This window comes from Arachis hypogaea, chromosome 7 (genome assembly GCF_003086295.3).
Source record: "Arachis hypogaea cultivar Tifrunner chromosome 7, arahy.Tifrunner.gnm2.J5K5, whole genome shotgun sequence".
NCBI classification, from domain to species: domain Eukaryota; kingdom Viridiplantae; phylum Streptophyta; class Magnoliopsida; order Fabales; family Fabaceae; genus Arachis; species Arachis hypogaea.
Window position 1 is genome coordinate 8,666,618 of NC_092042.1, and position 70,147 is coordinate 8,736,764.

The 70,147-nt window shown below is 33.8% G+C and overlaps 9 protein-coding genes across 12 annotated transcripts; 5 read left to right on the top strand and 4 right to left on the bottom strand.

Annotated features, from left to right (window-relative positions):
• The first annotated feature begins 11,433 nt into the window (after nt 1-11,433).
• Nucleotides 11,434-13,765, top strand: LOC112702337 (ferritin-4, chloroplastic). The gene is made up of 8 exons (XM_025753331.3): nt 11,434-11,887; nt 11,989-12,072; nt 12,197-12,257; nt 12,364-12,451; nt 12,885-12,946; nt 13,053-13,118; nt 13,268-13,331; nt 13,494-13,765. The coding sequence occupies exons 1-8, from the start codon at nt 11,574-11,576 to the stop codon at nt 13,541-13,543; spliced, it is 789 nt and encodes a 262-aa protein (XP_025609116.1). The 5' UTR covers nt 11,434-11,573; the 3' UTR covers nt 13,544-13,765.
• Nucleotides 13,766-16,891: 3,126 nt separating this feature from the next.
• On the bottom strand, nt 16,892-19,318 carry LOC112702339 (small ribosomal subunit protein eS4z). The gene is made up of 5 exons (XM_025753334.3): nt 19,144-19,318; nt 18,609-18,686; nt 18,320-18,500; nt 17,743-17,840; nt 16,892-17,497 (listed from the first exon to the last, which is right to left on the bottom strand). Exons 1-5 carry the CDS (start codon nt 19,144-19,146, stop codon nt 17,063-17,065), a joined length of 795 nt encoding a protein of 264 aa, XP_025609119.1. The 5' UTR covers nt 19,147-19,318; the 3' UTR covers nt 16,892-17,062.
• Nucleotides 19,319-23,090: 3,772 nt separating this feature from the next.
• On the top strand, nt 23,091-26,828 carry LOC112702341 (probable methyltransferase PMT23). 3 transcript variants are annotated; one of them, XR_011863621.1, is made up of 8 exons: nt 23,091-23,701; nt 24,087-24,236; nt 24,643-24,913; nt 24,984-25,094; nt 25,263-25,434; nt 25,526-25,777; nt 25,871-26,173; nt 26,319-26,828. XR_011863621.1 is itself a non-coding variant. In XM_025753336.2 (8 exons), the coding sequence occupies exons 1-8, from the start codon at nt 23,225-23,227 to the stop codon at nt 26,512-26,514; spliced, it is 1,824 nt and encodes a 607-aa protein (XP_025609121.1). In that variant the 5' UTR covers nt 23,091-23,224; the 3' UTR covers nt 26,515-26,828. The 3 variants fall into 3 exon arrangements, 1 of the variants encoding a protein (XP_025609121.1); XR_011863622.1 differs by having other exon boundaries at nt 25,958-26,173; XM_025753336.2 differs by having other exon boundaries at nt 25,979-26,173.
• LOC112702340 (peptide-N4-(N-acetyl-beta-glucosaminyl)asparagine amidase A) lies at nt 26,781-29,237 on the bottom strand. Its single transcript, XM_025753335.3, has 2 exons — nt 27,552-29,237; nt 26,781-27,436 (listed from the first exon to the last, which is right to left on the bottom strand). Exons 1-2 carry the CDS (start codon nt 28,842-28,844, stop codon nt 26,888-26,890), a joined length of 1,842 nt encoding a protein of 613 aa, XP_025609120.1. The 5' UTR covers nt 28,845-29,237; the 3' UTR covers nt 26,781-26,887.
• A 1,403-nt stretch (nt 29,238-30,640) lies between these two features.
• LOC112702343 (protein VAPYRIN) lies at nt 30,641-32,719 on the bottom strand. Its single transcript, XM_029288124.2, has 2 exons — nt 31,875-32,719; nt 30,641-31,174 (listed from the first exon to the last, which is right to left on the bottom strand). Exons 1-2 carry the CDS (start codon nt 32,538-32,540, stop codon nt 30,743-30,745), a joined length of 1,098 nt encoding a protein of 365 aa, XP_029143957.2. The 5' UTR covers nt 32,541-32,719; the 3' UTR covers nt 30,641-30,742.
• LOC112702342 (sister chromatid cohesion 1 protein 1) lies at nt 32,641-38,538 on the top strand. Of its 2 annotated transcripts, XM_029287872.2 has the most exons (21): nt 32,641-33,156; nt 33,400-33,468; nt 33,580-33,638; nt 33,848-33,892; nt 33,983-34,002; nt 34,099-34,175; nt 34,352-34,469; nt 34,656-34,737; nt 34,807-34,885; nt 35,124-35,236; nt 35,525-35,601; nt 35,690-35,842; nt 35,978-36,143; nt 36,303-36,382; nt 36,480-36,672; nt 36,790-36,847; nt 37,005-37,171; nt 37,284-37,365; nt 37,458-37,570; nt 37,701-37,788; nt 38,403-38,538. In XM_029287872.2, exons 1-20 carry the CDS (start codon nt 33,104-33,106, stop codon nt 37,781-37,783), a joined length of 1,887 nt encoding a protein of 628 aa, XP_029143705.2. In that variant the 5' UTR covers nt 32,641-33,103; the 3' UTR covers nt 37,784-37,788; nt 38,403-38,538. The 2 variants fall into 2 exon arrangements, with proteins under 2 accessions (XP_029143705.2, XP_025609124.2); XM_025753339.2 differs by lacking the exon at nt 38,403-38,538 and having other exon boundaries at nt 37,701-38,253.
• Nucleotides 38,539-42,999: 4,461 nt separating this feature from the next.
• LOC112701084 (uncharacterized) lies at nt 43,000-48,324 on the bottom strand. Its single transcript, XM_025751883.1, has 2 exons — nt 45,844-48,324; nt 43,000-45,672 (listed from the first exon to the last, which is right to left on the bottom strand). Exons 1-2 carry the CDS (start codon nt 48,322-48,324, stop codon nt 43,000-43,002), a joined length of 5,154 nt encoding a protein of 1,717 aa, XP_025607668.1.
• A 3,572-nt stretch (nt 48,325-51,896) lies between these two features.
• Nucleotides 51,897-52,664, top strand: LOC112701085 (uncharacterized protein At3g28850). The gene has a single exon (XM_025751884.1). The coding sequence runs from the start codon at nt 51,897-51,899 to the stop codon at nt 52,662-52,664; it is 768 nt and encodes a 255-aa protein (XP_025607669.1).
• Nucleotides 52,665-63,050: 10,386 nt separating this feature from the next.
• LOC112702344 (probable inactive receptor-like protein kinase At3g56050) lies at nt 63,051-66,560 on the top strand. Its single transcript, XM_025753341.3, has 9 exons — nt 63,051-63,649; nt 63,767-63,905; nt 64,114-64,185; nt 64,260-64,403; nt 64,493-64,633; nt 64,712-65,076; nt 65,185-65,375; nt 65,464-65,596; nt 65,701-66,560. Exons 1-9 carry the CDS (start codon nt 63,532-63,534, stop codon nt 66,303-66,305), a joined length of 1,908 nt encoding a protein of 635 aa, XP_025609126.1. The 5' UTR covers nt 63,051-63,531; the 3' UTR covers nt 66,306-66,560.
• The last annotated feature ends 3,587 nt before the right edge of the window (nt 66,561-70,147 follow it).

Here is a 70,147-nt window from a genome sequence, read left to right on the forward strand (position 1 = left end):
ATTTTGATGAATCAATTGCTCTTTTATTCTTTGCACCCATCGAGTTTGCTCTTTACTCTTTAGCTTCTACTGTGTCTTCACCCTGTTCTTGATAAGCATCGACTACCTGTCAAATCATTTACGCACCTCTTTCTTCCTTTGTTTTTTTTTCCCTTATTATAAACCCACTTCTTTATTATGTCATATTCAAACAAGATAAGATCATCAACCGTAAGCTATTTTGAAATGTTATGCATCAGAATTAATTGCATAGATTTATTTCTTTTATTTTGGGTATTAATCAACAATAAATTTTTAAATAGAACATAAATTTATAATAAATTAATCTTTAATTTATCAAACTAAAATATATCGAAAAAAATAATTTTTGTAATATTTACAAAAATTTATTTTAGATCGTCTACAATAAATTTATCTTTATATAATATAAAATCACATTTTTTAATATCGATTAAAATTAAAATTTGAGAAAATATATTTCTCATCCGTCAAATTCTTCTTAATTTTATCCTTAGAAGTTTTTATCCTTTTAAATTAATTTTTATTTAAATTAAAACATCTCAATTTTAATATAATATCAAAATTTATCTATATAATTTAGTTAAATTTCCGTGGATATTATTTATTTTTACAAATTTTAATCTCTGTATATTTATTATTAAATTGCATCTTTAGATTTTACTTTGTGATGCATGTTATGAGTATTAACTTACGAAGATATTTCTAAAAAATAGAAGAGAAAGTAAAATATAACTTCAAAGTAAATTAAAATATACACTAATTTATTTACATCTCAAATATTTTTTTTTTCTGCCAACCCAAAATTTAGAAAGAAACTCCATAAATAGTGGCGGAGTTTGAACAGAAATTTTGAGGGCCAATATACAATTTAAAAAATAAAAATAATATATTATATTTTTATTTTAGTTACAAAAAAAATATTAAACTAAACATAGTGAAATCATTTTGGATAATTTGTACTAGATAAATAATAATTATATAAATATTTTTTATATTGGTATTATTTATCATAACATCTTTTAATTTTATTTTTTTTAGTGATATTACCAAAATTAAAACTAACTATTTCTAAGATTTCAAGAAATAAGATCAAATAAATGATATCAAATTTATTAATTAGTTTTTATTATTTGAACCTTTAAAGATTATATACTTACATTGAATCACTTTTTTCATGATTTATTAGAATAGTGGAACTATCAATAGATAGTAATATGGTAGATTATATGTTTTTTTTTTTTTGAACATTAGCCTTTCTTTTAAAAAAATATAATTCTTTAATTTTTATCATTATATTTGTAGAAAAATTAGAATATATAAAATATTAAATATGTAAAAAAAATATCATTAATTACAATAATAAATATTAAAAATTATAATACACGCTAATTGATAATTTGAAATTTTTATTGATAAAAAATTTAATTAAGAAAATAAAAAATAATATTAAAATAAATTGATAAAAAAATTATTTAATTTTTCAAAGATAATAGTAAAATTATAATTATTTAGAATTTAGCTTAAAACTTAAAAGATTAAAACTTTGAATATTATAACGCTAATATTTATTGAATATCTTAATTTTGTATCTAAAAAATTAATTTAAAAAATTAATAAAACTTAAAATAACATTAAATTAAATTGTTGCCAAAAAGTTAATTATCAAAGTTTATTATAGTCTAATATATTAGTTTTTTTCTTCCATTTGTAAAACTTTATTTAAGTAAAAAACTAAAGCCCAAAGTTTATTATACTAAATTTGGCATAAAACGTTACCAAGTGAATGAATTATGTGAATTTTAAATACACATAAATAATTTTATTGAAAGAATAGACAATCAAATTAGTTAAATAATATATTTAAAAAAATATTACTCATTTTTATATAAAATATTTGGAGGGACATGATCATTCCCATAAAAAACTCCGCCCCTGTCCATAAATGCATAAATGCATGAACTCTTGAAGTTCACCAAAGATCAAATTCACACAAGAATTCGGTGAGCACTTTGTTGGCACTGTCCCTGGACTACTCTTCTTTTGCCACCTAACATGAACCTTTTTTCCATGCCTTGGTGCCTTTTCAAAACAAAATATCAGGGGAATAATAATTTGGAGACAAAGGCGAATGGTTATTTGATTTGATTTGAGTGATGGTGTATCATTGCTTCATTGATAGATGAAACAACAATATTATAACTTAATTAATTAGTATACTGAACCTCCTTCATAGGAAAGAACTTCAATTGTAAATTGTGAATTCCTTTTGGCCAAAATTCGATAATGACATTGATTTGATACCCTCATTTTATTTAACTTTTATAAAAAAAGTATAATATATTTATACTTTAAAAAAATTAACGATATATAAATAATTCGGCATAACTAGAGAGAAAATTTTTTCCCAACTTTCGGCATATGTAGTGAATTTGTCTAATATATCAAATTGAAAATAAGAGTATTATCCAATTCAAAAATTAGAAACACAAAACAAATTCCCAACCATCCTCCAAGAGAGAGGAAGAGATAGAAGGGGAAGTTAGAGGGTAAAAAAAATGTGTTTATAAAATCATGCATGTATAAATAAATACTTAAATAATAGTTGTGGATTAAGAGTTTTTTTTAGAAAAAAAAACAAGGCTGTAATATTATGTCTTAATACTTATTATTAGTAAATAGCTAACTATCCTAATTTAGATTTTTTTTTATTATGTTAACTAAATAATATTATCATTGTCTTTTTTATTGGTTTGTAATTTTCTACGAAATACAATCACTTTTTTATTTGTTTTGTTCGTAGATCAAACATAACATTCATCGACATTCGTCTAATATACACGGTTTTGTATCTAACCGTGTTGGCATGTTTTAATAAAAAAAATTTTACCGAATCGTATAGACACAATTAAATAGCATCACGTGTGAACGTGTTTAACCTTATTTTTAATATATATTCTTAAAATGAGTCTAGAAATAGTATATATTATTAATTATTAAAATAAAAATATTTTAAGTACTTTATATAATTAAAAAAGACTTTAAAATAATTTTAAAAAATAATTTATATTTTGATCTATTGACTATAATTCGGCTCAGGTAAAATTATAAATCGGAATCTAGTTAAAACTAAATAAACATGTGCTATATTAAGAGTACGTGGAGTACGTATTTTGCTCTCCTAACAGATTTATCCTATAAAATCAAACAACTACGTGCCAACCCAAATCATCACATCTCTCTGCAAATCTCTCTAAATAAGGTCACTAAAACACACAGTTACGAGATAATTAACTAAAACTCTGCAAAGCAGTTTTGGAAATACTTATAACCGTCCTAAACACAACAACTTTGTAAATACAAGTGACTCTCTCTAGGTCACAGGTACATTATTCATTCTGATATTTTACTTTTACTAACTTGAGCATTCGAGTGCCTTTGCAGGTGTCCACTGCTACTGTTCTTGGAAGAGCCGACGTATGTCTCACCCAATCCAAGGAGAAGCGAGTTCAAGCATTGAGCAGGACAAACTATACCTTGGAGTTGGTTACCCACACAAGAAGATTTGGCACCCACCGTGGCACCGAAATTATTTAGACTTAACCCCACATACCTCTTACTTTACCTTTTCTTTGTAGGATTATGGTCGAAGAAGTCATATCTGCAACCCCTCCTCCCACTAACGAAGAGCTAGTGGCTATGAATGATGCTACTCTCTTGGTAGAGGTCAAGAGAATGGCTGACCTACTAGAAGCATCTCATAACAGAAAGTCCAACACAGAGGACCCTAAGAGCGCGACCTCGAACGGAGCGAGACCTCTGAATTCGGGCTCCCAAGAGGTGACTCTGCCTAAAGAGAAACTGATGATAGACAATCTCTTCTCAAAGAAGATTGTCAACTTTCAAATGCCAAAGAATTTCGTTCTCCTCACAGCACTTAAGGCGTATGAAGGGTTTGGAGATCTCCATGTACACATTAAGAAATTTCAATCCATGATGATCTTTAACGGTGCCTTTGACCATATACTCTATCGTTCTTTTTCAACTTATTTAGATGGTGCTGCTTTACTTTAGTTTTCTAAAATTTCTGCAGGTTCAATCTCAGCGAGGTCCTCCATAGACTATTTCACAGCCTCAAGAATATACGTGCATGGATCGTCTGATTACCTCAGCACTATCAAACAAGGTCTGCAGGAGAGCCTGAAGGACTATATGACAAGGTTCACTAAAGCAACCATGAAAATCCTATACCTCAATCCCGAGGTACATCTACACGCATTGAAGAGCGGTCTTCGCCTAGGAAAATTCCAAGAGGCTATTGTTGTTACCAAGCAGAGAATATTAGAAGAATTTCGAAAAAAGGTTGCAGGTCTAATTGATATCGAAGAACTCTGTGAAGCTCGACGGATGGAGAAACCACAGTCCCGCTGAGATGAAGAAAGACAAACAAGGTCTCACATTAACAAAGAGCCTAAGAAACCCTTCAAGCTCACTCCAAAGTTCAACTCCTACACCAAATTCAACACAAAAAGAGAAGACATAATTAAGGAGATCCTTCACAACAAACAAATAAAGCCGCCAAGCAAGGCAGGTACATACCAAGACCAAAGGTATGTGGACAAAACCAAGCACTGCGCGTTTCATCAGAAATTCGGCCATACTCCGAACCAGCGCATGGTGGCCAAGGACTTGCTAGAAAGACTAGCATGGCAAGGACTGCTGGATAAGTATGTCAGCAACCAGATACAAAAAGACCTATCAACCTCAGAAGAGGCAGAATATAAGAAAGTAAACACTGAAAAGTACTAATAGCAGAATAATCAACCACCCAAGAAAATCATCAATTATATCTCAGGAGGATTTGCGTGTGGCGGAGAGACGAGCTCGGTCAGAAAAAGGAGCTAACGAACTATGTTGACGTTACAGGATAACACACTTGTCTGCCTTCCAAATTCCGAAGATCAAATTCACAAAGAGAGATTTCGAATCCAAAACTCCTAACCTAGATGACCCGGTGGTAATCTCTATAACAACAGGAGACCTTTTGATTCGAAAGGTCCTCCTAGACCCCGAACGCAGTGCCAATGTTATGTTCCTATCTACCTTAAAAAAAGATGCAACTGAATGACAAAGTGCTATAACCATCCTATGGTGAGTTGGTCAGATTTTATGGAAAAAGAGTCCCAGTGACAGGTTATGTTTGGGTGAGGACAACCTTAGGGGAGTATCCTCACTCAAAGACTTTAGACATCCAGTACTTAATTGTTGATTGCTTTAATCCTTACAATATTATATTAAGAAGACCATCTTTAAATACCTTTGGAGCCATAGTCTCCACAATTCACCTGTGTGTCAAGTTTATTCGCAGGATTGAACAATAACGACAATACATTTGGACAGAAAAGAAGCAAGGCAATATTACAATGCTGGACTCAAAATGAGACAACAACCAAAGCCTAGAGTGAATTCGGTATATAATACCGATGATATACCAGGGTTACCCGAGCTTGATCCTCGGACTTATCAGGAAACACGTCCCATTCCAATCAACAATCTGCATAAGGTAAGAGTATCCGATAATGAAATTCAAACCACTAACATCAGCTCTATCTTATCTGCAGGATACGAAGAGTAAATCACCAAATTACTTCAAGCGAATGCCGACCTATTTGCATAGACTCCAGCTGACATGCCGGGGTAGACCCAGAAGTCATTAGCCACAAGCTTGACCTAGATCCCAAGGCTTGGCCAGTCAAATAAAAGAAGAGGCACATGGGACAAGAAAAAATAGACACAGCCACCAAGGAGACACAGAAACTATTAAGTGCAGGTTTCATCCGAGAAATCCGCTTCACATCTTGGTTAGCGAATATGGTAATGGTAAAGAAAAGCTCAGGAAAATAGCACATGTGCGTAGATTTCACCAATCTAAACAAGGCCTGCCTGAAGGACTCCTATCCCTTACCATGCATTGATAAGCTCGTCAACAACACGTCCGGTTACCAGATACTAAACTACATGGACGCATACTCAGGTTACAACCAAATACTCATGCACCCATCAGACGAGGACAAGACGACCTTCATAACCGACTATGGAAATTTCTGTTACAAAGTCATGCCCTTCGTCCTCAAGAATGCAGGGGATACCTATCAACGCCTAATGGACAAGGTCTTCCAAAACCAGATCGAAAAAAACATGAAAGTATATGTAGATAATATGGTGGCCAAGTCAGATACAGAAGAAAAACACTTGTCCGACCTTAAAAAAGTCTTTCAGCAATTAAAAAAGTACAACATGCGCCTAAACCCAGAAAAATGCACCTTCGGAGTGCAAGAAGGAAAGTTCTTAAGGTTCATGCTAAGCCACAGGGGCATCGAGACGAACCCCGATAAATGCAAAGCAATCATTGAGATGAAGTCATGGAGAACAATCAAAGAAGTACAACAGCTTACTAGAAGACTGGCAGCCTTGTCAAGGTTCCTGCCAGTAATGGCGGCAAGATCAACCCACTTCTTCAACACGTTACAAAAATTAAACAAATTTGAGTGGTTGGACAAATGCGAAGTGGTCTTCACCAAATTCAAGCAAAGTCTGTCATCACCCCCGATATTAACAAAACCAATACATAGTAATCCACTCTACCTATATCTTTCAGTTTCTACTAACTCTATTTCATCTGCCCTTATTGAAAAACTAGCTTATGCTCTAGTAGTCACAGCACGACGACTCAGACATTACTTTCAAAGCTACAAAATCATAGTTCGGACCAATCAACCACTACGACAAGTTCTATCAAAGCCCGATCTTGCAGGAAGATTAACGAAATGGACTATTGATCTATCCGAACATGATATAGACTACCAATCTCGAGGCTCACTAAAGTCTCAAGTTTTAGCCGACTTTGTTGCGAAATTTACCTCGGAGAATTATCCAGAATGGGAATTATACGTTGATGGAGCCTACAACGAAGACGGCGAGGAAGCTGGGATCATTCTAAAAGATAAAGAAGGAGTCTCAACCGAACAATCAATAAAATATATGTTCCCAGTCAGCAACAACCAATCCGAATATGAAGCGCTCCTAACCGGTCTACGCAGAGTACAACACATCAAAGTTTATTGTGACTTTCTACTCATAGTACAATAGGTAAACGACGTATTTCAGGTATGCAAACCTTTATTAGAACGATAATATATACAAGCAAAACATTTAATTGAGCAATTTCAGAATTTTTAAATTATACATGTCAATGAAAATGAGAATACTAGGGCCGACATGTTATCTAAATTGGCTACATCAAGAAAAATAGGAACACCGGCTAGTTTGTTATAAATAACACTGGAACAACCTGATATCCGCATTAGTTTTGTTTTGAGTTTGTCACAAGTAGAAGATTGGAGAGCCCCTTTATCTGAAAAGTGAAACATTACCAACAACAGATAAAAAAAATACAAGACTAGTAAAGTCATCCATATTATTAATTCCTAGTCACGAATTGACTTAAGCATCATCAAAGTCTTTTGCATTTGCATGTAGGAGTGGCAAAACGGTCGAACTGCTAAACCCGCTAAAAAGGCGGGTTGAGCTAGGATTTAGAGCCCGCCAAATTTAAAAAATCTGCCAAACCCGCACCGCCAAAATTGACAGGTTTTGGCGGGACAGGACGGGCCGGTCCGCCGGGCCGAAGGTTTTATTTTTCTTTTTTTTATTAAATAAAAGAGTGATCACTATTATAAAATTAATAATTATAGAATTTTTAAACACTTTTTTTTATTTTTTGTTTTTATTATTCTTTTAGTTATTAACTTTATTTATTTTATTTTACAATTTTGTATATATGTTCAAATTATGTGACTTATTTTTTAAAATAAAGATGATTCTATTGACAAATATTATTTTAAATAATTTTATTAAAGTTAAAAATTAAAAAAATAATAAAAATTATATTATAATTTGACTATTTTTTATTTATATTTGATTTTTTAATTATTATTTTTAATTAATTTTAATGAATTTTATTCAAAAAAATCAAGCAAGCTAGTCCGCCGACCCGTCATAGCGAGGCGGGCTAGCATTTTGAACCCATTTTAGTTGGCAGGGCGAGCCGGTCCACTCCGTTTATAGGGCGGACCTAGGTGGGGCAGGACGGATTGAAATGGACCAACCCGCTTTGCCACCCTGTTTGTAGGTACTCCAGGTTGCTCGGACGAGAAAAGAACTTGCGGTACAGTATATCGAAAAAAACGTCATCAGCACTTTTCCAGCTGTCACCGACTTGTACCTCAAAGCCAACTCACGGACAAAAATATATTTTAATATTAATAAAATATTAAAATATCATTGTAATTTTATCTAAAAAATATTTTATATTATATATATATATAATTTATCTCTATATCTTATAAAAATTTTAAATTATTGCATCGTGTTCTATATTCGTGTCAATATACATCTCCTTGAGTATTCTTTATGCATAAAAAAAATATGCTAAATCATAGTAGACCAATTCTATATTATTTATTATGTAGTATTTAATTTTTATTTAATTTAATTTTTATAATAAATATTAAATATTTTAAAATTATTTATTTTCAGATTTTTAATAAATTAAACATTATTTTTTAAACAGAGTAATAATCACCTGAACACTAAGATAGTATAATTTATTTTTAGATTAATCATACATCAAAATCAAATAATCAAATTGACAATAATTTAATAGTATAATTGTGGTATATCAAAAGACGGCAGAGATTCTGTCTCTTTCTTTTTTTCTTTTTTTTTTTCTTTGTCGTATGAATCACCTCCATCTGTAAATAACATGAGCTATTATAAAGTCAGAAAACAGTATTCTCCACTTAAATATGCCAAATAAAATAAAGTAAATAACGCTGAGTGGACCAAATCAAAAAAAATAAAAAACGAAAAGATTCCGAGCATTTTGGCAGTTTTACTAGACAAAACAGTCAGATCACGAGCTGGCCACACGCCCTTTCCATCTCACCAATCTCTGACTCTGTTTCTCTGCTGTATCATAAATGTAACGGTTTAAACTTCCTCATCCTTCCTATCTATAATAATATATCCGCGCCATTTTTATCTACCAATCTCTAATTCTCTGCTGTATTATAAATGTAACGATTTAAACTTTTTTATTTTCCCTATCTATAATAATATACAAAGAAAATAAAAAAGTTAGTGTTTAATTTATGCTTTTTTTATGTTAATTCTATTAATAAATAATAATTAATATAATTATTATCTTAAAAATTATCAAAAATATAATTATTAATTAATTTTTCTTCATACTTTTTATAGTTATATTTTTATTTTATATATAACTTTTATCTTTTTTATTCTATGGAGTACGTGTAGTACTCTCTCTCTCTTTTAATAAAAAAATAATAAATATATATATCATGAAAAAAAATAAAAATAAAAATTTTGAAAGAATAATATCTATAATAATATATAAAAAGAAGAGGAGAGTTTGGTGTTTAATTTCTGTTTTTTATTTTAACTCTATTAATAATTAGTGACTGTCATTTTAAAAATTAGTCAACTAAATATTATCAGTTGATTCTTTTTCATTCTTTGTGCAATTTCTTTTTTTTTATTTTACACATAATTTTTATTTATGTTGTCTTTTTTTTATTCTACGGAATATATGTAGTATTCTCTTTCTATTTTTTTTTTCACTCAATAAAAAAAATGATAAATACGTGTACGGAAAAAATGATAAAAAATAAATAATAAAAATTAAAATTAAAATTTTAAAAGAATAATAAAACTAAAAATGAAATAAAATATTGAATATAAAATTAAAAGAAAAAATTTTAGCAACTAAAATTATGTGAGAAAAAAAATTTTTTAAATTTAAATTTTTATATCTGATTCAAATTAAATAAGATTAAAAAATAAATGAATTTATAAATTTTTATAAATTTTTATCTTGATTGTTACATATAATAACAACGTAATAATTTTAGTATTATACATAAATTAATTCAAATTTTATTATTCTATACATTAAAAAATTAAATAATTTATAAATTTTTTTATTTTTATTTATTAATAATTTATTATTTATTAAAATTTTTACTTTCTATCTCAAATTTATAATTTAAAAAATATAAAAATTAATTTTCTAAAAATATTAGAAAAAAACAATATAGATATTCCTATCTTGTTTTGAAATTAAATATAACTTTAAGAAAATCTTAAAAATTTTATTATTTAGAAATATAGAAGTTGATATATTAGATTTAGAGAAAGATTAAGAATTATTACAAATAGTATTAAGAGTATGGGAGATATTCAATAATATAAATTTTTTATATTCAATTCTATATGTTAATAGTAGTTAAAATAATAGTGTCCATATAATATTGCTCTTCTAAGAAGATATAATATATTTGATATTATTTTTCTTATAATTGTTGACAAATTTTGATAATTTAATTAACAAAAAATTTGAATGCTTGATATCTTAAATTTTTTCTTAAAACAACAAAATATGATTTAACAAGCAAATATAAAAAATATAATTTATATAATAATTATACATCTAGATATCTAAATCTAAGAAAAAAAAAGAATTCTTTTAGCAAATTTTTTATAATTCAAAAATTAATACATTAGATAGTTATGGATTAAAGTGATAAACAAAAATGAGAATTAGAATAATAATATAGTGATAATTAACTGTGATTGGAATAAATAGAAGAAGAAAATAAAAAAAAAGAACAAAATAAAATAACATAATAATAACTGTGAGACAATAATAATAATTCTACATGTATAAAGAGTGATCAGAAAAAAAATAATGTATAAAAATATTATAGATGAAGATAAAAAAATTTTAAATATAAATTTTTAAATTTATTTTTAATTAAATAAAATTTTAAAAAATAAATCTAATAATATTTATAAATAATTAATTTTTAAATAATATTAGTAAATTTTTATATTAATTTTATTACACATAATAATAATTTTATATTTTTTAATTTAAATTTATTTATTTTATATATTTTATAATTTAAAATATTTTATTTTTTATTATTTATTTTTAATTATTAATATTAAATTTATAATTTTAAATAAAAATATAAAATTAATTTCTTAAACTCAATAGAAAAAATGAATAAACATGCCTGCTGAGCCGCTAATTATTTATAATACACATCCTTATCCCAACACTTTCTACCACCGCTTTTCAAATTCCTTTTTAATTTATTTATGTTGTACATTTTATATATTAAATAATTTAAGATATTTTATTTTTTATAATTTATTAATTATTAATATTAAATTTATAATTTTAAAATAAAAATATAAAATTAATTTTTTAAATTCAATAAAAAAAAGGGCTGAACATGCGTCATGAGCAGCTAATTATTTATAATACACGTCCCTATCCCAACACTCCCTGCCACCGCTTTTCAAAAAGGAACACCCATTTTCCTCCCTTTTTATTCATCTTCATTTTCTTTCGAAAATAAATTCCTCTGTTTGCAAGAAGGAAAAAAGAGAGAAGAAAAGAAAAAACAATGATTCTCAAAGCAGTTACTTCTTCTAAGCTCGTTCTCTTCGCCGTTGGTGCCGGCGAAGGCTCGCATTTCGGTCCGCCGTCGAGTCACTTGGTTTCCTTCCGCCGCCGATTCACCGGAAACACCGGTGCCGTTGTGGTTTGCGCCACGAAGGGCGCATCCAGCAGCGGCAACAGAACCATAACTGGAGTGGTTTTCGAACCGTTCGAAGAGGTGAAGAAGGAGCTCGAGCTAGTTCCAAATGGTTCTCAAGTCTCTTTAGCTCGCCACAAGTACGTTGATGAATCTGAAGCTGTGGTTAACGAGCAAATCAAGTAGGTTCCTCTTTCTTTCACACTTTCATTTTGTATGCTTTGTTTTTGCTTGAATCTGAAATTTTCTAATAATTTTTTGGTTTTGTTTTCGTGTTCATCAGTGTGGAGTACAACGTATCATACGTTTATCATGCAATGTTTGCGTACTTCGACAGGGATAATGTCGCGCTCAGGGGTCTTGCTAAGTAAGTAGCTAAACGATTCTGAGTTTTTAATTTTGTTAATTCTCTGATGGATCTGTGTTTTTTGTTCCTGTTTTGATTTGCTTGTTAATGGTTGTGGTTTGTGATTTTGTATCTTCTTTTGAAGGTTTTTCAAGGAATCGAGTGACGAGGAAAGAGAGCATGCTGAGAAATTGATGAAATATCAGGTGTTTGTTCGGCTTTGAATTTTCACCTTTTTTTTTTTTTCTGAACGTGTTTGGTTACTAATTATAGATTCTGGTTGTTGTGTGTTTTGTTGAAACTTTTCTTCAGAACAAAAGGGGTGGAAGGGTGAAGTTGCAGCCTATAGTGATGCCGCTTTCTGAGTTTGATCATGAAGAGAAGGGAGATGCACTCCATGGTTAGTGTCTATTGCCTCTTTTTCCTTGATTTTTTTTTTTTTTGTCTAAGTCATGTGATATATATATTATAGTTGTTGACAAAATTTTGCTTATTCTTTTGCTGAATTGTCCTGTAGTTGTCTGAAGTGGTCATTGCACTATGTGATTTTTGAAGGATTTCAGTTACCCAAGCTCGGACATACTCTTCCATTATTAGATGGGGAATGAGTACACATAGCATTTCTCCTTTTAAAAAATGGATCCAACGTTCTGATATTTGTATTGTAATATTTTGACTTGGCGTCAAATTCTCTGCTTGATTTTATACACCCTAATCATATTGCATATATGTTGTTTGTGTAAATATGAACATTTTTGTTTGGAAGTGCATTATTTGCCAATTTCTAGTGCAAATTGAATAGAAGTAAAGGGATTACTTTCTTTTGTGGGCAGCAATGGAACTCGCTCTATCGTTGGAGAAGCTTGTGAATGAGAAGCTCCTTCACTTGCACAGTGTATGACAAGTTTTTCAATCGGTCTTTTGTTTTTGGTTTTGATTGCACATTCTTCCTTTCATTTGTCTCCTTCATGTTGGTATTGAATATTTAAAACGTTTGACAGGTTGCCTCCAAGAACAATGATGTTCAGTTGGCAGATTTCGTGGAAACCGAGTATTTGGGTGAACAGGTTAGTATAAATTGGGTGTTGCAATTGGGATATTATTATCATAATTATTATGATTATTTAAGTTTGTAGTGTGAGATTATGCAGAATTGTTTTTTTATAAATTGCTTTGTCAAGATCTATACTCTACTCTTAAATTGTTACATCAATAGTTGGAAGCCATCAAAAGGATTGCTGAATATGTCGCTCAGCTCAGAAGAGTTGGGAAAGGACATGGTAAGAATTTCAGAGTTCAGACTCTGCTTCTTCCTTAACGTTGCTTTTCTGACTTCTCATTGTTGAATAATACTGAGTCTAGTATTTATTTCCCCTATGCGTTTTAAAAGAAAAACAAATCTTGTTACTTAAGCTATATTTTTTGGTTGGTGGTCTTTTCAGGTGTATGGCACTTTGATCAGATGCTTCTCAACGAGGGAGGAGCTGCATGAACACGATGGATCAGATGCTTCTCCATGAGGGAGGAGCTGTATGAACACGATGGAGTCAGTACTTTGTAGTTTACATCTTGAAGTTTTATAATTCCCTGCTTTTCTTATCCTATGTACCTATCTAGTTCATTAGGGATCTTCAATGTGTCTTACTAGAATGTGGAACTGAACTATGACTGAGTTTATAAAATAAATGTGAACCAGTGTGCTTGTTAATCGTTATTTTGTATCTATTATTACTCTTAAAGAGTTTAAAGGTCTCTTGCATAATTTACTTAAAAACGATGCTTTGGGCAAAAAGCATTATTCAAATATTTATCTGAAGCTTCTTTAAGGCAAACCAGCCTTGATAATATTGAAAAGCCGTTCACGTTGTTCACGTCGAAGAACATAATTACTTAGTGGAAGACCATCCTCCTTATGCAACTTCTTTCAAGTGGATGTGTCAATGGAAATCCAAACACCTATTATATTCCACTCCGTGGCTTAGCTTTGCATGGCTAAGAACTCAGAAGGTAATAAATGAAGTGTACGTTAGTAGTTTATGTTTTGTAAAGACATTTCAAGCAGCGTAAGCCGTAATGTATTGAGGTATTGAAAACGTTGATTGAAAAGGCAGCCATATTCCCATGTCAAGTGTATAGAAAAAGGGATATGCTATGGTGCTGAAGAAAAAAATTTTCAGCAAGTGCTGAAAGTATGTGGCGCATTTCAGGAGTTGATGGGTGTCCAGGTTGCTTGGATGATCCCCGACAACTCTTGTAGCGCGTGTCCAGTGAGTGAGTGATAGAAGTAGATAATAATATAGGTGCAGTAATATTTTGTTAATAATAATTAATTTGCTGTTGGACTTTTTTTTAGGGGTCCAAAAAAATGTGGTATGACATTTTTAGAATCCAAAAAATACTGGGTGTTTTGTCCAAAAAAAAAAAATATTGGGTGTTGACATAAAAAAAGATAAAACCCAAAAAATAAATAATGATGATAATAATAATAATAATGATCTTTACCAAAAAAAATAATAATAATGATAAGAATAGTTATAATTATTTTTTTACAAAAAAAAGAAGTGAAGTTTGAAATCAAATGGTTACGACAATCCTAAAAGAGAATAAAATCCAAAAGTTTTATCCTATAGTTTAATAAATATAGAAAAATTCATATGAGTTATTTTTTATGTAAGGATAATTATATTTCATTTTTTTTGTGTGTATATATATATAATATGATTTTAATAATGGTAATTAATAATCTTGTAACTAATTTTTTAAGCTGAAAATGCATGATATCATGTCTTAGCAAATAGAATATAAAAATAATTTTTTTCTATCTATTTTCTTACTTTAATTATATATAGTGAAAATTTTTTGTTTCAATATAATATTTAAAACTTTAGGCATATTTTCATAATCAACCATAAAAAATGTCTTTTTTTTTAACTTTACTTTAAATAAGTAAAAGCGATAAGAAATGACTCAAAAGAGAGAAACAAACCTACAAATAAATGTAAACTCATTTTTATATTTAAAATTATTTTTCTTTTTTCTTTTTATTTTTTATTGCTTTTTTTTACTCTATGTTTACTTTGAACTTTTTTTTATCTAAGTGATTATTATTAATATTCATAAATGTTCAATTATGAATATTATAATAATCAATATTTATTAAATGATGTTATTGATTCTATATAACTAACTGAAGGTTATGAAATAAATAAAATTGAAAACTAATATACAAATAATATATAGTTAAAAAACATATCAATTGCTATAAAATTCGTTGGATTTGACAAATCAAAGTGCAAGTTTAGAATTTGATTCACTTGACTTTATATTCGAAAAACATATTTAGTTAATTTTAAAATTAGAACTCCTCTTTATATATATATTGTGTCATTATACAAAAAGAAAATATGATATGTATTTCCATGATCTAAATGCATGCTTATGTAAATAATTGAATTTTTGAACTTTTAGTTAAATATTATTTTATTAAATCTCATCTCATTATGATTTTAGACAAATATGTAATGTTTTATTGAGTTATTGTTAAATAAACTAATAAAAATAAACTTATAAAATTGATAATGCTTATGTTTATGGTTATGTTAAAAAAAAAAATACAATTCTACGTTAAGTTATAAATACCAGCTTTTATTTTATTTTTTTCTTTTACTGATCTTATTTTTATGTTTTTACTTTATCTCATATTTTCATTTTAATATACCAAATAAAAAATGATATATTTGTGATATATTTTAATATTTATTTATAAATACAAATTTAAAATATAAATTAATTTTAACGAAATACTTGAATATAGATTGAATATAATTATTTTTATTTAAATATAAAATTTCACATACAAATTATTAAAATAATCTAATCAAATTTAATATTAAACAAAAAAATTAAAATAAAACTCATATGAATTTTTCTTTATTTATTAAATTATAAATAAATATAGGATAAAACTTTTGAATTTTACTTTCTTTTAAGATTGTCTTAACAATTTGATTTCAGACTTTACTTCTTTTTAAAAAAAAAATTATAACTGTTCTTACTTTTTTTTTGGTAAATAACTATTCTTACTATTATTATTATTATTATCATTATTTATTTTTTCAGGTTTTATCTTTTTTTATGTCAACACCCAATATTTGTTGGACTGCCAAAAATGTCGTACCACATTTTTTTTGGACCCCCAAAAAAGCCCAACAACAAATTAATCATAATTAACAAAACATTACTACATCTATATTATTGTCTAACAAATTAATCATCCAAACAATCTGCACAGGCGTCAATCTGAAAATTTTCTTCTTCAGCACTTCTTCAGCACCGTAGCATATCTCAGAAAAAACAAGTGCCAGATGCAGCCATTGCATGAATCTTGTACACATAAACATGCTCCTTAGTCTATGACAAGGAAGAGTTTGTTTATCTTATTTTGTTGTAAATACGTATATCAACATTGCGTAATCCAAATGTCCAAGTTATGAATGATGGAGCCATATATGAAACGAAAATTGCAATCGTCAAATATTTGAGTGTCCTATTAGCTTCTTCTCATGCTTTTCCCTTATAACAAGTGAAATATAATTGATCCACAAATTTGATGGATAGCCTACAAACACGTAGAAATAAAGGTGCAAAGCCGCAGTAGAGAATATAATCTATATCTTGATGGTCTCCCGGATAAGAATACCTATCCAAATTGAGACTCGAATTGTAAGTGAATGTTTTCCTCTACGAGAAATTATCATGTTTAAAACAAACATGAAGTTAACCTACTCCGTTTCCTCAATTATGTTGACAACGAAAGCCAAAAGGATATCAAAGATAGAGATTTTAGAAGGATAATATTTGTTCATAAATATAGCAGGCGGAATGAAGTCATTAGTGTAGAGCAAAATTCAAAACATTCAAAATTCAATAGATAAAAGATCTTGAGCTAAGAGAAAACAAACACAGTGAATCACGAAACTACCAAGCACTCATGTCTATTCCTTCTGAGATTTTAAGCAGTGACGGCCTGTTGTGCGGCAGTCCTTTTCCTAGCTTCCTCAATGATTGTAAGCTTGATACCCTTGCCCTTTGGAAGTGACACCCACGGCTTTGATCCCTTGCCAATGGTGAACACATTGCCCATACGGGTTGCGAATTCATGTCCCATGGCATCCTGAACATGGATTGTCTCAAAACTTCCCTTATGCTTCTCCCTGTTCTTGATCACTCCAACACGCCCTCTGTTCCTTCCACCAGTGACCATAACAACATTCCCAACATCGAATTTGATGAAATCAACAATCTTGTTTTCCTCAAGATCCAACTTAATGGTGTCATTAGCCCTGATGAGAGGATCAGGATAGCGGATGGTGCGACCATCATAGGTGTTGAGGTATGGGATACCCTTTTGCCCAAATTGAACTGAGCGAACCTTACAGAGCTTAAACTGCAATATAAACCATTGCAAGAAAAATCAGTGAAAGCTATGTGGGAATTACCGATAAGATAATGGCATGCAAATTTTTTCAAATAAAATAACCCTAAACCCTATGTGAAGAACCTGTCACTATAAAATGTCACAGATATTCTGCTCTGTAATACATGTTAGCATGTAATATCACTATATATATAATTTTGGAAGACGAAGACATGGGCTGGATAAGTTATTTTAGGATAACCAAGAAGAAGTACCTTGGCCTCCTCATCGCGGATTGAGTGGAGACGGAATCGGCCCTTGGTGTCATAGAGAAGGCGAAAGTTCTCATTTGTCTTGGGAATTGATACAACGTCTGTAAAAATACAGATATAACAGTGTTAAACTTAGAACCACTACCAAAAATAGGAATAATTGAAAGGAAACTACGTACCCTAAAAATTGAGTTAGATTTTACTTTGGAATCCAGAACAATATGCCATGAACACAAATTTGAGTTAGATTTAGAGCTCCAAAATTTCACCAAATTATCAGATACCTTTAACCAATCCATTCTATCCTTCTATTTATAGTAAATGATTACCTTAACTCACACCTAAGTCCACTACTGAGATGGAAAAACTCTTTAAAGCCCTCAGAAATCAATAACAATTACTCCATGAATTCCACTTCACAATTCCCCATTTTTAAATCAATTCACTGAACATTTAATTAACACATAAAACATCAAGTGAGGAAAAAACCATTACTACTGCATGACAACTTTACAACATGAACACACAGCATTAAATTACTTCGGAAAAATTTTGAAAACATGAAATGAAACATTCTTACCCATAAAACCAGCTGGATATGTCTTGTCAGTCCTGACCTTGTTATCAACAAGCACATGACGCTGCATCAGAATAGCAATAACTTCCCGGTATGTGAGGGCATACTTCAACCTGTTTCGCAGGATGAGTATCAGTGGAAGGCACTCCCTAGACTTGTGTGGTCCAGATGACGGCTTAGGTGCCTATACCGAGAGCCCCAAAAAAATGATCAAATTTCCAATTAAGTCTTCAAAATCCATCATTGTAATAATTTGTAAGCTGGTCAAATGAAATCTGAAATTTGAACTTACAAAAGCACCACCCAATTTGTCAAGCATCCAATGCTTGGGGGCATTAAGCCTCTTCAAATGCTTCTTCAATCCCCTTGCCTGTTACAATGATAAAATTAGAAGATCAAAGTATAAACACAGATTCAAAAGGATAAGTGAATATCAGGGCCTTCATATTACTAAGCTACCACGAAATTATAATAACAACCCATAACAAATTATGTCAAGAATCACAGGATTATAATCTAACAAACCCCATTTCTGTCAGTAACAGTGTTCCAACTTCCAAAGAAAAACAGCAAAACCCTACAACAAACTTATGAACATAATATAGGGGATCAAAACACATGCTATCATCATAGTGCAAAGCACAATACTGAGTTCTAATGTAATAGAATACAGATTGATACACACATTTCGATGCAAATTGAATAACTCATTCGACAAAAGTAAAATATAATACGAAAAACGAATTAAACAGAATTAAGAAGATGAGATTGAAAATATGAAAAAGAATAATGGGCGATATGTAGGAGGCAGGAACAAGAGAACTAACCATGTTGAGTTTGCGAGCTCTGAGATCTGAAGAGAAACTAAGCTCTAAGCTAGGGTCTCAATGGCAAGCTCGAAAGTGGAGAGAAGAGAAAAGGGGGTCTTCATGATAAACCCTAATTTGGTGGGCCGTATTAGCTAACTGGGCCTAAGACTTATTAGTTATGCTGAGCCTGTCTGACAACCCAAAAAACAAAAAGACTATCTGAAATCCTCAATAAGGCTTTTTTATAATAATAATAATAATAATAATAATAATAATAATAATAATAATAATAATAATAATATTTAAATTACAATAAAATAAAATATCACTATAAAATATATTATTATTATAAATTAAATGTGAAAAAATTATGACAATCATCTATTTGATTAAGATTTTTTATTTTTCTCTATATTTGTTCCACTCATTTTTTAATACCCTTTTATCTTTATCAAATTATTATAACTCTGAAATTTTTTAGAAATATTGTGAGACTTGCTTTTGCATGCAAGCCTCTTGATCCCCTTCAATATATATATATGGTAAATTAAAAAGGTCAATCTATTGTTAAAAAGGTCAATCTATTATTGTACATTTAATTATTGTACATTTAATTAAAAAGGTCAATCTATTTTGTAGTAATATTTTTATTTTATTGAAATTTAATTATTGTTATTGTTAATTTAAACATAATTATTATTGTTAATTTAAATATTATTATTACTCATTACTGTTATTATTACTATTGTAGTTATAATTATTTATTATTAGTGTTATTATAACTATTATTTGCCTTTATTAATATTATTATTATTCATTACTGTTCATTTCGCGTGTATTAGGTGAGAAATAGCGAACTGCTTCATTTCATGTGTGCTTCATTTCTCATGGGTAGGAGTGAAAAAAGGTCAAATGATCTCTTACGGGTTATAATCTAATTTGTTGTCTTGGTTTAGTCTAACATATTATAAAATAGGCACAAATTCAATTTTTTATAAAAGTTTTATTATATTAATAGATCAGTTCTAAGTTTATTAATTAATAGGCACAAATTCAATTTTTTATAAAAGTTTTATTATATTAATAGATCAGTTCTAAGTTTATTAATTAATTTTATGGGTCTATCAGGTCTAGACTAAACCTATTAATACATAATTATATATATAAATAATTTTTTTATTATTAAAAAATTATAAAATATTTTAAATTTATTATATTTAATTATAAATAATTTTGTATATTTTAAATACTTTAAAATTTAAATTTTTTTATAAATATTAAATACCACATATTACATATAAATATGTTTGTTAAAAAATAGTTTTTTTTAAATAATATTTTTAATTTTAAAAAAAAATACTAAACCTTTTAACAGACTTTAAATCATGCTAGACTGAATAACAGGCCAAATTTAATACTTTAAAAAAAATTGATAACAGACTATAAATCAGACTCAAACCAATTGACTACATAATAGACACATCTATTAAAAATAAAACTTGACCTAATCTGACCTATTTCTATTCCTACTCATGGATCAAAGTGTCTGTTCGTTATCAGCCATAAAAAAATTGGTGTGCATTTCTATTAAAATGGCTCTATGCATCTTAGTGTCTTAGTGACCATTTTCTGCGTATTTAAAAAAAATGATATTTTTATATATTTATTTGTGTAAAAAAACCTCTCAATAACGCATAAAAAAGACTAGCTCAATTTAAAGCTATGTAACATCTAACAATTCATATAAGCAACAAAAAAATAATAACACTTAATAAATTAAATTTAACCCAATCCAAATTCTGACAAAAAATATAAAAAATTAGATATGATCTATATAACCATAAAACATAACATAAATATTTTTACTAACTTAAATTGATCTAATAATTAATTTATTAGTTAAATTTTGGGTTTAAATTTTATTTTATGTATGAAACAATTTATTGGCTAATAACAAATTCTTAAATAAAGAAAACAGATCATTACTTGACCTGTCGAATTATAGAATACAATAAAAAATCATAAAAATATTATAAATATCTTTGAGCAATTTACCCAAATAAATAAATTGGGTGAAAGTTTAACTCAAATACATAAAACAGATATTCCTTATGTGATTGTACATTTTCACACTTCTATGTAAACCGTGGAAAGCTACACGGTTTCTGATTTTAACATAAACCGTGGCAGCTAGCAACGGATTATGGAGTTTGTGGTTTGTGTGTAAACCGTGGCAAGCTCCAACGGTTTACAAAGAGAGAAAGCTAAGCATAAACCATGGCAAACTCTCACGGTTTATAAAGGAGGAATTTTGATCATAAATCATTTATTTTTAGATGTTTGATTGCATCAATGTGGTATCATTTAGACTGCGCATGATAATTGTGACAGAATACATGTATATAATAGAAGTTCAAACCGCTTAAACTATCAAATACATAGCAGATAACATATTAGACAATTCTCAAACCTTTTTAACTATCAAATACATGGCAGATAATAAATTACAGAAGTCTAAAATACAGACTAAATAGCATGTGAAGAACATAACCTTTGGGGAGCCACCTTTTACATAAATTGGCAATCTCCATAAGAAGCAAATCTCTATTTTGAGGATCTCCTCAAAACCTTATCGATTATCCTTCCTTCCAAGTTCTAATCATGTCATCGACTCTAGTGCTCAGCTGAGAAGAAATATAATTTTCTCTTTCTATAAATTCAAACCCAGATAACCAAAACACTACCCTGTGATCGGCCATTAATGATCACTACTGGCATGGCATGCATTCATGATGAACATTGAATAATGCCTATTTTATTACATAGTAATTCACAGCTGTGTATCGATCAGGAAGAGTTCATTAGCAAAATATGTATGCACCTGTCACATTTGTAACTGTAGAACTTATAGTAACTCAGAGGCACATTATGTAACCTCTACTCAACACATTTAATTAGATCTATCTAACTATATATATTATTTCCTATGAGTTTAGAATCATAATTTGTATCCGATACAAGTACATCAATAAGTTTGTAAGACTCGTAAAGTAACCCAAGTTTGGCAACTGTTTGATAAACCAAGTTTGAAGTACGAAAACTAAATGTTATGTTTAATTTTAACCTATAACAAATTATTAACAATAATACAAACAAAACAGTATTATTTTAAACATGTTATACATGTCTTCAATTTTACACATTTTTATTCTCTGCATCTTGTTTCAATTATTTAGGATAGTTATGTAGTCAAGAATACATAAACTAATTTTTATATAAAATATTTTAACCTATGCTAAAATGATAAATGCTCATTTCTGTTAACTAAAGGTGAATTATATGGTAAAGATATAAGTTTACCTATCTTTTTTTTTATGGGATGAAAAAAAATTAAAAAATTAGAATTTATATTTTAAATAATAATAAAATAATAAAAAATAACTATAAAAAATTATTTTTTCTCTTTATACTATTTTAATATATATAATAGAGTGCCCCTAACTAAACGGTGATATAATATGTATTACATGGATATGGACTATATTTTTTGTATGTGTGGAAAACAATCTCATTTGAAACATTTTGTAGATTATAAAAAGTAGTTAGTTACACGTGTTAGCTTTCTAAGTTTTTTTTTGTAATTTTTTTATTTTTTTTGCATTTTTTCATGATTTTCTTTTGACTTTTTGCAGATCGTGAAAAGTTAGACTAACTCGTATATTTGTACATCATTGATCACCCATTTTAATGAATTATACCAGTTAAAAAACATTTAAAATTTAATTTCAGAAAAATTGTAATATATATTTTTTAACATAGTACAAAAAAAAAACACAAAAACACAAAAAAAGCTGAGTATGTTTGACTCAGTAGGTTGTCATTATCAGAGGTTGGGTGGGAGGGTTGAAGAAGTACAGTGTACAATTGTACATACATAAATACGTAACAAGATACTAGAATTAAATGTGTGTGTCAGTGGTTACTTTTGTTCTTGTCCCAATCACCATCCATATTTACCCTCTTTGGTGCCTCCCTTCCTTCCTTCATTGACACTCATTTCCAGATTCACATCACAATTGTGTTACCAAATCAAACATAAATGGGAATTATAGGTGAAGAGTTCTTCAAAGAGAGAAAATACCCCTTCATCTTAACTCTCTTGGGTTTGTTCTTTTTCGTCGGTATCCTCATTTTCACTAACACAACCAACACCACCATCTCCACCTTCAACCCTTTTGTTCTCTCCTCCAATAATGTCCAAAACCAACCACCATCTCTACTTAACCCTCTCCCTGCACCCCAACATGATCATCATGCACCTCCTCCTGCAATTACTAATCAAAGCCAACAAGAGCAAGAGAAAGAGGCTGTTCTTATCGATTGGAAGCTTTGTAAGGGACCTTTGGCGGTGGATTATATACCCTGTTTGGATAATTGGGAAGCCATTAAGGCCCTCAAGTCAAGGAAGCACATGGAACACAGGGAGAGGCATTGCCCTCAGAACACTCTCAAGTGTTTGCTGCCACTTCCCAAAGGGTATAGATTTCCGGTTCCGTGGCCTAAGAGCAGGGACATGGTGAGATTGATAGTTCGGTAAGAGGGAATTTTTTTTGTGATTTGTAATTTGATTTCTGTTGAAGGATGTATCAATCTCATGTTGATAAAATTAGTACTTATCTGGTATACATGAGTTGCCTCAAACAAATGTTTCTTTCACTAATTTGTTACATTGAAAAATCAATATATCTAGACATATGTTTTGTTCATAGTTCATACATTACAGAAGTAGTTAAAACGGAAATTATGTTGAAACGGATATAGCAGAATGGTGTTGTTGCTGTGATTACTCACATGTTTGATCTCTTTTGAAAGTGGTGATACTGTTAGTTAAACATCTGATTCTTACTTTTAAGTTTTATCTAGTCATGGTTATAGGAGTTTCATGTTACTGTTGTTTTCAGATTTGGTATGATAATGTCCCTCATCCAAAGCTAGTTGAGTACAAGAAGGACCAGCACTGGGTGGTGAAGTCCGGCGAATATCTTGTCTTTCCAGGTGGTGGTACTCAATTTAAAGATGGAGTTGATCATTACATTCAGTTCATGGAGGAGGTACACTCTCATGTGCTCTCAAATTATTTACCTTAGATTTGAGCATATTAATTCGGGTAGGAGCTAAATGTGTATAGAATAAGAGAATAGTTAGGCTTATAACCTTTGTTTTTGGCTATAGTATAGATAGATATTGTGTTTTGTTGATTCTCTTTAAAGATTAATAGAACTCATCTATGATCTGATTTTATCTCTTATTACTAATTTTGAGCCGACGACTTCGAAATTCCAAAAACATCTTTTAAGAGTTGATAACATTTTATCAAATATCTTCTTTCTTAATGATTTCAATGCAATGATTCAGTAGCTTACATATGTTACATTTGTTAATTAAATGTTACCTTAATATAACTAGATTTTGATTTAGTTTCTTGAAGGCTTACTACATTTTGTGATTTTTCACCAGACATTACCCAAAATTCAATGGGGAAAGCATATCAGGGTTGTTCTAGACGTTGGCTGTGGTGTTGCTAGCTTTGGTGGCTATCTGCTGGACAAAAATGTCATTACCATGTCATTTGCTCCAAAGGATGAACATGAAGCTCAGATACAGTTTGCTTTGGAGCGAGGAATTCCTGCAACTCTTTCTGTCATTGGAACACAAAAGTTGACTTTTTCTGATAATGCTTTTGACATGATCCATTGTGCACGCTGCAGGGTTCATTGGGAAGCAGATGGTAATTCCTTCTTGCCTAGCCTTCTATAATATCTGTTAGAACTGTTAACTAATATGCTTCGCATGTTTAGGTGGGAAACCACTGTACGAACTCAATAGGATTCTCAGACCAGGAGGCTTCTTTGCATGGTCTGCAACTCCAGTTTATCGCGACAATGAAAAGGATCAGCAAATATGGAGTGGTTAGTCTTTTTCTCTCGCTCTCCCTCTTTATTTATTCGAATACATCTATGTCAGTATCTCTTTTTTTCTCTCTAGTCAAGGTTGTTTTTACCGGTGAAGAATAAAGCTTTAGTCCTAAAAGCAGTTAGAATTTTTTCTAATGTATTTGTTGTCCTTGCTTTGTGCAGTGATGGTGGAAATAACCAAAGCTATGTGCTGGTCGGTTGTGGGTAATGCTCGAGATTCAGCTGGAATCGGGCTTGTTATCTACCAGAAGCCCACCTCTTCTTCCTGCTATGAGAATCGCAAAGAGAAAATTCCTCCTTTATGCGAAAATAAGGACTCGAAAAATAGTTCATGGTAATTTTTTTGTTTCCATTTAGTTTATGTCATATTCCTATGGCACTTAATTTTCTGTCCTTGCTGACTCTCTTTGCATGAGCATATTTAGGTATGCCAAACTTGATAGTTGCCTGACTCCTCTCCCAGTCGATGGTATGGGCGAACTGCAAAGCTGGCCCATGCCTTGGCCCCAGAGACTTAACAGTAAGCCTCCGAGCTTACTTGACTCGAATGCTACTGACGAGTTTTACAAGGACAGCAAACACTGGTCTCAATTAGTTTCAGATGTTTATGCAGAAGGTCTTTCAATAAAATGGTCAAGTATACGAAATGTGATGGACATGAATGCTGGTTATGCAGGGTAAAGCATATTTAATTAAAGATTAATTGTTTTTTTCTTGCTTCGGTCCCTTTTCATTTATTAGTGACTTGGTACAATATATGCAATTTTCAGGCCTAGACAGATCCATATTGTTGATTCCTTTGACTGCTATTTGCATCAATACAATTTTGTCAGTGACTAATCCAAGTTTCTTTGAAGCTCATAAGCATTTTATTTCAGATTTGCCTCTGCACTCATTGATCTACCAGTGTGGGTGATGAATGTGGTACCGATTGACGTGTCGGATACTCTTTCAGTTATATACGACAGAGGGTTAATAGGAATGTATCATGATTGGTGCGAATCCTTCAACACTTATCCTCGCACGTATGATCTCCTCCATTCTAGTTTTCTCTTCCAATATGTTGAGAAAAGGTATGCTTGTTGGAGAAACCAAAACCTTTGAGACAAATGTTCTTTCTGCTATTGTCATCTTTCTAGAACTCAGTGAGTTTAGTTCTATATCCTATAGCATAGCTGTGTTAATGTCTTTGATCCTGACAATTGTCAATCTTGTCAGATGCGATATTGTAGATGTGGTTGCGGAGATTGATCGCATATTGAGACCGGATGGATATTTGGTGGTTCGTGACTCTCTGGAGATTCTAAACAAACTGACCCCAGTATTGCATTTGCTTCACTGGTCTGTATCATTGCATCAAAATCAGTTTCTTGTTGGTAAGAAGAGTTTCTGGCGCCCCACGGCTTTTGAATAGGGTTTGGTTGCTGCTGCTCAGGCTTGTTTTTCAACCTCACAACCAATTATGAGTGTAAGAAATTCGCTGACAATTGAATTTATTTTTAGTCAATATAGAGAAGGATACCCCAAATTTATTTGCAGTATGATTACCTTTTGATGTAAACTTGAGTACTTTGTTTACATATACATCACAGGTTTTCCAGGTTCAGTAAAATTAAGTTCATAGAGGGAACTTGTGTTTTGCTCTTTGTAACATCCTGGAACAGGGGCATGAGAACAATATACAAGTTAAGATTCATAATCATAATTCATAAGATGCTCAATAATCAATATTGTGACCAAAAACAATACAATAGAAGCTACACAAAGAGGTAGCACGGCAGCAAAAATTAAATAACAAAATTTTCACATTTAACACTTGACTCGTCTCTAATAAGCCTTCCATTAGCCGCAGCAACATCGCGAGAGTAACAATTAAACCTATCAATATAGCTATAATTCTGTTTGGTGTTTGCTTGACCTGACAGAACATTGTGACCCTTAACATCCATCCACCCTTTTGAATCTTGCTTATTTTCAATCGACCTTGAAATGCACGAACTAACATAGCTTTGCTCAAGAGTATGAGAAACATTGGTGACAAGCCTGTAACTTTTCTCATCTTCAGCGTCGTCATCGTCGTCATCAGTATCATCATCCCCAAACAAAATCGGCTCGGTCCATGTGATGACCCTCAGAGGGTACTTCCGCTTAACCTTGAGCTTCGCGATCATCTCGCCATGGCTGTTCTTTACCTTCACCTTCGTCTTTGCCTTGAACTTGTGCTTCACCATCTTGTATGTTCCGTCCTCTTGGAACTTCATGAAGTTCCTTAGCGAGAACATTTGTGAGATACTAGTAGTCACATTCCCTGCACTTGAAGTAACCCACCCTGTCACCTGCAACACAAGTAACAAACTCACTAAAATTCTAACTAACATGCCAGCTGTATAACTAACTCAACTACCAGAGTTAACTAACTAACATGCTAGCTGTATAACTAACTGTAACTACCATAGTTTCCTTCTCTGCTTCAACCTCAAACTCGCCATTGAGCCCTAGAAACTCTTCTTGCCGTTCGATGTTCGTTTCAGGGCTCCGTCGAGCCGGGTAGCTAGCCTGAACCACTCTAGATGCATGATCCAACCAAACATGGAGATTCGCGTTCAATAGCCAATATGAAATGCCCTGAGACACTCCTAATGCGAACTTGTGTTCCTTCCCGTCGAGAAGCTTCCCCAAATACGGGGTAATGTCGATGTCGTACGAAGGGAGATTGAAGGCGCCGATGGCCACCACCGGCGCCCACGACAGTGGGTTGATGCCGCCGGTGAAGATTACCGGAAAAGGAACCTCCCACGCGACAATATCGCCGTCAATCGTCACGAAAACTTCCCTGTAAGGACCGTTACCGCGCTCCGTCGCTAAACCGTTAGAAATGATGTACGAATTCGGCGGATTCGTGTACCAGAATTCATCGTTTCCGTGAAACGACACGTATAGTTCAAGAACCACACGGTGCGTGTTCCGTGGAATTCGAATCTTTCTGGAATGCAAGTCCCTTTCGTTCTCCACCTTGAACCAAAACCCCCGCTCACCGTCGTCGGCGATCGGAATAATCAAATCTGCCGGCGATTCGTCTACGTCCAAAGAAATCACCGGATCGCGATTCATGAGAGATCTGGACCTTCGATTGGAAGTGAGTCCTTCACTGCCGCATGGCCTAAACGGAACCTTAACGGAGTTTGCATTGTAGTAGAGAAACGTAACCGTGACGTGGTAAACGCCGGTGAATTCGTTGTTAATTATGTTCTCGAGCATCATGGTGAGTTCGAGATCGGACCTGGCAAGGAGTGAAGAGTACCTGGTGATGTCCTTGCGGACGTTCCAGAAGATTCCGGAGGCGGTTGGCTCGGCGGTGCTTGTGCGGAAGAGCTCGGCGCCGCCGAGCCAGATGGCAGCGATGCGGTCGTACTGGTCGCCGCGAGAGGAGGCGTGGAAGTGAAGGAGGACGCGGGACCAAGGGGGAGGACAGCGTGGTGGAGGGGAGTAAGGAGTGGAGTACGGTGGAGAGTTGATGGTGTCGCCGAAGGAGTGGTGGAGGACCCTGTGGGAGCATGATGGGGTTGGGTCCAAAGACGGCGGAGGGTAGTTGACTTCGACGTACTCTCTGCTGCCGAGGCCGCGGTGGAGGGAGGCGGAGAGGGTAAAACGGTCTTCGTGGGTGATGCGTGAGACTGTGGCTGAAGTTGAGGGTGGGTACGTGAGTAGTAGAAGGAGGAAGAGGAAACAAAGGAAGGTGCCCATGTTCGTTACTCGTTACTCACTAGGTTTGATTGGCCGTTGGAAGGGACTGTTTTTAGTGCTCAACACTCGCAGCAAACTAGAAACTAAAAGGGTAATAAATGCTACCTGGGTACTATTGGAGCAAGTTCTTGTTCTTTAATCCCATTTTTGTTAGACTGAACTTTCAAATTAAATTTGATTATACACATATTGGGACAAAGTTTAACTCCACATTATGATAGAAGTAACTCTTTTCAACCATGTTATATGAAGCAGCCACACCATACTATGCATATGTATTTCATAAAGGGAGCTACTCAAATGAAGATGCAAAAAACATCTTTTTATGAAGATGCTTTGTATAAAAGTGTAATTTATTAATTTGGCCACACTTCAAATAAAAACAACACTTTTATAACATATCAAAATCTAACCCTACACTCCATCATCTAAAGGTCAAAAAGAAAAATCATCACATGAAGACAATTATAATATCTTCATGGGAGTATCCACCTTTCATAAAAACATTTAATTATACTTTTTTTAAAAAAATTATTATTTTATGAGAAAAATTCATAGGCTAGCAAAATTTATTATTTTTAAGTTTTAACCAACATTTTTAGTCAACCGTCCACTTTTTTTAGTCTAATAATTCATTAATATATTTTTTGTCACACTTTTAAACATTGCTAACTAATTACTGATAAAAAACAATAAATTATGCTGGTGTTCTAGTATTTTTCAAAAATAGTAGAGTTGATTATTTTTGTAGTTAATTATTATGTGAAAAATATTTAAAATAATATAAATAAAATACAAAAATATAAGGTGACATATTTAATAATTAATTTATTGTGTTCATAGAAATTTTTTTAATTCTTTTAATAAAACCAAAATCCTCTTCTTCAGAATAAGGAGAAAAATGAGTTGAATTTACTTGAATTACACATTGTTTTTATAAATCAATGGAGTGGTTAATTATTAATTAATTACTATAGATTACACTCTTCATTACAAATTAATAAAAAAGTCGTTTAATTTTTTTTTTTTAAAGAGAGAGTATAAATGATCATCAATACAAAATAAAACTATGTTATTGTTGTTCAAGAGCTCTCAAATTCGTACTTCATTAGGAAAACCAAACAATTATATGAATGATTGGTTCATGGTATTTTTCACTTTCTTTTTAACGGAGGCTGTTAATTTAGATTATCAATGCGGATACGTGGAAAATTAGAGACAAGAAATGGTTCAGGATAGTATCATCAGCATCACCTAATTATTTGGATGAGTTATGTATTGATTAATTTACAAGTAAAGAGATGGCTTCGTGTATATAATTGAATAAAGCTGAGACGGGAAATTTCTTAATTGATATGTTGCTCACAGAAGTCGTATAATTTTGTTGTACAGGTATACCTCTTGGATTTTTCTTGTTATCAGTATCTTCTATCAGCAGCTTAATGAATAGTGCACCGTAATCAATCAAAGTAAATTATTACTATAAATTCGTGTAGTTTTCACATGAAATGTAGCATAAGGTCCATGGAATTTCCCTTCCCACAAGCAGGTAGAGGAATCTCTAATAAACGAAGCAGCAATTTGCCCCTGAGGAGCATATTTCCGTTTGGGAAACTTCTTATGAGGAAACATTCTACAGATTAAGGCATTAAATGCTACTGCAATTCCTTTAAGGTCCCACACGCTTTTTCTCCGTCCATTAAGATGCAATTTACACGATTTTAGATTCATCAGCATGTCAATGAAGTAACAGAAAACATGTTTATTCTAGACTAAAAGAAAATCCACCATAAATATTAAGAAACAAGGAGATATTGATAATTTACATTTATATGGTCATCTGTATCTCATAGTTGCTCACATTGATTTCAGTATTGATGAGTGCTGACAAACACACTTTAAGATGAAACAATAGGAAGAGAAGAAGGTAATGCTCCCATACTACTAAGCAACTCACATATATCGTCATAACCCCATACTCTCGCCATGTACAAAGGGGTGGCACCCCTCTTGTTCATAGCATTAATGTTTGCACCCTTGTCCACCAAAACCCGAACTGTCTCTATATTACCACCCTCGACTGCCATGTGCAGCGGCACGTGACCTTCCTCGTCCTGACACTCCAACTCCGTCCCTGCTTCGCTTAGCATCAGCACCACATCCTTGTGCCCCTTGAAAGCCGCGGCATGAAGCGCAGTCAAACCATACTGGTCACGGTAGCTCACAACCCCGCCACCTCTCTTCATTAGAGTCTCAAGTTGCCTCACATCTCCACGCCTCGCAGCCTCAAATACTGCTTCTCCTTGTTCCTCATCATTCACCACATCTTTCTAAGCACAAAAGGTTTCATCACGAAGAAAAATTATAAAGTCTTAGCTACTCATAGTCTCTTGTATGATTATTATCATGGGAAATTCTTAACTAGACATCTATGATGACAATAGTAAACCACAAATTCAATTCATCTCTACAATGAAAATTTACCAATAGGTAAAGATAAAGGAGTTGGTTTTAGTAGAATTGCAGGTGATGCCATATTCTATGTGTAAATTCCTAATTTATATGACACGAACACTTGAAATGCGATCTCTATCAAGTCCATATATCTAATAACAGCTTAACCAGCAATTAAGAAAAAATGCAATGCATGATCAATTATTATTGTTTATTTTTTTTTTGGTAAAATATTGTTGTTGATATTTTGTCACACTTGGCTAATTGTTTCTTTTTTTATTTTTTAACAACGGGGCTAAAGCCCAAGACTAAGAAACGATATAATATGGTAACCCTTCTGGAATCATCACACTCGGCTAAAAAAAAAAAACGTGTGTGTTTCCAATCTATAGTTTTGGGCTTCACTGTGGACTGTTAGACAAATCATCGAATATAAGTATTACACATCTTTTTAAAAATTTAACCTTACGCCAAACGAATTTTAAGTAGATAGTTATGGGCTCACAACAGGACAAAAATTCACGTCAAAAACATAAGACAAAAATGGAAAGAAAGCAAAGAGATGCGAGAACTCACATGCGTTTCGTCAGGACCAATGTTCCCGTCCACCACGTGTACATCATCAGAGCCGTTGACGTTATCTGATCCAACAGCTTCCTGGATCCTCAGCCCAGCCTCAAGCAGCAAATGAACCATGTCCTCCGGGTCGGCCAACTCGGTGGCAACTCGGAGCAGCGACTCAGCTTCACTTGGCGTCAAATCCGCGAGTACCGAACGCTGCCGTTTCAACAAGTTCCTAACAGTATCCAAGTCCCCGCGCGAAACCGCCTCGCGGAGGAGCACTGGCCCAACGAACGCTACCTTGAGCTTGATGTCCAGAGTGGAGAACCCTTTTGGGCGAGAGGCGAACCATGAGTTGATCGAGTCGGGGCGAGTGGAACCGGACGAGTTGGAAACGAACTCAGCTGTTTTTATGAGGAATCGGTCTGAGGGGGAGCGTGGATAGGCGCGTGGGATTTGAGACTGGGGTTTGAGGATGACTTGGAAGGTTGCGGAGGAGAGTGGTGCGATTAGTCCACTCGGAGGGTTAACCAGAAACTTGTTGGGTGAAGACGTTTGAACCTTGAATGCCACGGGTAAGTTCGAGCAAACGGACCTCAGTGTCACCGTGGTTCGGCATTTGCAGTTCAAAGCGAATTCAATCCGAACCTCTGGCTCGGACACTTCCACCAACCTCTCCATCTCATCAAACCCAACAAACTTTTCCTCACACACTTAACTATAACCAATTCTCAGGTACATTGTTATAGCGAGTGAGAGAGAGGGGGTTGAGGGGGAGAACATGGCAGTCACGTGACTACGACAAAATTTTATTTATTTTTTAAAATTTATTAACGGTTTTGAGTCCTAACGGATTCAACATTTGGTTGTGGTGCGAAATTGGTTCATTACATCAACGACCAAGCGAGTGTAAAACACTCGCCATGATGAGGCTCCACGTGGATCAGCAAAGCAATTGCTGTATAACGCGTGGATAATCAGTACACTGTTCTCGCGTGACTATTATGTGCATCACTGTTTGCTACGTTCTTCTTCTCCATACCCGCGCTTGTTGCCTGCATTGCAATTGCAATTGGCGGGTTTATAGACAGAACAAGAGAGTAGAGAGAGAGAGAGCTTCGTTTTCATTCTTCTTGATTTGCATTTCTTGAAATAACTCACAAAACACTGCACAGAGTTCTTGTTGCTATTTTACAGTCACAGCCACAGATAGAGTTGATCTATCTCTTGGTGACTTCTTCAATATGTTTTACTCTCATCAGCTTCTTGCACGAAAAGCTCCACTCGGCCAAATATGGTACTCGTAACATTTTTTGTTTTCATCAATGTGCTCTTCTTCCTAATTTTAGCTGAGTTTCATTTTGATTTCAAATTTTGGTCAACATTTCCATATCTCTGTTGAGGAAGTTTGAATTTCAAACTCTGAATGTCAGGATTCAAAAGTTTATATAAAATCATTTTAAACAGTGATAGTATATTGTTTTCCTCTTTGAAATCATAAGAATTGTAATCTTTGTGTTCCTCTCGCTGCTTGATGAAGGATGGCCGCCACAATGCACGCGAAAATCAACAGAAGGAAACTAGATAAGCTCAACATCATTAAGATCTGGTAACGATTTTCTTATATATAGTTCTTCTTCGTTCCGTGGAGCTTCTTCTTCTTTTTTTCCGAATCAAATTTCTCAGCAACTTGACACCGTTTCCTGTTGCTTGTTCACAGCGAAGAGATTTTGAACCCATCGGTTCCCATGGCTCTGAGACTCTCTGGTATTCTCATGGGTAACGGCTCTCTCCGATCCTTCATTCTCTTCAATTTCTTTTTCCAATTTCAGTTAGTAGTAGTGTATATTAGATAGATTATGCAGCTCTATTTTCTTATTGTTTCGTTCTCTTCCAATTTCTCTCGAATTCATGTTTCCAATTTCAGCTAGTCGAAATATATTAGATAGATTATGCATATCTATTTATTGATTGCGTTTTTCCACCAGGAGGAGTAGTGATTGTCTACGAGAGAAAAGTGAAGCTCCTTTATGGTAAGCTCTGAATCCTTTACAGAAGTTCCATATCAGTGCATAACAATTTTCCAAGAAATTTCTGAACTCACTCTCTAATATTTCATGTAGATGACGTTACCCGTTTTCTGGTACGATGATCTACTACTACTTTTTGCTACGTTTAATATTCCTTCAGTTTCTAGTTTTTCCTCTAATAAATTGGTTTCAATTCCTGTTTGTTTCAGGCTGAGATCAATGAAGCATGGAAAGTAAAGAGTGTACCACATCCTACAGTACTTCCCAAAGGAAAATCTAAAGCCAAGTTACCTAACATTAACACTTGCTTATTACTTTACATATTTTAAGTTCTTATCGCTTATGAATAATTTGTGTTTCTTTTTGGTTAAAAAAATATGTAATTACAGAGTAGGATCATACTATTGCATTGCTTCTGAAATTTCACGCTGTTCTATATTAACCATTTTTTTTATTTGATAGGAAAGAGGCTGTTACTCTACCTGAGATCGAAGATATGAATATAGCAGATGTTGAGTCCCTTCAGTTTTCCAACACAGCCACCACAATGGGGTTCCAGCCTGCTGCCTATTTTACTATGGTGTGTGTCAAGTCTCTTCGTTATAAACAAAATGGATATAGCCATTAATTAATCATGTTCAACTAGTGTTATCAACCAAATTATAATGATTTTTTTTAATTGTTTTTGCATAAAAGGGTCAATAAATTATATTAAGGATGAACGATATTTTCAGCTTGTGTAAGCATTAAATTTTGTCCGTTGCAGCGGCTTGACAATGTTGATGAAACAGCATATTTTGATGATGGAGCTAGGGGGGAGGAAGCTCAATCCGAACATCTCCATCAAGGTTTTCTTGATTTTATTATCCATATACGTGTTGTGAATGTGTCCCTTTGCTGACTCTTATCATTCTCAGCTGATGCAGAGAATATTACCTTATTTGAACGTAACGATTCATTCAATGATAATATGAATCCATTCAATCGCTTTGAAAGGTTGGTTTTGCTTCTATCATCTTGTTTATTTAGACTTGCTTTCTGTTTTTTAACAGCATGTCATATGATATTTGTAGCTTGAAAATCTATATTAAGTCAAAATTGGTTTGCTGTTTAAATTATTTCACTTCCCTCATAATTCATTTATGAATTATGATATCTCAATATCAATGTCTTGAATCTTGAATATATGATTTATTGTCATCTTATGTGTTTTATTTTGTCAACACGGCCTCAGGTTCGACATCAAAGATGACGAGGAAACACAGGTAAATGGAACTTCAGGAGGTTTCACTCAAATTCCAACCACGCTTGTACCCTCCCCACCCCATCAATGTGAGCCAACAAGAGGTGTGTGTGTGAACAATTTCTTTCACTGTAAACACAAAGATCTTAAAACAGTGCAGTTGTTTCAGAACCATGCTATAGTTCAAAATATTGTTTGGATAGAAAAACATTAATTCTTCTGCCAAATTTCAGGGACATTGTTATATATGATGCTGTCTCTTTCCTTCAATATGTTTTACCTTACATTGTTAAAGTACTGCTAACATTTGCTGCTTATGAAAACTAAATACTGCTAACGTAAAAAAGTAAAACAAGAAAGAGAAGTACATGCTGATGTATAACAATCTGCAGATGATGTAATTCATGACCAACAGCACGCTGGAGACCCGATCATCCAGCAATGTGACGTAGGCAGGGGAGACAGACAGGTAGCATAACTTTTCTGATACAACGGATATCAATATATCATGCTTCATAGAATAGAAAATGACCAATCTTTGAAGCGCAATGCAACAGGAACGTGGAAGGCCAGGCCCAACAAAAAGGAAAAGAAGACAACCAGTGGGAACTGCAATGGATTATGAGCAAACCATAATTCCTGTTCATATATACCAGCACTGGCTTCAAAATGCTTCTGATCTTGTTTCAAAAAGAGGAAGAAAGAGAAAGGTATTCAATCAATATCCAGAATGCTGCAATCCTTGCATTTAAAAGATATATGCATATATATGTTTAGTGTCAGCTGGTTATTTACTTATTTAGCACAATTATAAACTTAGTTTTATACTGCTACTTCTGTTGCAGCGTACTGATATCATGTCTTCAACAAAGATATCTAGCCTCATGAAGCTACCACCTCTTGTGCTTATTGGTGGTTTATTTACAAGTGAAAATAGAGATGTATATTATCCAGCACCTATACTTGATTTATGGAATAAGAGCATTCAACCACCCAAACATTCACCATCAGGTCGGTATAGAGTCTTTTTATTCCTCTTTGGGAAGCGTGGCTTTAAAATGGTACTAATTGGTATTTAGAAATTACCCAATGCTCAATTTTAAACATAATAAAAAAGGAAAAGAAAACAGAAAATGAAAAACAAGGTAATAAACATCACATCCTATGTAGAAAGGACTTCAGCATCCAATCCTTCAGTGCCATCTTCTTCATCGCCTCCAGGGGTACTTAATGAAGATTTTGTGGGAAATGTAAGTCACGTGTATAATTATTCTAGTTTTCTTTTCCCTGTGTTTGAAGGATACAGATAACACTAATTCATTTTGGATAAAATGTTTATATATGTAGGCTTATGAAGATTTAGACAATGTGCCACAGAATCAACCACTAATGAAGTCAGTTGAGAAGCAGCGTGCTCGACAACCGAAAACCCCCCCAGATGTACAGTGGGCTAACCTTCCCCCAGATGTACAGTGGGCTAACCTTGGAAATGGTGTGAGCGCTCCTGAAGTTACTTCAACGCTACCATCAGGGAAATCTGGTATAATTCATCTTAATTTGGCTACTTGATCTTCTGTTTCTCCAAGTCAATTCTTCAGGTGTATACCTGTGATTAAGAGAAAATGTGCGGTAATTGTTCCTTTATGTGAATTTGTAGGAGATGGCAATAATTCCAATGTAAGATCAGATTCGGAACCAGACTACGATTCAAGAAGGTAGTTGTATGACAGAAACTAACCTTCGTGAAATGCTAATTAAGCCTTCAACTTTCAAGGATTGGCCATTCCATCTTGACATATGATGAAAATAGGATGAGAGTTATGGTCTAGCAGAAAATGCTTGTTTGATTAATGATTTGGAAACCATTAACAGAGACAAAAGGAAAAAAAATTCATCATCTGGAAACAGCAGCAGAGGCCTTGAAGGAGTAGAGAAGAAAGGATATTTCCACCGCAGCGGAGGCCTTGAATCACTAGTAGAGGAGAAAGTAGCTTTCCACATATCTAGGCGTTCTGGAATTAGTTCCACACCTGATCAAGGTAGTTAATTTAGTAGTTATAGATTCTCTAAATGTTGTGATAGGTAAAAGGTAATATTCTCTTGTGCTATTGATCAACTTAAGAATGATCAGCCTTATAAGTTTCTTTTCAGAACTAATTGTGGAGACAGGACCCACGCAAACACCAGTAAAAATGAATCATCCCAGTGACAAGATGACAGATTCTATCCAATTGTACGAATCTCAATGGAATTTTGCTAATTTCCATAATAAAAGCAATTTTCAGTTACAATAACCACTATTCCTTTACTTTTGAATGTGAACAGGCATTTGAGAGCACATTTCAGCACATCTGGAGCTCCTCATGCTGAATCCCTTAATATCCTGGCTGCTGGAATGGATAGGAAAAAAGCAGCGCTACTCTTCTATTCGACTTGTGGTATTTATTGATTTTATTCATTTGCGTCTCACATACACGCGACATACACGCACGCGCACACAAATATATATAAAAACAACACTTCATAATGTCCTTCTAATATCTGCGTTTGTTAACCTTTTGTGCATAGTTCTTGCTTCCCGTGATGCCATTAGAGTTCAGCAAAAGGTGTCTTATGGAGAAATTCTCATCTCTAGAGGATCAAAAATGTGATCAAGGTTTTGTTTCCTCCTCAATTATGCATACTTATTCCTCCCTTAAAGTCTTAAGCAGCATTACGAATGTTTTTGTTTTCTTTAAGAGCAAACAAGTGGTGTAGGTGTTTAAATTAGGAAACTATAAGCAGCTCTTATATGCCGTTATTAGTTACCACACATGCTTTATGCTTTAAAAATTACATTAAGAATCTTTTTATTAGATATGATTTATACTCTTAAACTAATCATTTTCTAATTTTCCAAAACTTTTTATGTTTTCAAGCCATAGCAATACATTTGAATAAATATATATTGGAAGTTAGAAAGATAATTAAGAATGTATTTAGAGGGATCATTTTGTTTTTCGTTCTTTATTAGTATACGATCACAGCCTTAGGAATCTAATTGTGGAAGAAAAACACACATTTGTATTTCGGACTGTTTGGAAAGGTGTAATGAAATTTACATGGGATTATTATGAAATCCATCCCTCTCCCTCTTTTCTTTAAATTTCCACATGCATAAGCATACAACACATCCATACTTCATCTTAGACGTTATTAGTGCGAGAAAAACAAATGCAATTATGTTAATTTTATTAGTATTTATTGGAAGTCATATTACATATGTTTTAGATTAGAAGGATGAGAGAACCATTGGTGAATCGTTCAGCACTCAGCACTATGAGAAACAAATTCTTTTGGGCTGAAATAGAAGATGGCCTTTTTGGACGGTGTTAAATAGAGGAATGAGAAACAAACACTAATAAACTGCGGAACGTATGGATCCAAAAAGTGGAACGCCTTTTCAGCTAGATGCAGATAATAATAAAAATAGTCTCAAAAAATTAATTATTTACTCTGTTAAACAATAACATGTGACAAATAATTTTGTAGTACATTATTATCTAACTACAGAAAGCCTAATTTAATTTATTATTATATTTATATTAATTTAAAAAATTAAATCATTTTAATCATTAGAATTACAACAATGTGCCATAAGTGAGAATAAAATGAAAACGTATGAGATCCGGCAGAGAGAGAGAGAGAGAGAGAGAGAGAGAGAGAGAGATTGGTGCTTCATTCTTTCTTTATTCGATTCGACATATAGTTTGCCTTATAATTTCTATCAAAAAAGAAGTTTGCTTTATAATATAATGTAATGTAACTTGAAGCTTAATAGTTAATACAGTTGATTGCACTTGCTTCTGGGTCTGGCCATGCCGACACCATAATTTCCAGACATGCACAACTCAGATACATGTATGCTATCAATACAAGTTAATAGCACGTGTCTAGTGGCATGCACGAGATACGAGTGTCAAACTCTGAATTATAAAGAATTTTAAATTTTGTTATTGCAACTTAAAGAAAGAAGTGTAGTCAATAACTGTTTCTTGAAAAATCAATGAAGAGCAGTGCTGGTCACACCTTATTATATTTATAGTATAGGGAAACATTTTAAGTTCACTGGAAGTCCGGTGTACCAGTTATTTTAATCGTTAATTTGAATTATAAAAAATATATATAATATATATTAATTTAAATTAATGGTTAACACCAGTGTTCTCCGGAGCACTTGAAATGTTTCCTATAGTATACGTTGGTTGCATACAAATGACAAATGCAGTGGCATTTCAATTCAATAATGAATAATCAATCAAGACGTAATAATAAAAAATACAGTGGCTATTGGTATTTAGGTTTGCACGGCGAATAGAAATAGAAAAATAAAGTCGCACCGCATATTGAGGAAATAGTTCTATCGCTTAGTTGTTTGCGTTTTTCAGATAAAAATATATATGTTCGTTGATCGGGTTCCGAACAGATCGGGTGGACAGATGCAGGGGGTGAGGACGCCTTGGCTTGGGTCGCACTGCTTACGAGTAGTCGAGTACCTGAGCACTTGTCTTGGAGAAATGATGAGGGGGGGTGCCACCTGCAAAGACACTCCGACGCTCAAGTCAGTAATGTGCAGGCGAGCAGAGTAAAGGGTCGAAAGGATGTGACGTACCTCGTGGGAAGAGCCAATCTTCCCTTTATATACATGTCAGTAGTGGGCCCCTCATGGGACAGGCCCATATTCCCAAGGACGCTATCCTGCAGCCGTGTGTGAACCGTACAGGACGCGTGTCCGGGTCTGTTGGAGGACGCGTGTCCGGGTCGGGTATTGCTTGGGTCGGGTCGACCCGTGCAGATTTTGGGCCGGGCCGTAACAGTGCCCCCACGCGCCAATGGTAGTCGTGGGAGTTACCAATGGCGTGTCGTCTCACATCTCGTTTGGCCGGCCGCTCGCGGGAAGGGTATGCCCCCAACGCGCGTGTCCCTTGGTTGCCCAAGCAACCGTTTCATCGCTTCGTTTCTTGCGCCGAGCATTGAATGCTCATAATGGGGTGAAAAAACCCCGTTTGAAAAGACTATTCTGCCCCCAAGTGTTTTCGCGCTTTGGGGAAGCAGTTTTTAAACGACCGGTTTCGATGCTTCTATACTTTTTCACACTCCCCTTTCTTCCTCTCTGCTACAAGATTTCAAGGCGTTGCTGTGGTGCTTCTGTTCGTCCTTCTTGCATTTTCCCAGACTCGCAACTTCATCCTCTTTTCATCAACTTAGGTAATTTTTGAATCATTCCCCTTTTATGCATTATCCTTGTATGCTTGTTATTTGGTTTTTTGATGTTACTGTGTAGCCTTTTAGTTGCGAGTAGACGCGTTAGGGGGGGAGTACCATTCCAGGGTAGGTTTTTTCTTGATCTTTTTGCCATCTTAGTCGTGATTAGCCTTGGTCGGGGAGTCGTGGGGTTAGTATTTGTATTCGGTCTGAGCAACCGATCTCTTAGACTGACTGGATGGTCCCCCCATGTAGGTATGGCTCGCACGGTTTCCCGGGCTTCCGTTAACCCTGCGGCGTACGATCAATATGCTTGGGTCGTTTCCGATATAAGGGAATCACCCAATCAAATGGGCGAGGAGGAGCTCACCGAGTTCCGACAAGCCGGGTACTTGTGTGGTGGGACTGACGAGGAGGCCAATTACGATGTTTTCGTCCCGGCTCCTCACGAGCGATTGTACGAAATCAACTTCCAACCCCGCCAGGTCGCCGACTGGATTTGGTTCTACAAAGCCATGTTCACTCAAGTCGGGGTTCGTATTCCGTTTTCAGCCTTTCAAATGGGGCTCTTAAATCGAATTTCCGTGTCACCGTCGCAGTTGCATCCGAACAGTTGGGCCTCAATCCGCTGTTTCGAGATGGTCTGTGAATATCTCGAACTGCCGGTGTCTGTGGATGTTTTCCTCTTCTTCTTCACTCTCACAAACCCTTCCAAGGAGGGGAAACACAAAAAAGGGTTCATGTCCTTCCGGGCCGCCCAGGGTCGGAAGATTTTTAGTTTGTTTGAAGATTCTTATCATGGGTTTAAGGACAAATATTTTAAGGTCCGCCCTGCCAAAGGTCGTCACCCCTTTTGGTTGTCTTTGGAGGGGGTACGGCTCATCCCGACTTATTGGAGTTTCGGGGCAGGGGCCAATAGTTTTATTAAGGTAACTTATAATGGCATGTCGGCAGTGGATAAGCAAATTGCCGAGGTGCTGATGGCAGTTTTTGGGAAGAACCCAGTAAATCCCCACCTCCTGATGGGTGACCGGGAGTCCGGCCGTAATTATATTTGTGAGAAGCTTTTTACTTTTCCCTTTACCTTTTTTCCTTTTATTGATATTGTGTGACGATTAACCGACCTTTTTTGTTTTCCTGCAGTGGATATGTCTGCGTCGGTGACAGGTCTTCCCGACTTGTTTCAAACCTTTCTTGGTGGTGGTGATGACGAGGAGGGTGACGAGCAACCTGCCCCCAAGGGGCCTGATGCTCCTCCGGAGGACCAGGATGTTCCCGAGCAGAAGGCCGCAACCGACGGGATCGGCAGCTCGGCTCAGGGCGCCGCGGTTGAAGGTGGCAAAGCGGTCCATGTCTCCCCTCTCCGCGAGGTGATCGGAACTGGGGTTTCCGAGTCTAACCCGGATGTTGAGGTGGAAGAGGTTCCCAATCCGAAGAAGAGAAAGAAGGCCTCCACGGCGTCGTCTAGCCCTGAGGGAGTCCTTACTCTCATGGAGAGGAATTTCGATGCCGGGCAATTCATAGACTCCCAGCTGATCCCCGGTACCGAAGAGTACTTCCACGAGTCGTCTCTTGCCGGGCAGGCGAGGTGGATGTATCGCACTCTCCTGCGTGGCGCAGTCATAGCTCGGAAGGCCGAGTTCGAACTGTCTGGTATGGAGTCTCTCCGCCGGAGGTTGGATTCTGCCGGGAAGGCCAATAACAAGCTAAAAAGTGAAGTTGAGACTCTCCGGGAGCAGTTGACTCAATCTTCGGAAAAGTTGGATGCTGCCGAGAAGAAAGCCACCACTGCCGAGCAGAAAGCTACCGCCGCCGAACAAAAGGTAACAGCTGCCGAGAAGAAACAGAAAGAGTCGGACGCGACGATTGAACGCTTGGTCGAGCGTGAAATGGCTCTGGAAGGTCAAGTCGGTGCGGCGCAAAAGCGTGTGGCCGAAGTTGAGGAAGAGAGGCGGGCCGCGGAGGCCGAATTGTCGACATGGAAGGCGAAGTATAAGGACGTCGTCAAACAGGGCAAGGGTGCGATCCTGGCTACCGAGGACGCCCTCAAAGCTCAAATTAAGATTGTTGCCCCGGAATTCGACACGTCGGCGATTGGTGTCCGCAAGGTTATTCAGGATGGCAAGGTTGTCGATGTCCCCAAGAAATAAGTCCTCTTTTTATAGTTTTAGCCGTTTTGTTTTGACTTGTAAACTATTTTAGTTTCGGCCGTATTTGGCTTGCGAACAATTTGACGTTTAGCCGTTTTATCTTGGTTTGTGACTAACGACCGTTTTTAATCGTTTACTCATGTTGTCGTGATGATTTTCTCCTCATTCGTTTGGTTGTATTTCCGTTTCTTTTAACCGTTTTTTGGTTTATTGTCGTCACTTATGTCAATGGCCCATGGCCTTTTGCGTAGTCGTTTGACGGGTTCCCGGGGTGATCAGTCCCGGGGACGCGCGTCGTCGTTGGACGCGGTGATTTATCTGGAAAATTAAGTGACAAAATAGGAGAGAAAATTTGCACAAGTATATCTTATTCGGTAATTGTATAAAGGACTTGTAAGTCGCTATGAGAAGTTCAAAAGGTAAATTTGCGAATTGACTACTTAGCTAGCCTGGTCGGTTTGTCGGGCCTTCATCTAGGAGTAGAATCTTCTTAGGTTGTCCGCATTCCATGTTCTCGGGACTTCCTTGCCGTCAAGTCTTTCTAGCTTGAATGCTCCTTTTCCCATCACTTTCTTGATTCTATATGGGCCTTCCCAGTTGGCCGCTAACTTGCCTTCTCCAGGGGTCGGTAGGCCGATATCATTTCGTCTCAGGACGAGATCGTTTGGCTCGAATTCCCTCTTGAGTACTTTGGTGTTGTAGCGCAGAGCCACTCTTTGTTTAAGCGCCGTTTCTGTCAAATGGGCCATTTCCCTGGCTTCATCTATTAGGTCCTTTTCTACGGTTTCCTCCACTCCCTTTAGGAGCAACCGCGGGCTTGGTTCCCCGATCTCCACGGGTATTACCGCGTCCACACCGTACGTTAGTCGGAAAGGAGTTTCTTTAGTAGACGACTGCTCGGTCGTTCGGTAGGACCAGAGAACCGCTGCTAGTTCATCGGCCCAAGCACCCTTTTTATTGTCCAACCTCTTTTTCAGCCCTGAAAGGATAACCTTGTTGGCGGACTCTACTTGTCCGTTCGTCTGAGGGTGTTCTACCGAAGAGAACCTTTGCCTTACACCCAGGCCGCCGAGAAATTCCGTGAACTTCTTGTCAGTAAATTGTGTGCCGTTGTCCGAGATGACGACTTCTGGTATCCCGAACCGTGTTATCACCTGCCTCCACATGAATTTTCTACAATTGGACGAGGATATGCTAGCTAGTGGCTCAGCTTCTATCCACTTGGTATAGTAATCAATTGCTACTATGAGATACTTGACCTGCCCAGGGCCGACCGGGAAGGGCCCTAAGAGGTCGACTCCCCACTGAGCGAATGGCCGTGAGGTCGTTAGCAGACTTAACTCGGAGGCCGGTGCCCTGGCAAAGTTGGCGTTCTGTTGGCACTTTACGCATTTTTTGACAAACTCTTTGGAATCTGTCATCATTGACGGCCAGTAGTACCCAGCTCGGATTAGTTTCCTTGCTAGGGCTTTGCCCCCGATGTGGTGTCCACAGCAGCCCTCGTGGACTTCCTTGAGGACGTAGTCCGTTTGGTCGGGGCGTAGGCACTTCAGTAGGGGTTGGCTGAGCCCTTTCCTGAACAGCTGTCCTTGGATGACGGCGTATTTGGCCGCTTCTCTTCTTAATTTCGCCGCATCCTTTTCATCACCAGGAACTTGGCCGTGTTCCAGGAAGTTGGTGATGGGGTCTAGCCATGAAGAACTTAGGGTTGTCATGTGCAGTACAATTGCTGGTTCTCTTGTCATGCCTTGGATGAGAGACCGGTTCCCCTCCCCTGGCTTTGTGCTGGCCAACTTCGATAGAAGGTCTGCCCGTGTGTTCCTTTCTCTGGGTACGTGATGGACCGTGACCTCTTCGAACTTTTGGCTCAAGCTTTTAACCTTTTCCAAGTACTTCAGTAGCAGGGGGTCTTTGGCTTGGTAGCTGCCGTTTACTTGGGAAGTGACGACTTGGGAATCGCTACATATTTCCAGCCTTCTTGCGCCGACTTCTGCCGCAAGGGTTAAGCCTCCTATGAGGGCTTCATATTCTGCTTGGTTGTTCGAGATGGGAAACTCGAATCTAATCGACTGTTCGTATACCACCCCAACCGGGCTTTCCAGGATGATCCCGGCACCTCCAAAGGTCTGGTTGGAGGCTCCGTCCACATGGAGCTTCCACCGTGTACCCATGTCTTCGCTTGGGTCTCCCGTTACTTCAACTAAAAAATCCGCCATGGCTTGCGCCTTGATGGCTTGCCGGTGCTCGTATCGGATGTCGTATTGGGAGAGTTCGATGGACCAAGTCATCATTCTTCCCGCTAGATCGGGTTTTTGGAGGACTTGCCGGATCCCTTGGTCCGTTCTGACAACAACTTGGTGACTTTGGAAGTACTGTTTTAGCCTTCTCGAGGAAGTTAGGAGTGCTAAGGCTAGCTTTTCCAACTTGCTATATCTTAATTCCGCTCCTTGCAGGGCCCTGCTTATGAAGTAGACTGGCTGTTGGGCTTTCCCGTCCTCCCGTACCAGTACTGCGGCCAGGGCTTCGCTTGTTATAGCGAGGTATAGGTATAGTGGTTCCCCGTCCCTTGGCTTCCCGAGAACGGGGGGTGCCGCCAGGATTTCCTTGAAGTGTCGAAAGGCTTCTTCGCATGCGGGTGTCCACTCAAATGCCATCCCTTTCTTCATGAGGTTAAAAAATGGTAGGGCCTTTGTCGCCGAAGCTCCGAGAAACCGGGAAAGTGAGGTCAACCGTCCTGCCAACCTCTGGACGTCCTTGATACAGCCCGGGCTCTTCATCTGGAGTATTGCCTGGCATTTCTCCGGGTTAGCTTCTACCCCTCTCTGAGTTATCATAAATCCCAGGAACTTGCCAGCTTCCATGGCGAAGGCGCACTTGAGGGGGTTCAGCCTCATACCGTGTTGACGGAGGGATGCAAATACACTTGCTAGGTCGTTCAAGAGGTCGTCAGGTCGTGTTGTCTTTGCCAGGATGTCGTCCACGTAAACTTCAACCGTTTTCCCTATGAGGTCGTGGAATATCCTGTTCATCAGCCTTTGATATGTTGCCCCCGCATTTTTCAAGCCGAATGGCATTACCTTATAGCAGAAAGTTCCTCCTGGCGTTATGAACGCCGTTTTGTCTTCGTCTGGACGGTGCATCGGTATCTGATTGTAACCGGAGTAGGCGTCCATGAAACTCAGATACCGGTATCCCACCGCGGCGTCGACGAGTGCATCTATGTTGGGGAGGGGGAAGCAATCTTTGGGGCATGCTTTGTTAAGGTCAGAGTAGTCCACGCACATTCTCCACCTGCCATTGTGTTTTTTCACCAATACCACGTTTGACAGCCACGTCGAGTAGTCCACTTCCCGTATGAAGCCTGCTTCTAGGAGGCCGGCCGTTTGCTTGGCTACCTCCTCTGCCCTTTCCGCCGACATCTTTCTCCTCCGTTGAGCCACTGGGCGTGCTTCCGGCTTGACGGCTAGATGATGTGAGATGATTTTTGGATCTATGCCCGGCATGTCGGCTGGTGTCCAGGCGAACAAGTCTCTGTTGGCCCTTATCATTTCAATCAAAGGCTCCTTCAGCTCATGTGGGAGGTTCTTGTTAACGAATATGAACTTTTCCCCTTCGTCGTCGATTCTAAGCTTCTCCAGGTCCCCTTCTGGTTTCGGCCTCGGCTTGTCCTCTACCCTGGCATCGAGGTCGGCTAGGAACACGCCGGATGCTTCCTTGGACTTCTTTCTAAGGGAAAGGCTGGCGTTGTCACAAGCGACCGCCGTCTCGAGGTCTCCTCTTATGGTCCCTATGGATCCATCATCGGTAACAAACTTCATAACTAGTAGCTTGGTGTTAATTATGGCTTCAAAGTCATTGATTGTTTTTCTTCCCAAGATGATGTTGTAGGCTGTGGAATCTCGGAGAATTACGAACTCGACCATCGCCGATCTTCGGCCTTGCATCTGTCCCACCGAGATTGGTAGGGAAATGACTCCGTCTGGTTTGATGAAGTGGTCGCCTAACCCGATAACCCCGTGCTGGTGAGTCGTCAGGTCGGCATCCTTTAGCCCTAGTGCGTCGAACACGTTGCGGAACATGATGTTTGAATCAGCTCCTGTGTCGACAAGGATTCGTTTGACGAGGCCGGTTCCCACTCTGGCCGTTATGACCATGGGGGGGCTTTCCGGCACGTCGCTGAACCATTGGTCTTCTGGGCCGAAGGAGATGGACGGAGGTTTTTTGGTACTTTGCATCGGTGGGGATGAGATCGCCAGAACCTTGGCGTCTTTCTTGTGAGCCGACCGGGATTTTGGTGCAGCGTTTTTTGCCGTTACCACGTTTATCACAGTGAGGCCATGGTCTCTGTCTTCGGGCTCTTGTCGCCGCTTGGCCAAGCGTGTCTTGCCTTCCTCGTCTTGATCACGATAACGCCTTCTAGGCTCCCTGATGAGATGGGAGAACGCTGCTAGCTTTCCTTCCCTTATCGCCTGTTCTAGTGCATCCTTCAGGTCGAAACAGTCCTGTGTTTGATGGCCATACCCCTTATGGTAATCACAATAAAGGTTCTTGTTTCCTCCCGTACGGTCCTTAAGTGGTCGGGGCTTCGGAAGAATTCCCTTCTCCGCTATTTGTTGATAAACTTCCACGATGGGGAGGGTGAGCGGAGTGTAGTTAGTAAATTTTCCGACTCGAGGGAACGGCCTAGGTCCTTTGTTTGATGCCTCCTCTCTGGCCTTTTCTTTTGCTCTCTCACCGTCGCCACCGGACTGCCGAGCCTGGCCGTAGCCGGACTGCCGCTTATTGGCAGCCACAACTCGGCTGACTTCCTCGTCGTTTATGTACTCCTTGGCCACCGTCTGGATTTCATGCATTGTCCAGACCGGCTTCGTGGTAAGGTGTTTTCGGAAATTCTCGTTGAGGAGGCCGTTTGTCAGGCAGAGACTGGCCACCGAGTCGGTCAAGCCGTCAATCTCCAAGCATTCGTCGTTGAACCGATCTAGGTACCTCCTGGTCGGCTCTCCCTGTCTCTGGGTTACCCCTAGAAGGTTGATGGGGTGCTTGGCCTTTGCTATTCGCGTTGTAAATTGGGCCAGGAATGCACGGCTGATGTCTGAGAAATTGTAGATGGAACCTTGAGGGAGGCCGTTAAACCATCTGATCGCTGGTCCTGCTAGTGTTACCGGGAAGGCGCGGCATCTTACTTCGTCCCCTACTCCCTCTAGATTCATCCTGGCCTCGAAGGCCGTGAGGTGTTCTAGAGGGTCTTGAGTTCCGTCATACCTCATGTCCGTTGGTTTGTCGAAGTGTTTCGGCAACCGGACTTCGAGGATAGACCGGTGGAACGGGGTGACACCCATTATGATGGGTTGCCGTGTTCTCTCGGATCTCCCTTCCCCGTCTTCGTGACCTCTTGCTGCTCGGCGGGTTGGTCCGCCTCGGGAGTAGATGATCCTGTCGTTTCGCCTTCTTACTATAGGTGACTCCTCCCGCGTGCTCTCCGCTTCCGTCCGGAAAGCGGATGTACGCCGTTGGTGGCTTCGGTGAGAGTCTTCTTCCTCGCTCCCGGGAGACGGGGTAAAGCTGGGATCAGTAGACCGTCCATCCCGCTCCCGGTCGGCTAGCTGTCGCTCTAAGTTCTGGACTCTGTGGCGTAGCTCCTGCATTATTATGGCGCTATCGCCACCCGTTCCCCCGAAAGGTCGTGTTCTCGTGTGTTGCTGAGGGGACCTCCGCCGCCCCCTCAGTGAGGCGACAGAGGCTGCCCCCTCCGCTCCGGCTGCTCGAGCTTGGTCACCGGGACCCAGCACGACTTCCATTTAGGCAAGGATCCCCACAGACGGCGCCAATGTTCGTTGATCGGGTTCCGAACAGATCGGGTGGACAGATGCAGGGGTGAGGACGCCTTGGCTTGGGTCGCACTGCTTACGAGTAGTCGAGTACCTGAGCACTTGTCTTGGAGAAATGATGAGGGGGGTGCCACCTGCAAAGACACTCCGACGCTCAAGTCAGCAATGTGCAGGCGAGCAGAGTAAAGGGTCGAAAGGATGTGACGTACCTCGTGGGAAGAGCCAATCTTTCCTTTATATACATGTCAGTAGTGGGCCCCTCATGGGACAGGCCCATATTCCCAAGGACGCTATCCTGCAGCCGTGTGTGAACCGTACAGGACGCGTGTCCGGGTCGGTTGGAGGACGCGTGTCCGGATCGGGTATTGCTTGGGTCGGGTCGACCCGTGCAGATTTTGGGCCGGGCCGTAACAATATATTTTTTAAATAAATATTTATTCTATTTAATGAATTGTTTATTTGTACTTTTGAAAAAAAGTGAAACTAAAAAGTAAACAGATTTTTTTGTGCTTTTTACACCTACTTTTGTCATAAATAAAAACGATTGAAGAGAAAGAAAACTTGAAAAAAAAAAAGGTTAGAATTTAGATTTTCTAAATTTTAAATTTTTATTTTAAAGAATAAAATAAGATTTTTTATCGTTAAATTTTTTTTCATATTGTTTTAGTCTTATTTATAAAATAAATAATGATAAATTATATTTTATTCTCTAAAAAAAATTTTAAAATTATGAGAATTTAAATCCAAAAAATTATAATTAAAAATTTAATTTTCTGATTTTTAAAATAATTTAATTATCTTGTGTATTAAATGTATATTATAATAATATAATAATAAGTTTTTATATTTTGATGTATTTAGTGTATTAAATTTTTTTAATTATCTTAGTAAAATATTTTTTTATAGTACTTTTAAAATGTGTTCTGAAAACATATGTTAACAAAAAAAATTATTTATTTTAAAAATATAAATTTTTAACTACCACATAAAAAATTGAATTAATATATTACAAACACAAGTATGTGTATATCTATTTTAAATTATACCTTTTAATTTAAATATATCATGTTATATTTGATCATGATTGTAATTTTACACTAGAAATTACTTCTATAAATATATTTATTAATTTTATACTTTTGAAAAAAAAACACTTCTGTCAATTGCACGTATAAACAAACCCTATATTTTGTTTTTACACGATCAAGATGAAAAAAAAAAACTTCCATATAATTCTATGTAAAAATAAAAAACATGAAAACCTTTTTAATTTTTTTAGGATTTTTTAAATATTTTTAAATATTCTTAATATTTAATTTATTTTAATCGTGTCCCTAATGCTTTAAAGATATTTTAATTATAACTTTGAGGGTTAACATCGTTAACAGAGATAATAACTGTGTGCTGACATGTCACTAACACTTGACAATCCTAAGCTAATATATCAGTAATATATTAATGTAGAATTGTTATATATTGTCCAACTTAAGTATATAACTGAAACAATAAATAAAATCAAATATTAAGGATAAAATTAAAATAAAATATAAACATTGAGGATAAAATTAAGATATATTATTCGATAATTATTTTCTAAATAAAAATTATATTAATAATATCCTTAAAATTAAACATACTACTTTTATCGAGATTTATTTTAATACAATAATATTTTTTGTTAAAAACAAAAAAAAATAATAAATACTATATATTCTTCTTAGAAAATTATAATTTTTTTTATCATTTTTAATATATAAAATTAACTTGAATACCTTTAAAATAATTTTTAAAGTTATAAAAATAATTTTATATTGATAAATGTATAAAAAGTAACGATAAACATATTTCAATATATTGATAATATACAAATAATTTTATACTATTAATGGTATTTAATCTTGTTACTTTATTCATAAGATATTTAAAATAGTAAACTATTGAATATACCACTCTTTCTAGTCGAGTGCCTTGCGGCGCCTTGAACGATGAGAGAAGGCGATACCGAATAGAATAACTCAAGGGCACTGGCTACTCCATCAACTCAATTTCGTTGCGTAAGTGAGGAGGCCAGTCTTCACTTGAAATCTTTCGTAGGCTCATCTCGTCGATTGGCATTCCGATCCTGGTCATTCATAGATAGTCGGCACTTTTAGTCATAGGCTATCGCCCATTCCTGATAGCCGCAGCTCTGCCCGTTCCCTATTCCATTAAAGAAGAATGAATGGGAATTGATCTTACAACGGCTGGGCAAAATCCATCACGTTCCGCTAGCACTAAAAAGGCTACTCCTAGTAGAAGTGGTAGAATTATTCCTAGTATTTCAGCTGGAACAGCTATGTACGTTTTCGATTTTCTATTCACTCATGATCTGGCCTGGTCGACCCAATCATGATATTGAAGGATGGGACCTTTTCTCGAAAAACTTTTTTTTCACATTTTCGGAACTAGAAGACATAGTTGATGAGATCTGGGTAATACCCGGAATAGCAATTTATGATACTATGCAATTTGTACGACCCTTTTAGAAAATTTCTTCAATATATGTATTTACAAGAGAATTAGTACTATTTGTGCCCTCGACATTTACGATTTGATCATAATTTTAATGAAAGTTTAGTTTACTTTAAAAAATATAAAATACATGACGATTTTAATTAGAGAGATACACAGTTTATCTTAGCTTTGAACAACTAACGATTATCAATGTTCTTAAATTTTATAGATATATTCGAAAATTTTCCAAAAAATTGTCTTATAAATATATCGAAATTAAATCATTTTGTATACATATCTCATTTTAAAAAATTGACAGAAAACCATCAAAATTTATTATTTTTAAGTATTATTTTTAATTATTAATTCAATTTTTTTAATTTAATAATTTAATAACGTACTTTAATTCATATTTTTAACTATTAATAGTTAATTAATGATAAAAAATAATATATTTTAATAATAATTTAATATTTTTTTCCATTTAATATTTAATTTTCTGAGTAAAACAATATCTTTCAAAAAAGAGAAATGGTTGCATATTACTTTCCTTTCCTCCTTTTTTTCCCTCTCCAATCTTTTCAAAATTTGAACTTAACCTCTCTCTCACGGTCTCACCCGTTCGCATTACATTTGACTAAAATGATCACTTGTGATTGTTTATTTGTAATTTATTTATTACCTCTTCCCACTGTAAATCAATGTTAATTTTTTTTGGTGACTAAATCAATGTTAATTTGTTAATAAATAATAAATTTCCCCAAAAAGCACTAAAAAAATGAAAAAAAAAAACTGTACAAATAGCTCACTAAATAAGTATTAAACATTCAAAATCGCACATGCTCTGCACTAGGTAGGGTTATGAATGAGTGACCCGCACCATAATAACCCATTTTCCATTTATACCCTTAAATGAATGCCAATCCAATCTCCTTCTTTTTCTCTTCATCAGTTCATCCCTTTCAGAAACACAAAACCTTTTCTCTCTACACACACGCGCTATCCTTTTCCCCGAAACCACTTTCTGTTATCTCACACTTCACCGCTCCATGTGGCCACCGTGGCTGAACTCGCCGAGCCGCGTCCGCACTACGCCGCCACCATCTCCGTCGCCGTCGCATTCCGGAGCTCGCTCCCTCAGCTTTTCCTGCTCCTCATTCAAAGACATCCAGAAACTCCTCCAAGAAGAAGAACAACTCGAACGCGGAAGCACGCTCGCTCCTTCACCTAGATCCTCTTCACTCTTCCGCAGAATCCGCATCTCCACCTCCGTCCTCCGAGCGTTTGGCTCACGCGCTTCCCTTCCGCCGCCGCCACCACAGGCTACATTGCCTCCTGGCCTTGACCGTGGCGTCGTCATCTACTTCACCAGCCTCCGCGTCGTTCGCCGCACCTTCGACGACTGCCGCGCCGTCAGATCGATCCTCCGGAACTTCCGCGTCGCAGTCGACGAGCGCGACGTCTCTATCGACGACAGGTTCCGCGACGAGCTCAACTCCATCCTCGGCCGCAAGACCGCAACGCTGCCTAGGGTTTTCATCGGCGGCGAGTACGTCGGCGGAGCTGACGACGTCCGGCAGCTCCATGAGAGTGGCGATCTGCAGCGGCTGATTGAACGGTTGCCGAAGTCAAATCAGATCAACAGTTGCTGCGATCGGTGCGGCGGTTTCAGATTCGTGGTGTGCGAGGAGTGTAGCGGTAGCCACAAGATCTTTGCAGAGAAGAGCGGCCGGTTCAGGAACTGTTTATCTTGCAACGCCAACGGCTTGATTAGGTGCCCCACATGCTTCTTCGTGCACCCGCGCCACACCAAATAATTATGCTTAGTTACTTACAGCTCAGCTCACAACTACTCAGAGAAAATCCCCAACAAAAAAAGGGGAATAGTTAACTGTTTTAATTTGTTGATAAATAAACTAGTGTACGAATTTAGCGTTAGCGTGTGATTTCAATTTCTAAGGCATAAATTATTTAGGAGCCAGCTTTGATTTGTTATAATTTATGTTGCATGGACATTAATGATCACATGGAGTAACAGTACATGACTATATGCACCATTAGCAGACTGAACTTTTTGTGGCAGACTCATGAGCGGGGAACATGACTTCAAAGTTATGTCTGGTTGGTGAATGCCAAATTTTGAACCCTGTGTCACGCACTAATTCAAAAGAGTGCTCGTAAGTAACTTTTTAGGGTTTAATTTTTGGGGCAAGACCAATTCTAGGTGGTGGGAACTGGGAAGCAAAGGCACGTTGGACTCTGTTTAGGCTCTGGCCCAATTCTATGTTTCCTTGTTTTTGGAGCATTTATAAGTAGTTCACTTTTGCATATTGAGCCAACTCATTTCTCTTTTGTTGTTAACAAATCATTGATTATGATAACTAAGAGTTAAGTAGCTAAAGTTAGGTATACAAAAAAAAAAAGTAGCTAGAGTTAGGGTTCAAAAGTGTTACTAAAAGTATTATCTACCTATGATGTTACAAAATCCATAATCTCTCACTCTGAACAAAAAAAAAAAAGAAGAGAGTTAAGTAGCTAATGGGTATGAAGAAAGATATGATTAATAATACTTCTCTTATTTGCAGCACAAATTTTAACTATTTAAGATCATTTCTTATTTTGCCTGCGCTTTGAAGCTTGTAGGTGACCCACTGTCCGTCCCCTTCTAGTTTCTCAATTGAATGAAATTTAGACAAATAATATCTAGTAAAATTTTAAATTAATGTCTAATAATTTTTTGGCTGGATAAATTAGTTTATGACAAATTAATCCCGATTTCTAGAATATTAAACAAACTAGTCTTCTAATAAAAAGGGACAAATTAGTCTTTTACTTCTTAAAAAGTTTTAAATAATTTAATTTCTCTATTACATTACTCTTTTAGAAAAAAACGAATGACTAATTTATCACATGTTAAGAAATACTAAGAATTATTTTGTTATTTTATTTTATTTAAAGCCAATTTGTCTAATATCTTAAAAAGAATCTGAGTCCAAATTATCGTTTTCTTAAAAACTAATTTGTCCAAACAAAAAAAATTGACTAATTTAACTTTAAAGTATTGCTCATAATATCCTTCTTGACCATTGTCTGGAGATATAGCCATAAAGGTAAATAAATGCTGGCTTAGGCCTCAGGTAGGTATTGTTTCTGACATTACATAACCCTTCGGCCTCCACCAAAATTTAAACCGCAAGCAAGAATAGCGTGATTTGTAATTAACTTTATGCTGTTAATTAAAAATTATAAAATAATTTGATATATTTGACTAAATTATTATTAAATAATTTTTAACTATTAATTTCGTACGAAAATAATATGAGAATCTTCGCCATCTTCTTAGTTCAAAATAAAAGACTAATGTTACCTGGTATATACATTAGTTACATTAGTGTATTGAATCGGTGGCTTTTATCATTGTTGTGTTTGTTTACAAAGACAGAATACTAAGACATGAATACAGAGACATAAAATTATGTTTGGCAGAAAAAATATGAACAGAAATAGTGTGTCTAGAAACACTAAATTAATATATTTTGTGTACATCCTAACAGAAAAGATACAAGAATACTAACAAGGGATACAACTTATTTTTCATTCTTTTTTTATTATTTTTGTTAATTTTTCACAATTATATTTTTTATTATTATATTTTTCATCTCAAATTTTTTAAATGAAAAAAATGAGAATAAATTAAATTTTTATAATTTATTCTAATTTATCACCAAATAAAATATATGAACATAAAATTTTATATTTCTGTCCATTAATATCTTATCTTATCATATTTTTAATGTTTTGTCATATCCTGTTTTTAAAAATAAACGCAGCCTTTTATGACTTGATACGCGTCTGCGCTTAGCCGCTTATGAAGTAGTTGATCATAAACATGATGCTGGTAATTACTAATTAGTGGGAAATGTCGTTAGAGTAACAATCTTCATTGCTTTCATTTCGGTCTTACTTGTAAGTTATAATATACTTGAGTATGTTACACTTTTAGTTTAAATTTTGACGGCGAAAATAATACTTTGACAAAGTACCAAGGATACGACTATACATGTGCGTATATAAAGATTTGAATTTTAAAATTCAAACTCAAAATTTTAAGGGATCAACACGTTAGTAAGCACAGGATTTGGTGGTCCAGAATCTTTAGACTATTTAGTGGTCTAAGTAGAAAATATATTTTTAGAGTTTTTTATCAATTGTTACGTAGTTCTTGAACTAATTTTAATTACAAATTAATTTCATATATTTTATTTAATTATAAAAATAGTTTTTTATTTTATAAATTATTATTTTATCAATTATCAATTATATTTATTAACAATCAAATACAAAAATAACAACCAATTATATCCTCCATTCATCATAATAATTCCAATTGATTATAAAATTAACTTTGATCTTGTTACGTTCGTCCATGGCTTCCAAATCATGTTTCCTTGAAATTCAATCGATTGGTTTTTCAAAACAATCGATTGAATGATAACTCAATCGATTGGTTTACACTATATCACAAAACAATCGATTGAAAGTTGTAAGGTAGAATGGTAAAAAGCTTATACCAATCGATTGTTTATATTTTCCAATCGAATGAATGCCTCAAAACAATCGATTGTTGTTGTTACTCAATCGATTGAATTCACGAAAACAACATGGATTTGCCAAATACAATCGATTGGAAAGTGATGACATTGAAGTTTTAGCTAAATTCAATCGATTGGAAGGTGATGAAGTTGAATGTTTTGCCAATTTCATCGATTGGTAATGGTACATAAAATTTATAAAACGTTAATGATATTTTCTTTTAAATTAATTTATAAAATTTTTTAGATTTGTATCTTATGAAAAGTAAAAAAAAAAAATTATAGTAGAGTAAAACTTAGCTGAAACCAAATAACATAGTATAACACACATCTTTGATCAATATTAAAAAAAAATAGCCTAATTATGTACATAAAATCCTAAAAAATACAGTTCTATCTTTTTTAATTAAGTTAGCTTTAAAATACCAATAATGCTTTTTCATGTGCTGCTTTTAATCTAAAATCCTAGAAAAAAACTGATTTAAAATATTATAATGTTATTATATTGGCACAACACTTTATTTTTGTATGATAAATATAAGTACATTTTTATATAAAGTATTTAAAGTATATAAAAATGTACTCCTATTAATAAAAAATATTTAAAAAGTCATTAAATTTTTATATGTTATTAAAATTTAATAAATACAAGTACATTTTTATATGTTATTTTTAATTCAATGTACTAATAGGAGTTAAAATTAATTTATATTTAATAATTTTATACTAAAATTAATTTACTATAATTTTATTTTATACTTCTTTTAGTATATTTTTTTTATATTATATAGTATTTTTTCTAGTATCTTATTGTACAATGTGTAATTCGAATTACCATTTGATTCGAAATGTGAGTAATTCGAATCAATTTGATTCGAACTTCCTCCTACTCACGTGTTCCTATTAATTCGAATTGATACAATTCGAATTATGCTTTTATAATTCGTTCTAAGTTGATTCGAATTACTTGTATGCAATGGTTGGAAATAATTGGAGCTGTATTGATTCGAATTATTAAGGAATGTAATTCGAATAAAGTTATTTCGAATTACATTAAAGTGTGCTTTGGTGAATTCTTGTATCAGATTCTTGTTTGGCTTATATGCGTAATAAACTTCTCTCCTTAGCTTAAATACGTTTTTTACCCTCAGTTTTATATTAACTCTAAATATATTAAAAGAATTTACTCAATATATTCTAACATTTAACTAATTGCAAACACTCATCCCAAAACATATTTACAAAAATTAGAGCACTGGTTACTAATATTTTAACGAAACTAAATTTGTGCATAACACAAATAAATAAATTAAGCATACTTACTACTTGATACGCTGCTACCTTACCAATATCATATACTTTTTGTATTTTTTACTCTGCCTTACTTGAATAAAAGCAAAAGGTACTATTGATCGGCAAAATTAATTTTATAAATTACCAATCTATAAATTAATTTTATGTACCATTACCAATTGATTGAAATTGGCAAAACATTCAACTTCATCACATTCCAATCGATAGGATTATATTACCAATCGATTGAATTTGGCTAAAACTTCAATGTCATCACTTTCCAATCGATTGTATTTGGCAAATCCATGTTGTTTTCGTGAATTCAATCGATTGTTTTGAGGCATTCATTTGATTGAAAAGTATAAACAATCAATTGGTATAAGCTTTTTACCATTCTATCTTACAACTTTCAATCGATTGTTTTGTGATATAGTGTAAACCAATCGATTGAGTTATCATTCAATCGATTGTTTTGAAAAACCAATCAATTGAATTTCAAGGAAACACAATTTGAAAGCCATGGACGAACGTAACGAGATCAAAGTTAATTTTTTAATCAATTGGAATTATTAGGATGAATGGAGGATATAATTGGTTGTTATTTTTGTATTTGATTGTTAATAAATATAATAGATAATTGATAAAATAATAATTTATAAAATAAAAAATTATTTTTATAATTAAATAAAATATATGGAGTTGATTTGTAATTAAAATTAGTTCAAAGACTACGTAGCAATTGATAAAAAAAATTCTAAAAACATGTTTTCTACTTGGAACACTAAATAATCCAAAAGTTCTTGGACCACCGAATCCTGTGACACGTTAGTAGATAGAAAACTATGTTGTACTTGTAGCTATAATTTCTTTCTGAATTTTAAACGGTAAGCACTGAAAAGTCTACTTATTTGTCTTAATTTAACTCGAATTAGAGTATTTACAACATTGGTTAAATGGAAGGTAAATTTGTCTTTTCATTTTCATTTTTACCGGTCTTTTCAATTAAAGGGAAAAAAAAGAGGTAATGAAAGTAACTTTGTATCTTTCAATTGTATAAAATAGGAGTCACTTACATAAATATATATAAAACGTTTTTTTTAAATATTTTTTAATAATTAAAATTTAACACACATAATCAATTAAATCGTATTAATTTTTGTTAAAATTAGATCTGATAAATTAATTTAATCAAAAAATGATAAACCAAATTTTGAATTGGTCTAAATTAATATTATTTTTTTATAAAAAATAACTACAATACTTTTATTATAAAAAATGACTAAAATATTTTTATTATATATATTAATTTAAAAAATTCTAAATTCTATCCCTTTTTTCTCTGTTGTCATACAGTTAGGATTTAGAATTTTTAAAACATATATATATATATATATATATATATATATATATATAATATAGATATTTTAGTTATTTTTTATAATAAAAATATTGTAGTTATTTTTATAAAAAAATATTAATTTAGACTGATTCAAAATTAATTTATTAATTTTTTGGCTAAATTAATTTGTTCTGTCTAATTTTAATAAAAATAATATAATTTAATTGATTATATGTGTTAAATTTTAATTATTTAAAAATATTTTTTAAGAAATATTTTTAAAAAATATGTTTGACATATCTTTATCTGACTGATTCCAATATAAAATAACGATTATTCTATAAAAGTTTAATTGATTATCTTACTAACATAGCTTGTTTTCAAGTAATTTCATCCAGTTATAAAGTGGAAGATTTTGCCACGCGAAAACTTCCTAGAATGAACACAAAAGAAAAGTAGCACGTAATTGTCTTTATATAAGAAGTAAACAGAAAAGATTGATTGAACCAAAATTCCATCAAAGCTCGCCAGCAAAAAAGAATATGACATTTGATGAGTCTCTTTGTTTTGGATTTATCTTAATGGAGTGTAATTGTTTTCTACGTGCTCCACAAGTGGGTTGGTCTCACGATTTTTTTTTTCTAATATTAGATTATTAAGAATGAATTTTTTAAAAATAGCCTAAATTATGTGTTATAGGTTGTTGTATTTTTATAAAACCTCTCCTTTCATATTTTAATAAATATTTTTTTTTGTAAAACATCACCGATATTTTATCTTTTTATAAGAAAAATATATATTATTTTTTTACAAATTATTACTATAACAGTGTAAAACATTAAAATCATCAAATATTTTCATATTTCACATTAAAATTATTTATATATAAAAAAATTAGCCTTGGTCCCACAACTTCATTTTAAAAATAAACTATCTAATTAATTTTAGTTTGCTCCTTCTTTAGGTTTGTAAATGAATAAACTGTATGCATAGTTATATTAGTAATAAAATATGAAATTCCACGGTATAAAAACATTTGTAAGATAAATTACTAAATATTTTGTTCTTAGAATATGTTTCTTTGTGAGAAAAATATGCATGATATATTTATTTGTCGAATGTGTGAACTTGAGGTATAACAAAGCTGATTTGTCATGTATTATCAAAACAAAATTATTAAATATAATCATCATCACATCATCTCGTTGAGTGATAATATAAAATTTCTTTTGATATTCAAGCATCTTTTATATGGCCATACATTATTTAGAGATAGTAGATTTTTTTTTTCTTATATCTGCCCTACGGTCATATTAGAATATTAGATAGAGATTCGGTTTAACTCTTTTTCTAAAAAATACTTTGAATAGTAACAAACTTTTATTTTATTATTTTTATATCATTTTAATAGAGAGTAAATAAATATCACTTTGAAATCTAAGAAGATTCAAGTATGATATAAACGAATTTCAGAATAAGTAGGTATATTATATATTTCATGAGCAGATAGAGACACAGTTTCCTACTTACCTCTCATAATTTATATGTTACTAAATTAAAAGGATTTGTTATATTAATTTTGATCCGATTAAGGGTCACTTTAGATTGATTTAAAAAAAAAAAAAGTATTTGAAGAAAATCTCATGCCCTAAACTGTTCAAGCTGTGATGTTGATGGTTTGATGAATCAGAAGGGATTAAGAGAGGGAGAGAGATAGGTTCTTTTCATTGTTGGAGAGAATGAAAAATCCCCCTTAAAAAATATTTGTTGAGTTATTACACCTTATTATGTACTCTCACTAAAAAATAATTACAATAGTAAACCTATTATTGATAAAGAAATAATCTAGGTAACACCCTCCCGCAAGGTAGAATTGTGTAAATCTAACAATCCTAGCTTGGAAACATTGGTAAGAAAAGGACCCGGTGGCAGAACTTTGGCAAGAAAATCAGCAAGTTGATCCTTGGAACGAACTGGCATAAGATGAATGAGATCAGACAAATGCTTTTTACGAACAATGTGGCAGTCCACTTCAATGTGTTTAGTTCTTTCATGAAAAATGGGATTATTGGCAATGTGAATGGCTGACTGGTTGTCACAGAATAGAGTGATAGACTTTTGAAGCGGCAAGCCAATGAAATCCATTAAGAAAGATAACCAACTAGCTTCACAAGCAGCAACAACAAGAGACCTATATTCAGCTTCTGCAGAGGACTTGGCAAACTGTGGTTTGCTTTTTACTCTTCCAGCTAATGAGTGAGTTCCCAAGCATGAAGCAATAATCGGAAACGGAGCGACGAGTATCGGCACAGGTAGCCCAGTCAGCATCGGCAAATCCAGTGAGATGCAGATTAGAAGTAGAGGAGAAGAAGAGACCAGTTGCAGGTCGGCCTTTTAAATATCGGAGTACACCATGGATCTTCTCAGAGATTTTGGTTATCTAGATTGCAAGCCTCTCTCTACTCTATTTGATTATAGTCAGAAACTTTCAAAGGAATTAAGTACCATTTTAACAGACAACACTGTTTACAGATAGCTCATCGGCCGACTCCTTTACCTCACAAATACTAGATTATTATTTTTTTAAAATATCTTTTTTTAACAGATAAAAATTATTTTATATTTGATAAGAACTTTTTAAAAAAGAATTTTAAGTATTAAAAATTTCTTTTATTTTTGCTTTTCTAAAAACAAGGTATCGGTAATTTTAGAAAAAATAAATAATTTATTTTTTAAATAAAAATATTTTTTTAAAGACGTATCTAAATTGATTTTAAATTAAATAAAAGTATTTTATTTAAAAAAATATTTTTTTTACTAAAAAAGTCAATCCAAATTAGTACTAATAAATTTAAGATATTCTATAATAATTTTTAAAGTAATACTTAAATTTTATATTCATTTAAATAAGCGTAAAAAATTCAAATAGTTATATATGTAATAATTGATTGGTCTCGTAGACTAAAAGATAAAGTGTGAAATAAGAAAAATAGAATATCCTAATAATTACCATAAATCAAATTAAATCTAATGCAAATTTAATTATTTAGTTTTTTAGTATAAACTATTGGAGTGTAATTTTTTTCTGGAAAAGTCTTAAGTCTCAACACAAAGCCAAAGCCATGAAATTGATTGATAAATGGGGTCCTTTCTTTTACCAAGTCCATGAGGGAGACAGACAGAGACACAATATTATGTTATGATTTGTGAATTCATGAAATGATTATAATTTAGCAAATAAAGTCAAGTCACGGGGGCATTATTGCAATTGCATCCAAAACTTCCATCATCTCATGGAATATCATATCGCCTCATGTGTATTCCAACCATTCTTTATATAAAATTTATCATGTCCTTAACTCTAAGGACTACTAACATTTATTATATGCTGCTATCTTCTTTCTTCTTCCCTTGGTCAGCAGTCACCCCTGCACCTCTGCTGTAATAATAAATTAATAACCTTCTCTTTTATTTAATACTATTGCTTGCAAACATAAGTTTCTACACTTTCTACAACTTTTTTTTATTTGGTTAATTGATTTTCACTGACAGTAGTGCTACGTTACTAATTTTTTATCTGCCAAAATCTGCCAACTTGAGTTGGGCTAGACATGAAGCCCATCTATTAAATAAAGTCACGTCTAAGTTAATCATGGTTTAATCCTAATTTATCACGTGTTGGTAATAGTTGGCAGACTCTCTCTTGGTAACGTATACTTTTTCTTTCACTAATCAATCAATTATTGGTATATTAGAGAATAATTTACAACAATTCTTTATCCAACCTATTTAGCATTCTCTCTATTTTATATTAAATATTTCTTTTTGATTTTATACATGTATTAAAAGAATTTTATTAAAAATATAAACAATAAAAAAAGAAAAATAAAATATCTCTAATATTATTTTTTATTAATTTTTTAGTCTTTTAAACTTCTGTTTATATAACAGAAGAAAGGACATAATAGATAAAAATTAATTAATCACTTGAAATTAAAAAAATGATACTTAATTTACAATAAAAATAAAAAAAAAACACATTTAATGTAAAATAGAAAAAGTATTTATTGACTCGTTGTCCATAGATTAGTACTAAAATGATCAAGTAATAGATAAATTTGTCTTTTCTTCAATAATTTAATGAAAACTTGAGACTAAAAGAAATAGTCTCTTTCTCTTGAAGTGAATTAGTGAAAAAGTTCATTGTCAAACAATTAGAAACATATAAATGATGTTTAAAAACTTATTTTTATCAACAATTTTCCTTATAAATGAACTTGGTTATAAGTTTAATCTTTGAAATTATAATTAAAATTGTGGGTTAAATTTATCAATGTCTTTGAAGAGATAACTATCATATATCTCCCTTTCATACAGCCTAGTTGAGGAACTTTATTAAAGCTTGTAACTATTCCACTCTCTACTTTAATCAATTTGAGAACTTGTCTTGCTCTTTCAATTTCTATTTCCACATGTTTTATACTTTTAAACTCCTTAAAAAAAACTAAATCCACTTGGTTATCAAATTTTACGCTTAGAATTAAATTAGATAAAAGTAAGCTATGTTTCAATATGGTGAAAATTCTTCGTTACCTTTACGTGTGTGAAGTTGATATTTAAGAATGGTTAGATTTTAATTTGGTAAAAATTTAGGTGCAGTCGATTTTATGTGAAGTTGATAACTAAAAGTCGTTAGATGATTTAACTGATTTGACTAAATTTTCATCTAACGATTCTAAACTATCAACTTCACGTTAGATAATTTGACTGATTTGACTAAATTTTCATCTAACGGCTTTCAGCTATCAACTTCACATGACAAACTCTTGACCTTTCGGATCTAGAACTCTAATACCATATCATGAACCTATTTATCCCAAAAGCGTAACCTGACAGGACAATGTAACACTAATGGTCATATCTCTAATACTTCCAAAACCTTCATTGTACATATTGTACGCTTAAGCCATTGGCTCCCTGTACTTTTTCTTTTTTTTATTTTACTTTTGTAGTTTGACGTGACAATATATTTATATTCTTCATTTTCTTTCTATGATTTGCAGATAACTAAAACATGGTGAGAATTGAGAAACAATACCAACCACCATTTGTACGAAATGACTTGGATCATAAATCCAATTTCATGAGCTCAGAATCAATGAGTGAAGCAAGTATAAACCAAACTTGAATTATTGTGAACAAACAAACGCGTTCTCATCTATTTTTTGGGGTCCATACTCTCAAACACCAAGCTCCTTTTGCAAGTGCCAGAACGTGGTTTAAGCATAACACCCCACGTTGCTTGTTTCACTTCTTTAGTACCACGACAAGTTCCAAGGTTGTGTTCTTGAGAGCTTGAGATTAAGCTCTTATCAAAGTTCGTTTCTTTAAGGAAAAACTCAATCTGGGTCGTTCATTTTTTTTAATCTGTTCTCTTCTGTACATTGATAAACAAGAACTATGAGCAAGAGCTTGAAACTAAGATGGTTCATGGATTTTAATGGAGTTTTGAGGTTTGCGGTGGTGGTGTGTTTGTTACTTCAAAACTTGGGCTTCTGCTACACTTTGAATGAAGAAGGTAGTGAAATATTTTGAGCTTGTGATGAAACCTTTGAAATATTCAATTCTTCTTTAGGTACCTTTGACAAAATGCTGAGAAGTGAAACTTTTTCCTTTTTTTTTTTAATATGTGCAGGTAAAGCTCTTTTGAAGTTGAGGGAGAGAATAGTGAGTGACCCTTTTGGTGCTTTGTCAAATTGGTATGATGATGAAGCAGTTTTTGACCCTTGTAATTGGTTTGGTGTTGAGTGTTCAGATGGAAGAGTAGTGGCCTTGTAAGTGCTGATTCTGTATTCTCTGTTATTTTGTGTTCTTCATAATTTATTTCCTGAAACAGAAATAAGGAATTAAGAGAATGTAATATTCTCTTTTAGTGAGTGTGTATGTTTTTCATTTTTCATTTGGTTCATGAAATGAAACATCCAAGTTCTGTTTTCTACTCTATTCTTAATGTCTATGTTGAATTCATCATGTTCTTCATAGGAATCTGAAAGATCTTTGCCTTGGAGGAACTCTTGCACCTGAGTTAGTCAACCTTGTTCACCTAAAGTCCATGTAAGAAAACTGTTTGTTACTCACTCTCTTGCATCATCTATGCAGTTCCTTGCTAATTGTTGAGTATGATGCAGTATTTTGAGGAACAACTCGCTCTCCGGCATCATCCCCAAAGAAATTGAAGAGTTGAAAGAGTTGGAGGTTTTGGATTTGGGATACAACAACTTGAGTGGACATATACCTATTGGTCTTGGGAGTAATATCTCACTGTCAATCCTGTAGGGATCATAATAATGCTCTTAGAACAAGTACTCTATCTTCAATATTGAACTTGTACCACTATGTTGTTAACTTCTTCGTATTGCAGTTTGTTGGACAACAATGAGTTTCTTGTGAGTTTCACCCCCGAAATCGATGAACTGAAGATGCTTTCGGAAAGTCAAGTAGATAAAAAGCAGCTAGTTGATGCAGCTAAAAGGCCTGCTTGTACAACAAGATCCTTCTCATGGTATGTTATTTGATCAATTGAAAAGTGATCATTCTATCTTAGTAAATGTCTTAACACTTTGTTTTGGTTTGTTTCAAGGGATGTAAATGTTGATCAAAACACTGGGATCAGGAGTCTACTGCAAAGTCCTATATCGAAACACTTTCATGCCGGCAAAGATAGCTATAATCGTGTATATAATCAACCACTTAGTAGCCCTGCTTCATCACCAGCTTCCCCTAGACAAAATGCTTCTAATCCTCCTCCTTCCAAGTCTGAAGTAACATCTAGAAGTTCCACTTCGAAAAATCATCGAGTTCCAGTTGAGATTGGAGTCATAGGTGGTGCTGCATTGCTTCTTATTACATGCATTGGAATATTTCTCTGCAAGATCAACAAGGTGACTAATGTTAGACCTTGGGCCACAGGACTAAGTGGACAGCTTCAGAAGGCATTCGTAACCGGTAAATAACTAACTATTGTTAAAGATATAACCATTCATGTTGCCTCCTCCTATCAGCTTAAGCTTAATATCTTAATTCATGACATGCTTAGTGTTTTTTCATTTTCAGGTGTGCCAAAGCTAAAGAGAACAGAGATTGAAGCAGCATGTGAAGATTTTAGTAATGTAATTGGTACTTCACCCATTGGCACAATGTATAAAGGGACTTTGTCTAGTGGTGTTGAAATAGCAGTAGCTTCTGTTTCGGTAACATCATCAAAGGATTGGTCAAGGAATTTAGAAGCACAGTTTAGAAACAAGGTACCACTACCAAACTCCATCTTTGATTTACAATTTAAGCAATACATCTTAATTGTTTTATTAACTGTTTAAGCAATTTTGGTTACAGATAGACATGTTATCCAAAGTGAACCACAGGAATTTTGTCAATCTGATTGGCTATTGTGATGAAGAGGAGCCTTTCACCAGAATGATGGTTTTCGAATACGCCCCGAATGGAACACTATTTGAGCATTTACACAGTGAGTACCTATCATTGTGAAGTTATTCTGTTAAAGAAAAAGCATCAAATTCTAGAACTTTAAGTCATACAAGTTCTAATACAATATGTTCTTTGAAACTCCAGTAAGAGAAGCTGAGCACTTGGACTGGGAAACAAGACTTCGAATCGCGGCCGGGACAGCTTACTGCCTACAACATTTGCACCAGTTGGAACCTTCTATGACTCTTACCAACCTGAATTCTTCAGTTATCCATCTAACGGAGGACAATGCTGCGAAAATCTCAGACTTTAGTTTCTCATACGAAACAGCTTCAGCTGAGACAAAGTCTTGGGGGAAAAGACACATTGACATGGCACCAGCAACACTTGAGAGCAATGTTCATAGCTTTGGTACCATGCTATTAGAAATGGTAACAGGAAAGGCTTGTTATTCAGTGGATAGTATTAATGGGTTGATTGAGAATTGGGCAACACAGTATCTTGAAGGTGATGAAGCACTCAAAGAAGTGGTGGATCCAACACTAGCATGTTACCAAGATGATCAGCTAGAACAAGTTGCTGCATTGATAAAATGTTGTTGCAACTCTGAATCAGAGAAGAGGCCAACAATGAAACAAGTGAGTGTGAGGTTGAGAGAGATAACAAAACTAGCTCCTGAAGCTGCAGTTCCAAGGCTTTCACCACTTTGGTGGGCTGAACTTGAGATTTCTAATGCAGATGCAATATGAAATCAGTTAACTCACAAGAGTAATCATAGCTATCACTTGTAAATTGATACTTCAAAGTATCTATTAGGAATGTTGCAAATCACATGTATATAATGGAGATCAAAAGGTGGTAAATTTTGTTAAAGTGTAAGAAATTAGCTATTACCTACGAAACATGGACACTTGCTGTAGCCGTCACGATATTTATCGACGCTCGTCCGACAGGCATGTTTGTTGTATTCAACTGTGTTTTAATTAAAAAATAATTTTCAGACATATTTAGATATATCTAAGTACCATTACATGTCAGTGTGTCCAATTTTATTCTTAATATATATTTTTAGATGAGTTTAGAAATAATATATATTAATATTTATTAAAACAAAAATATTAATATTAAAATATTATTATAATTTATTTAAAAAATATTTTATATTATATATATATGTGTTATATCTTTGTATTTTATAAAATTTTAAAATTTATATATTTACATATTTCATATCGTATTATGTTCTGTATCTGTGTGTTGGTGTCTTATAGGCCGTTACTGTATATGAGTTTATTTCAAGTCAGTTGAATTATGAACCAAGATATTTTCAGCTCTTTTCAAGTCCATTCAAGATATTTTTCTTCATAAGACCATGATCAATTTATCGTAGTTCTTCTCACGTTCGTTGATCTAAAGAAGTGATGTGTGTAACACATTCTGAATTTCTATTTGTTAAAAACAATGCTAAAAGTACCCAATGTTATTACATTCAATCGACCTGCTGTATGCATAGAAATTGGACACGTTCTTGGTAGACATCATTTGCTTTAAATTTACCCATTGGACCAGTAGGAACAAAATTTAGGACTAAGCAGACATTGTTAGGTATCTTTAAAAGAAGATATACTTGATGTCAAGAATTTTTTCTACGAATATGGGGTAAATTACTACTCATGATTTATGTTAAAATTACTAGAAACCTATCTATCACAGTTGTCGACTAATTTTGTAAAAAAATAAAATAAAATTATGCCATATTTTTTAAAGATAATTGAAACTATATACCACATTTACCACTGCTCATTTTAGAAAGAAGAATGATGAATTATTGGACTGACATTATTATAGAGTTATTTTGATATGCTATTAAAAATTTATAGTATTTTTTTATTTTTTATAGTATCCCCCAATTAGCTGGTTAGATATTTGTTGTGGATAGGGGTGTACATGACTTGGCTTGATCCAAAGATTTCGTTAGGATTCAAATATTTTAAAGGTTAATTTGGTATGATTTTACCGGATCGAATAAGGATTTTAAAAATAAATTCGGTCATTATTAAGGGTCGAAATCATATTAAGATGAATCCAACTTCACCCGACTTTATGTGTATTCTAAGAGAATTAAAAAATATTTTAAATTAATTATAAGTTTATTGTGTTGTTTTTAATCATACTTGTTGAATTAGAAAATAGATCAAAGAAGCATGAAATTAAAATTTATGAACAAATTCAAGTTCAAATATAGATATCAACTTTTCGGTAACAAGTATGTTTTTTTTTTCTTTATAAATAAATACAACATAATTTTTTTGACAGAAAGCTTATCAAGACTCAAATTTCACTGGTCTAGACCCGATTTTAGTATGAACCAAAAATAGTGTGATTTCACATGGTTTAGGGTCGAGTAAATATCTCAAAAATAAACTCCGTCATTATTTAAGATTGAAGTTCAAATCAAAACGAACTCGACTTCACCCAACTCATGTACACCCTTAGATGTGGATCTAAAAAATAACAAAGCTTTCAACAAAAAAGAAATTTTTGTTCGATCCTTAATCTTACTTCTGTAAAATTGGTTAACTCCTCACAATGTTTTTTCTGTGAAGTAATGAAACATGTCTACATGATAAAATCATTTCCTCCAAAATTATTTCAATTGAAGAGTTATCTCTTCTCTTCTTTTTCTTTTTCTATCTTTCTCATTCTTTCACCAATTATATCTCTTTTATATATCATTATCAATGATTAATTATAAAATTAAAAATCAAAATATGCAACCTAATATTTTCTAATTGTAATTAAAATTAAAATATAATTATATTATTATATTACTAATTTAACAATTAAAATATGTCACATGACATTCTCTCATTAAAATTGAGATGAAATCTTTTCTTTCAAAATGAATAAACTCTCTTGTTTCCTATATCTTCTTATCTACCTCTCTTCCTTTCTCTATTTTTCTGTGCCTTTTTCACTCTATATATAACTTATAAATGTTATATTTTATATTACTAATTTGACAAATTAAAATATTTTACAAAATATTTTTTCATTACAATTAAATAAATTTTTTTTTCTAAAATTAACAAATTTTTCTCTCTTTCTTTTTTATCTTTCTCTCTCTTTTCTCTCTCGTTCTCTATCTCTCACCACTTTTTTTCTAATAAAATAAAATAAAATAATATAATATAATTCAAATAAATTTATAAAATTATAAAAAATATATTAAATTTATAATTAAATATATTAAAAAATAATTTTATAATATTATTTACATAAAAAATATTATTAAATTTTTATTATATACATACTTTTTTAGTTTTTTATTTAGTTTTAAATTTTCACTGCTTATCTTTTTAATTTATATTTTTCACTTCTCTTCTTTCAAATATTTATTATATATAATTAGAAAAAAATACTAATTTTATGATTAATAATTCGAATCAAGATTCAATTGTTTAGAAAAAAAATTATTCTGAGTTAATTTTATAACTATCAATATAAATTTTTTATACTAATATCTAATTATAATTTTATATATATAGAGAGAAAAAATATTCCTTTTAAATAACAATCATGAAATTTAACTATTTTTATTTGTGCAACAAATTTAATACCTAATCAAATATAAAAGTATACAAATTAAATTCTTTCAACTTTTAGATAATAAATGTTAAAATTAATTATTAATGAAAAAATAAAATTTTTTCACATAAAAATAATAACTAAAAAACTTATTAATTGATTTTTTATTTATGAAAACGTTGGTCTTCTTAATCGACGAAGACTCTTTTTTCTCTACAACTTTTTTGTAAAATAATTTGATCCTATAAACCTTTTCTGTCATAATTTATAATGTGAAGATAAAGACAATATAATTTCAAAAAATTTATATTCCCGTAATAGTATTATGAAAAAAAATACTAATATTAAACTACTTATTTGTGATTAAGGACCAACTAAAATTGACAAAAAAAATTTACTTATAAAAATTGAATTGATGATATATTTTTTAATTTTTTATTGTTGTTTAGAAAAATTGTTAAGCTATTATATTACTTGCATTATGTTAAATTTTAGGTATACTCAATTTAAATTAATCATCATAATTCACATAAACTCATCATTATTATTATTATTAGGAGAAGTGTATATTCTATTTTATGATGAGTTTAATTTTGATGCACTGACAGTGTAAAAGTGAAAGATAGATATTTTTAATGATGTGGCATTACAAAATTAGATGCACACATAAAATTGCTTTATACTGATCATGTATTAAAATTAAATTTTTTTATAATAGATAATGAAAAAATTAACATAATATTTTATCTAAAATAGATAGAATGTTTATATCAACTAACTATGTAGATATAATATCAAATATTTAAATATCTATATTTTAAAATAATTAATAATAAATAAATAAGATTGATAACAACCATTAGTAATATCATTTTTATTATTATTAATATGTATATCTTTTATAAGGGAAAAATTTAAAAATTATTAATATTTTATATAATAAATTTAGCCAATGTATATAAAAAATGACAAAAAATAGAAAAAATATCTTAAAAAGTTTCAG

Coding starts and splice junctions, on each gene's coding strand:
- LOC112702337 (XM_025753331.3), top strand. CDS start 11,574: ATGATTCTCAAAGCAGTTACTTCTTCTAAGCTCGTTCTCTTCGCCGTT. Junction 12,452..12,884: donor GAAGGGAGATGCACTCCATG/GTTAGTGTCTAT, acceptor TTTTGTGGGCAG/CAATGGAACTCGCTCTATCG. Junction 13,119..13,267: donor CCGAGTATTTGGGTGAACAG/GTTAGTATAAAT, acceptor TTACATCAATAG/TTGGAAGCCATCAAAAGGAT.
- LOC112702339 (XM_025753334.3), bottom strand. Junction 18,501..18,608: donor ACAAATTGGGTGGTGCTTTT/GTAAGTTCAAAT, acceptor CTCTCGGTATAG/GCACCTAAGCCGTCATCTGG. Junction 17,841..18,319: donor ATATCCAGCTGGTTTTATGG/GTAAGAATGTTT, acceptor GTATTTTTACAG/ACGTTGTATCAATTCCCAAG.
- LOC112702341 (XM_025753336.2), top strand. CDS start 23,225: ATGGGAATTATAGGTGAAGAGTTCTTCAAAGAGAGAAAATACCCCTTC. Junction 23,702..24,086: donor GGCCTAAGAGCAGGGACATG/GTGAGATTGATA, acceptor TGTTGTTTTCAG/ATTTGGTATGATAATGTCCC. Junction 25,778..25,978: donor ATGAATGCTGGTTATGCAGG/GTAAAGCATATT, acceptor ATTTTATTTCAG/ATTTGCCTCTGCACTCATTG.
- LOC112702340 (XM_025753335.3), bottom strand. CDS start 28,844: ATGGGCACCTTCCTTTGTTTCCTCTTCCTCCTTCTACTACTCACGTAC. Junction 27,437..27,551: donor AAGCAGAGAAGGAAACTATG/GTAGTTACAGTT, acceptor CTTGTGTTGCAG/GTGACAGGGTGGGTTACTTC.
- LOC112702343 (XM_029288124.2), bottom strand. CDS start 32,540: ATGGAGAGGTTGGTGGAAGTGTCCGAGCCAGAGGTTCGGATTGAATTC. Junction 31,175..31,874: donor TTGGTCCTGACGAAACGCAT/GTGAGTTCTCGC, acceptor TTTTGTGCTTAG/AAAGATGTGGTGAATGATGA.
- LOC112702342 (XM_029287872.2), top strand. CDS start 33,104: ATGTTTTACTCTCATCAGCTTCTTGCACGAAAAGCTCCACTCGGCCAA. Junction 33,157..33,399: donor GCTCCACTCGGCCAAATATG/GTACTCGTAACA, acceptor TGCTTGATGAAG/GATGGCCGCCACAATGCACG. Junction 33,469..33,579: donor CTCAACATCATTAAGATCTG/GTAACGATTTTC, acceptor GCTTGTTCACAG/CGAAGAGATTTTGAACCCAT.
- LOC112701084 (XM_025751883.1), bottom strand. CDS start 48,324: ATGGAAGTCGTGCTGGGTCCCGGTGACCAAGCTCGAGCAGCCGGAGCG. Junction 45,673..45,843: donor CGACGTGGCTGTCAAACGTG/GTATTGGTGAAA, acceptor GGTTACAATCAG/ATACCGATGCACCGTCCAGA.
- LOC112701085 (XM_025751884.1), top strand. CDS start 51,897: ATGTGGCCACCGTGGCTGAACTCGCCGAGCCGCGTCCGCACTACGCCG.
- LOC112702344 (XM_025753341.3), top strand. CDS start 63,532: ATGAGCAAGAGCTTGAAACTAAGATGGTTCATGGATTTTAATGGAGTT. Junction 65,077..65,184: donor TCAGAAGGCATTCGTAACCG/GTAAATAACTAA, acceptor TTTCATTTTCAG/GTGTGCCAAAGCTAAAGAGA. Junction 65,376..65,463: donor AAGCACAGTTTAGAAACAAG/GTACCACTACCA, acceptor TTTTGGTTACAG/ATAGACATGTTATCCAAAGT.